Below are 72,089 nucleotides of genomic sequence, written 5' to 3' on the forward strand. Positions count from 1 at the left end.
TTAGCTTCCAGTGCTCTCCATCAGACAATTTTTAATAACACTTCACTCACTGAGATATTTTAAAGAAGTCACTTTGGTTTCTAAGCTAATCCAGGGTTTGACAGATTCCTAGATGTCACTTCATGTTTGAACCTATTCACTATTTTCACCAATTGTGAGGGGCAAGTTTATTTGAAATTTCTTGGAGAGAGAACGTGAGGAGGATTAAGAACTTTTTTCCCATCTATTTTTGTTAATCTGTGGATGAAGCTTCCTGCACATGTGGACAGGAACTCCTTTCCTTTTCCCTGTGGGTCTAAGGAGCCTCAGAACTGCACTAATTCCATTCAGGAGAAGAGAATTTTTTTTCTTTCCCTTTCTGATGCTGGAAAAAGAACATTTGAGGGCAACGGTCCCATTCAAGAGGAAATACTTAGCTCTTATAAAGTTCCTCCTTTGAGTATGGAGGAAGGAGAGAGGAGATATCCTCCATTTCTCCCAGAGTCCTTTGCAGGAGAATACTTGACTTTCTATGGAAAGTGTCAGCAAGATCTATGGACAGCTAGCAGGATGATGCACCATAAGGGTTATGGGTATTACTATGGTATCAGTACCATTATATTCCTATTCTCATAGTCACCAAACAGTGACAGGCTTTACTACTGCCCCTGTATGCAACAGCTGTGTGGATGGGGCCTACCCAGCTTGTAGCTATGAATAGTTCAGGACCACACAGGCATTGATCAGTATGTCAATTGATCTACTGCTTTGCTGGCAGTACCTAATGTGGAACTCTGTGTTGTCTGTTCAGAATAGCTGGACTGAGCAAACAAGGGCTCTACGTTACAGCCTAGATACTTTGCTCTGGCTTGGTGCAAGATGAGCAGCGAGCATGTGAAGCCTGCTTTAGTCACACTTTCAGCCCACAAATCCTGGGAATGGCCAAGACCTAGACTGCTCCCTGGTGTAAGATTACCCATGCTTACAGCTGTCTGCCCATTTCCTCAAGGGACTGTAATGACAGTGGGGTATCACCAGGACGTAGGGACATTTCGACTTTTCCTGAAGCCACACTCTTTCCCTACACTGGGATCTGGGAAGGAGGGTGGCATAGAAATCATTCAGTCGACTGAATGGTACCTAAGGATTCTCCTAGTCAGACGTAATGTTCAGCAGACCAGATCCATCTGACAACTATTATGCACAAAGCAGCTGAAGTGGAGCTCAGCATCTGACTCCAAAAGTCCATGAAGCAGGACAACAGAAAAGCAGTAGAAAACCCCACTGGCAGTGGTTCTACACGGGGTAGTAGTAAAGATCCCTACAGCACAGGACCCCCAGGGCAGCTCATTGTCTGTGAAGCACATGCAGTCCCTTGGGTGGGGATTACAGTCATCATCTCAACAACTCCTCCAGAGAAAAAAAGGCAAAGAAGAACTGACTCTTTATGCAGCAAGTTCTCACCCAGTTCATAACTTGTTAAGACATGGAATTCTCCCTCTGACTGCATAGCATGACTACATTGCACATACATGTGTACTGAACATCCGGGTGTCACATGTTTTCCAGTAACTTTTGGAAACAGTTGTGCTGAACACAGCTCCCTTTCCAGGCATATTTTTTATTTGACTCGTCCATCCCATGAGTAAGTGGGCCCATCAGGCTTATTTGCCCTCTGAGGGCTCTTGCATACAAGTGTTTTCCATCTGTAAGTCCTGACCATAGTTTGTCAATGCCTGCTTAAATGCTGCTCAAAGGTCAGCCTGCTGGAACATGCTCCCTGAATTGGAAGAGAGGAGCTTGCTGCCTCAGGAGCACCATGGGAAAAGTTGTGCTTTAATCTGTTGTTTATTTGCTCTCATGTTAGTGAGGTATAGGAGGGAAAGGTTAAAATGGGGAGCTCTACTCATCACATGAGAATTTGTGGTGTTTCCACTCTTGCTTCAGTTCCTGTGCTGTAAGGCACTGTGGGATTTGACAGGTTCTAAAGACTTGCTCCCACGGGAATTGAAGTAAGCCAGAATGGGATGTTGACAGAAAGATATTCTCATTGTTTTTAGCTGTTCCTTCATGTACTATGTCCACCCTGTACTTGGCAAATGAACTTTTCAACTTAGACATCAAGCATCATCACTTTTCCTTCGGAAAGTCTACATCCTATTTTTTCTAAATACAAACTGTATCTACAGCAGTAGTAAATTGGGGGAAATGTCAAACAGCCTTATAAGGAATAGAGCAGCATCAACCCATAGTCATAATAGTAAACCTGCAAATAGCATCCTATATCTCAGGAGCTGCAGGGCTCTCCCGCTGTTCATCACACTGCATTATGTTTTGGCTGGTGTGTGGCTTAACTTTCCTAACAGACTCAGTGACCTAACATTGATGAGGACTGGTACCTGTCATGAGGGAACCCTCCAGACAGAAGAGCAGCCACTCACAATCTGTCAGAGCCCATAGCATTGGCAATCTGACCTAGTGGTTGGAGCCCAGATCAGGGTCGTGGTCATGGGTCAAAGCCAGAGTCACAAGCCACACATTGGAGTCAGTAGCTGGTGTTAGGGTGAGGAAGCGGGAGCAAGGTATGGTAACAGGAACAGGGAGTGGGAACCAGGCTCCTCTGCAAGGTACCAACAGTTTAAAAGGAACTGGAACATTAGAAGTGCTTTTATCAAACCGTTGCAGCAGGTAGAGAGAGAAGGCAAAGTTGTGCAGGATCAGGATGCAAGTGGATTAAACTCTTCCAATTAGCCTCAATCACATTCACCTTTGTTTACTTAATTAAGACTACAGGTGGTTGGAGATGCTCCAACTGAATGTTTGTTTGTTTCTTTCTTTCTTTTTTAAAATACTGATTCATTTAAAGCAAAATGTTTCGTGGACACGGTTCCAATTTGACAAAGCTGTGATGGAACACAGGCAGGATTCCATCTGAAACCTAACTGGTTTCTCACGAGTTTGCCTATCTGGTTCCTCAGCAGCTTGCCTGGTGGACTGACAGGGAGCTGAGAGCCTGAAGCCCTGGGGCTTTGGCATTCAAGCTACTCCGAAGCTTTGCTGATGGGCTGGTGGGAAGTGGAAACTGTGGATCCCAAGCTCCGAGGTTCATGACTTTGCTGATGCTTATAGTCTCTTGGATCCCCTTCAGGCCACCAGGTGAGTTGGGAGGGAGCTGGAAGCCTGGGAGCTGTGGCTCCAAAGCTCCCTGGCTTTGCCAGGGCTCCTCCAAGTCTTGCGGGGCAGTTTACCAAGGTGCCAGAATACTAGAAGCTCTGGAAACAATGGAGCCTAAGCTTCAATGTCCTGTCTTCTCACAGCCTAGGCTCCCATAGCATTCAGGATCTGCTCTGGATCTGGACTCCGTTCTCTTTCATGCAGAATTTTGGGTTTTCATTCTACAACAAACCAAATTTCACAATTTTTGCAATACTTTGTGAAAGAGGATTCCCTTCCTCTGCCCAGCTCTGGAGATACAATGCAGGGATATTCTTCTTCTCCACTTTGATCTAGTTATTTTGGCAGTGGTGCATGAAGGTGACAGTCCCTCACTGCATGGATGGGTTGAAATCGAATTAAATATTGCATTCAAATCTGGACTAGTAGACCTGCACCTGTAGTGAAAAAGCTGTTAGAGAAACACTCAAGTTAATCTTTGCAGAGTCATGAGTTGAATGCAGTAGATTTCTTGTCCCAATAGCAGCAGCAGGATGGAAGCAGGATTAATCAGTGGACAAAAGCAGGGCCTCCCAGAGGATTCAGGGGGCCTGGGGCAAAATGGATGACGTAGTGCGGGCACTGATACAAGCCATGGCAGCCCAGCAGGAGGCTACCCATGTCCAGGCAGCCGCCCAGCAAGAAACAGTGTGGCTGCTGCAAGAGACTAATCGCCTTCTGATGGACCAAGCTGCTCAAGATCAAGCTATGTTGCGGGAACTGGTAAACTAGGTAAAGACCCTTACAGAGCTGAACCGTGGCCATGATGGGACGCAGCTCATACGGGCTAGCCATTGGCTGCAGAAAATGACACAGGAGGATGATGTAGAGGCATGCCTTCTGGCCTTTGAGAGGACAGCCCTACGGGAGGCCTGGCCTCGAGATCAGTGGTCTGGCATCCTTGCCCCATTCCTGTGTGGGGAGGTCCAGAAGGCCTACCATGATCTGCCTGAAGAGGTTGCAGCAGACTACTCCCAGCTGAAAGAAGAGATCCTGGCCAGATCTGGAGTAACAACCGCAGTGCAGGCCCAGCAGTATCATGAGTGGAGTACCAGGAAGACAAAACCCCGCGGTCCCAATTGTATGACCTCATCCATCTCGCACGAAAGTGTTTGCAAACAGAGTCCTGGAGTCCGGAAAGATTCTAGAGGTTCTGGTCATCAACCGGTACATGAGGGCACTGCCACCAGATCTCCGCAAATGGGTAGGCCAGAACGATCCGTCCACCTATGACGAGATGATCGCGCTGGTAGAAAGACATATGACAGCCAGGGAATTGACCCGACTACCCAAGGAAAGCCCCTTTCGTAGCAAACACCCAACCCCAGCCCTGGAAGGTGGGGCAGCCAAACCCCTGGGGAGTCCTAGGTGGAGGAAGATGGGGGCTGAAAACCAGCAGAGACTCCAGAAGGAAGGGATTGGCCTGAGTGGGGAGAACCCTGGGACTAAACCCCATAGCCCACATGATAGGAGAATGATTAAAAACAATTATAGATGTTATGCATGTGCGGAGTGGGGACACATAGCAGCATGGTGTCCCAGCTCCGAGGAGCCTAGGCAATGCAGCTTGGGGGATTGGGAGGTCCCATGCGCCCTTATCCACCTTGCGGGAGTCGCATTAGCCCCGCATAAGTACACCAGGCCGGTGAAGATAAATGGAGCAGAGATTACAGCACTTGAGGACTCGGGGGGGTGCTATCACCCTTATATCGGGTAAGCTGGTAAAAAGTAGCCAGCTGCTGCAAGCCAAACGCGTAGCAGTGACGTGTGTGCATGGGGTCATGAGCCATTATCCCACCATCCCAGTGGAGATAGAGGTTCAGGGGAACCCCATTAAGGTGACAGTGGGCATAGTTCCTAAACTCCCATATCCAGTAGTTATTGGGAAGGACTATCCAGGGTTTGCTGAGTTACTCCCCCCGGAGAGGCTGCAGGGAGGTGGAGACCCTATTGGCAGTGACTCATCATTGGGGGAGTGTCAACCCCCAACATTGAGCCTCGCCCACAGTCACCTGTTTGGAGGACACTTAGGGGCAGAGAAAACCCAGGCCAGGATCCTGCGGAGGTTATTCTGGCCAGGAGTACATGGTACTAGGGATTTGTTTAGCCTGGGGCTAACATACCTGATCCTCAGTACTTTACTGCAGCCATCTGGCTTTGCCCCTCCCAGGAGTACATGAAGATGTCAGGCGATACTGCACCTCTTGTCCAGAGTGTCAGGTACATAGCCCTCGCCCACACTTACGGGCCCCTTTGATACCTCTTCCAATAATAGAGGTACCATTTGAACGCATAGCCATGGATCTGATTGGGCCCCTAGAGAAGACAGCTCGGGGCCACCAACATGTGCTGGTTATATTAGACTATGCAACCCGGTACCCAGAAGCCGTTCCCCTATGCAACACAGCTTCCAAGACAATATCTAAGGAGCTACTACAGATCTTTTCCCAGGTTGGACTACCCAAGGAGATACTGACTGATCAAGGGACACCTTTCGTATCCAAGTTGATGAAAGATCTCTGTTCATTGTTCCATGTACAAGCCCTATGGACCTCTGTATACCACCCACAAACAGACGGTTTTGTAGAAAGTTTCAATAGGACCCTCAAGGCCATGATCAGGAAAGTGGTGAGCCGGGATGGGAAAGACTGGGATACCCTATTGCCTTACCTCATGTTCACCATCCGGGAAGTTCCACAAGCCTCCACAGGTTTCTCTCCATTCGAACTACTATATGGGCGCCAACCCCGAGTCATATTGGATATAGCCAGAGAAGCCTGGGAAGAGGAGCCAAATTCCGGAAAGAACATAGTCGAGCATGTACTACAGATGTGGAATCGGATAGCCCGAGTTACACCCATTGTACGGGAACACTTGGAGAAAGCACGGGAGACCCAACGGACCCATTATAACCACCAAGCAAAGCTTCAACGGTTCCAGCCAGGGGATCGAGTAATGGTCCTGGTGCCCACAGCAGAAAGCAAGCTGTTGGCCCAGTGGCAGGGACCCTATGAAGTGATTGAAGCCACGGGAGAGGTAAACTATAAGGTGCGGCAGTCAGGCCGCAGGAAACCGGAGCAAATTTACCACATCAATCTTCTAAAACCTTGGCATGATCAAGAGGCATGCTTAGTCACCCAGGAGACCCTTCCCCAGGAGGATAACTTACATGAGCAAGTGAAGGTATCACCCGACTTAACATCAATCCAAAAACTTGAGGCAGCCGACATGATTAATCGCAATCGAGATGTGTTCTCTACAAACCCAGGGCGGACGACTGAGACCTATCACCATATCCGCACGATCCCCGGAGCCAAGGTAACACTGAGACCCTACCGAATCCCAGCACCAAAAAGAGAAGAAATCAAGGCCAAAGTAAAGAAAATGTTAGAATTAGGCGTTACTGAATAATCCTACAGTCAGTGGTGCAGTCCAATCGTTCCAGTGCCCAAACCTGATGGTACCACTAGATTCTGTAATGACTTTCACCGACTGAATGAAGTATCTCAATTTGATGCATACCCCATACCACGCATCGATGAACTGGTTGACCGACTGGGTAGTGCCTGATTCTTGACTACTCTGGATCTGACAAAAAGGTATTGGCAGATTCCCCTGACCAAAGAAGCTAAAAAAAAGACAGCGTTTTCCACCCCAGACGGGCTATTCCAGTACACTGTCCTCCCTTTTGGGTTACATGGGACCCCAGCCACATTCCAGCACCTCATGGATAAGCTGCTGCGCCCCCATACTAGTTATGCAGCTGCATACCTAGATGATGTCATCATCCATACACCAGACTGGGGAACCCACTTGGAGAAAGTTGAGGCAGTACTACGCACCTTAAGGCAGGCTGATCTCACCGCTAATCCTCCTAAATGTGCCAAAGGACTAGCAGAGACTAGGTACCTGGGATATATTGTAGGAAGGGATATAGTGAAGCCCCAAACTAATAAGCTAGAGGCGATTCAAAACTGGCCCCAGCCTACCCAAAAGAAGCAGGTCCATGCATTCCTAGGTTTGGTAGGCTACTACAGACCTTTTATTCCCCACTTCGCCAGTAGGGCAAGTCCTCTAACCGACTTGGTGCAGGCCCGAGGTCCAGACATGGTGAAGTGGACCAACGCAGCAGAGGGGGCATTTTTAGACCTTTGGACAGCCTCTGTAATGACCTCATACTCATAGCCCTGGACTTTACCAAGGAATTTATTTTACAGACAGATGCTTATGAAGTGGGGTTGGGGGCGGTTCTGTCACAAATGATTGGAGAAGAACACCCGATCCTCTACCTAAGCAGAAAGCTGCTCCCAAGAGAACAGAAGTATGCAGTAGTCGAGAGAGAATGCCTTGCTGTCAAATGGGCCATGGAGACACTGCGTTATTACCTCTTAGGCCAGTGATTTACTCTTGTGATGGACCATGCACCCCTTCAGTGGATGCAGAGAAATAAGGAGAAGAATGCAAGGGTCACCAGGTGGTTCTTATCCCTCCAACCATTCCAGTTCCACATACGGCACAGGACTGGATGGCACCATGGCAATGCTGATGGTCTTTCAAGAGCACACTGCCTGGCGTCCCAAGTTGCCCAACCCTATGATGTTGAGCAGAGGGGGGGATATGTGATGGGGTAAGGCCAGATGGCTACAGTAAAGTACTGAGGAACAGGTATGTTAGCCCCAGGCTAAACAAATCCCTAGTACCATGTAACCAAATGGCAGTTGCTCCAGGTTAATCAAGGCACCTGGGGCTAATTAAGAACTTTCTAGAAGGCAGTGGAGATAGCTACATTGATTAGAACACCTGCAGCCAATCAAGGCAGGCTAATCAGGGCACCTGGGTTTAAAAAGGAGCTCACTCCAGTCAGGCGGGGAGGAGCCAGAGGAGAGGAAGCATATGTGAGGAGCTGGGAGCAAGAGGTGCAAGGAGCTGAGACTGAGAGGGTGTGCTACTGGAGGATTGAGGAATTATCAGACAATCAAGCATTATCAGACACCAGGAGGAAGGTCCTGTGGTGAGGATAAAGAAGGTGTTTGGAGAAGGCCATGGGGAAGCAGCCCAGGGAGTTGTAGCTGTCTTGCAGCTGTTACAGGAGGCACTATAGACAGCTGCAATCCACAGGGCCCTGGGCTGGAACTCGGAGTAGAGGGTGGGTCCGGGTTCCCCCCAAACCTCGCAACTCCTGATCAGACACAGAAGGAGTTGACCCAGACTGTGGGTTCCACCAGAGGGGAAGATCCCTGAGGTGAGCAAATCCGCCAATAAGCGCAGGACCCACCAAGATAAAGGAAGAACTTTGTCACAATATATCTATATCTATCTACTTAGATAAATAGACAGATCAATAGATAGATTTAAGAATCCTCAGTTATTACTTTGAGGGTTGTCAGGTTCTTTTCCTGAGATCAGGCCCAGTACAATACAAATAATTATATAGTTGGGAACCCTGATGTGCACTGTTGTAACACTCAGACTATAGGAATTCAGACCATAACAATCCCTCACAGAACAACGTGAAATGTTAGCCAACATCTTCCTCATCACCATCACATTTCTCCTCATCACTGGTGGCCATCATTTTGGCACACTCCAAGGATTATATCTCCTCCGACTGCCCCTAGGCTGGGATGAAACTTTTATGTTATACTGACACCACTATGTTTGATGCGCATTCAGTAGGAATATTTCCCATTTTCCTTATTCCTCACCTTACTAATGTTGGAGCGTCTTACTATAGGTAAGTATATCAATTATCCCAACTTATTATCATATACATCAATTCATTACCATGGCCTTTTTGTGGTTAGGTATCTGCGGATGCAGCTAATGTACCTGTTATATATGTCAATACGTTGCCACAGCGCTCTTGCGGTTGGATCACATTCCTGTGGTCAGAATTCCCCCTTAAACACTCTATTTTCAGTTCCCCGATACTTGGGGTTTCTGTTGGTCATTTGTGTGTTCAAAGTTTATCTGTTCAGAGTTCACAGGCCTTAAGCCAGATGCTAACTTGCTGAAGCTAATGTCTTACAGGATACAGGCCTGTAGGCATTACTACTGAACATCATAAAAGCAGAATATAATGCAAAGCAGTGAATATTTAAGAATTCCCTGTGGACAAACTAACCCACTGGGCTACACTACAACATGATACTAGAGTTTAGAAGGTGCTATCAGACTGTTCCAAAAGGAGCAGAAGTGTTCCCGGCTCCTATTGCCATCCTATCTCCGCTTCTTGGAGCTGGCATTTGAGTGCTCGTTAAGGGAGAGGAGAGTGTGAGGAAGAGAAGAGTGGGGATCTCAGCACTTCATCTTGATATAGAACCAAACCTGCATACAGTGTTTTAAACTTTAAAATACAAAAGATGGAAGCAATTAAATCCAATTAAATAAAATCAATATGAAAAACCATATATATCCTAAATGCTTTAATACTAGAAAAAGGACACAATTGCCAGGCTGGTTCATAAAGCTATGGTATCCTTCAGAAGGATGATATAAAACATTCACCATCCTCATGATCCAAACAACTTTGGAGTTGCTCCATTTTCTCATGTGCATGGCTCCTGGGACAATCATATAGGTGACAATCCAATGTGCAGTAATGTCATTTATAACATTTCCACCAACTCCCATGGACACTGAATGGTCCATAAAACTTACAGATCATAGATTTACTCAGTTGTTTTGCTTGATTAAATTTCCTCCTCTTCTCACTGATATTCATTGATATGGTTGGGAAAAACATTAGTGAAAATTATGAGCAGACTCCAGTCTATAAAATGTCACTCTTTACTGTAAAAATATGAAGAAAGAAAGAAAGCAAGCAAGCATGCAGGCACAGATTTCCTCACCGGGCTCGCTCTCTCTGATTAGGAAGAAAAGAATGCTGAGGAATTTTGAAATTCAAAACTGGATCCACTGCAAAAGTTTGCCAAATCAGAACCCTGGATCTGAACAGCCCTTTATTTTGGGATGTTCAGAATCCAGATACAGATCCAAATTTTCAAACTGATCATATTCCTTAAAAAAAATAAAATTTAAAAAGCCTCTTCCCTATCATTTCCCTTACTGGCAAAATAATACCATTACCACACCCTGCTTTGAGTACTAGCACCATCTACTGTGCTTTTCTAGCATAAGTGCAGTAATATAAATTGAATTACTTCTCCTTTTAATGAGAAGTTACATTCCAAAAACTTATTGTTTCCCAATAAATTTGATATCAAATGTAGTTAGTTTAGAGATCAAATCATAGAGATCTCCCATAGCTGAACTGGCTAATATGAATAAAAAGTAGTAAAACTATTTTTAATTAAATATTTTGATATGATTTAGGAGACAGGCAGTGTGCAGGTCTAAATTTTATTTTTATAGTTATGATATTCCAAATAACACTTAATTTATACTGGTATTTGTTTTTATCTTTACTGGCTTTCATTACAGCTCCCCTAAGCTAGCAATTTTATTGAAGTGAGTTGTGGTAAATAATCACACTAGCAACCAGCGTTAGTGGGAAATGTTTATTTTAAATGCTGTGGAAACTATAGACCTGATTTTTTTTTTTATTGCCTTGCTCCTGTGCCAAGTGAGTGCAACGCTCTCATTCTGACCTTTTCCACTCACCATGCACTGGTATACATGACTACAGAAGGTGAAAGGCACTGAAGAACCATTATAGGGTCCAGGTCACCATTTCCCTATTCCAGGTTTATGCATGTGTAACTCCATTGACATCAAAGGAGTTACATCAGTATAAAACTGGAGAAACAGTGGTGAATTAGGTTCGTCGTTTTGAGACAATGTTGTTCTTCCCTCTAGGCTTGTGACTTGATCGTTTAAATTGTAAGTCGCTTTATAGATAGATAGATTTATTGCTCTAAAAATCTAATGCTCTGAAGTTAATCAGAGCCCAAATTCTGATAAACAGATGCCTGGCACTAATCTTGCAATGATGTGGCTCTGTGATTTCATCTCTTAAAAAAATACTGGAAAGATTTGGTTATGCACAGAGACCTTATTACTTGTTATTTTAAAGAACAAACATAGCAGGAATGTTGACTTAACACAGCAGAGTGTTTTTTGGCTGTGTAAATAAATATGCAAAACTCAGTTGTTGACACTTAGCAACTGGTTTCACACCTATAGCAGAGCAATGCAGAGAGTCATTAAATGCATTGTTTTCTGGTACAGTTACTCCAGTGAGTAATAAGGGTGCAATGAAGGAGCCAAATCTGCAGACCTCTATATTGGGTTATATTGTCTTATTGATGAGTGGGGATAATGCCTATTTCCTGATGGGACCTGCACAGAGGAAAAGATCTATTCCTCAATTAAGACATTTCCCCGTTTTGTTCCAAGGGGAATGTAGCCGATTGATACCATGTTTGCTTTCTCTTTATTCCTTTCTCTGCACATTCACCACATCCAGCACTGGCCTCCTTCCTCTTACTGCTGACAGTCTGACCCTGCTGGTGCCAGAAACTTCTCCTCTGCTGCTCCTAACCCCAAGCCTCTGTTCGTCTCTCTGCCCCTCTGCGCTCATTCTCATTTCACAGCTTGTCTGAAACATCGCAAACCTCACCTGTTTCTATCTTGTCACTGGTATTTCCCTTGGCTATTATTTACAGGGCAAGTCCTGAAATACTGTATTTATTTGTGTTCCCACAACGCCAAGGAACCCTACTTGTGCAACAGGATGCCATTCCTCTAGGTGCTGTGCAAACACAGAACAAAAAGATGGTCCCTGCCCCAGAGAGCTTCCAGTCTAGCTATAAGACAGGAGACAACCAGTGAATTGAGACAGACTGACAGAGGGGAACAGGGAAATAAGGGAACAATATTGGTCAGCATGATCGGCAGTGATCTCTGCACAGGTAGCCTAACTGCTGTCAAGCTTTTGATAAATATCACAGACTAGACTAATGTTGAGGAATATTTTGAAGGAGGATAATGAGTTAGTGACTGTGTTTGCAGGGAGCTCCTCCCAAACATGAGGGGCAGCACAGGAGAAAGCATGAAGATGTTTGTTTAGAAATTTAACGTGGTGATGGAAGCTTTTGTCAAAGGCTGATCAGAAGCAAAAGTCATCCTTTACATGGTGAGTGAAATGATAGGTCCGGTGGGGATGGATCATGAAGGGCCTTGAAAATGAAAACAAGTAGCTTAAGTCTAATACAATAGAGAAGGGAGAGCCAATGAAGAGATGCAGAGAGAGGAATGACCTGGGCAAAGCTACTTATATAACCCTCATCACTATTGAATCTGAGCACCTACTAACTCATACTATCTGGCAGAACTTTTGTTGAGTGTAACCCTGGCATCATTAAAGTCAATGGCAAAACTCCCATTCCGGGCCAGGATTTTACCCATTGAGTTTTAAGGGAGTGTAAAGTAAGGAATGACTAAGAACTGGACATCATTTGAATTAAATTCTCATCTGCCTCCAATATGCACTGCATGCAGTTCCGCAGAGGGGACCAGAAGGGGGTTGTTTCCATCCCTCCAGTACTTCGGGGTTATGTCCCAGCCTTTAGCCAGGCATAGATTATAACAGCCCCTCCCATGACACTGGGAACTTCCCCATGCCAGAGGAAATTTCCACCTGGTTGGAGCCACTGGTTTTGGAAACTCTTTGCACTGGCTAACTGGCGCAAAGAGAACATTGCAAGGGAGAGAATCTGGCTCTTTAGAAAAGCCTGTTCTTCTATACAAAAAAGAGGGACAGTGATATTTCTAACTAACCCCGCAACTGCACCATGTTCCATAACAGTTAATGGGGTGGTAGGAATTGGCAAAGACACCATAGTTTTTACCAAAAGGTAACCACACAAAAGTGTATTCCAGCAGTTACATATTGTTAAGCAGTCTGAACAGGAGTCAGTGCATATTCTCATAATAGTGTGAAATTAGAGAACATTTAGACATCCCAGTATGCTAATAATTAATATATTCTTAATGATGTGATATCATCAATATCTACGCCTAACCTAGACTTCTCTGTGTGGATAATGAGAACATTTGGAGTTACATTAGTAAGGATTAAAAAGATAAAAAAATGCACCCATTTGTTAGGAAGGGATATAATAAATCCTTATGCTTAAAGGTGTAACCCAGCCACTGACACATGAGTTGAGAAACTTACATTCCCTATAGCCAGGTTATTCTGTAATTGCCCACTTCAGGTTTCTTCTACTTTCCTCTGAAGCATATGGTACCAGCCATTGTCAGAGACTGGATACTGAACTAAATGGACTGCTACTGTGATCCAGTATGGAAATTCTTATGCTCATATATCATGATTCTCCATAGCTATAATAGCTGAGTAGGACATTTTCATTTTTTTGACATCATAACACAGTAATTCCATGTTCCTATGTAAATCCCTGTTTGTGCCATCTCTGAATCATGTGATGGATCAAAAGCAGCTGCTTAGTCTGAAGGCAATCTCTAGACAAGAGGCTGAATGAGAATTTTAGATTTCCTTATAACATTGCTCTTGCATTGCCTGTTTGAACTAAAGCAGCTTTTCTAATTAGAAATAAACTAGCTAGGACAATAAACTGATTCTTTCACACCACACCATGGGTAGTGGAGTCAGTTCAGAGAGTAAAGAGTCTGCCAGAAAATCAAAGGAACTGGAAAAGAAACTCCAGGAAGATGCAGCGCGGGATGCCAGGACAGTCAAATTGCTCTTGTTGGGTAAATAAATAATAATAATCTATTATTCCTTCTATGAAAGTATGATTTTCACATTTAAAATAATTCCAATACAGTGATTATCCAGCTTTTACAATTTTACTTTAAAGAGACAATTATGTAATGTGACAAATACAAAAAAGTTTTGTGATTTTACAGTGATGCCTGGCACCTGCTTTATGTCATTAAATGAATGATAGGGACAAGCAAGAGGAGACAAACAGGTTGAAAATGAATGTGGTCTTTTTCCATTTAATCATTTTTAGATCATTTAAGTCCCTGGAATGAAAGAATTTGAGGAACAAAAATCACTTTTAGAATAATTAGTTAGAGTAATTGCTGTTTTGTAATGTAGAATACAGAAAGTAAGAGGTAACGGTACAATAAGGACTGTTTAAATGCCCTAGCAAATGGATTGAAAGAGGCAATTAATTAAACAAAAAAATCGACAGATGCAACTGCCTAATGAAAATGTGTTGTTTTAAATTTGCAAAACTGTTGCAACTTGCTGTACAGAGTAAACCAGATGGTTTAGTGAAAATTTCTATATGTAAAAATGCTTCTGTGTACAATCTGTTTTAGAATGTTTAGTAGATTATGTGAAATTAATGCAGATGGATGTTTAGTTGCATATCACATTGGCAAATGCTCTATTTATTAAAGTTTTCTCTGGAAAATTAGCAAATCAGTAATGTTAAAGGGATATATCTTTGCAATCTACTGATGAAAAGTGCTACATCAGAGATAGGTATTTATTATTATTGTTGTTGTCATTGTTTGTTGTTTAAAAGCCAGAGCTGTATGTGGCCATACTGAATCATGAGAAACAGTGTTCCTTGAATATTCTGAATACAGGTTAAAAAGCTTTTTCAATCCTATGGTGAATATGAAAGTCAGCTGTGCCACAGTAAGACAAATAACTGTCCTCTCAGAGACAAACTAAAGTTAGTCAAAACTTGGAGAAGAAGGAATCTTTAAAAAAAAAATGAAATTCTAAATGTTGACGAAGATTTTAGTCAAAATAAAAAAAAAAATGACCAGCTCTAGGAAAAAAAAATCCTATTGTAGCCAAAAACAGTAGGTAGGTAGGTAGGTAGGTAGATAGATGGGAAATATTAGAATTACCACACTGGATCAGACCCATGGTAACTCTAGTCCATTATCCTGACTCTGACTCTGTCCAGCAGCAGTTCCTACAAAGTACGGTGCGGGAAAACCCACAGAAGGCAATTATGGGATAACCTGCTACCAGGAACATTTTCTTCCCAAACCCCCATTATTTAGAGGTTGCATTATACAGGGAGGTATGAGCAGTTTCATGCTTTCCAAAGCGCTTCTTTTTCAGTATTTATTATTATAACTCTGGATATGCTTCGCCGGATAAGAGTTTACTACCGTGTTGAACCCCACTAAGATCTTGGCCTAAATGATATCCTGTGGCAATGAGTTCCATGGCCTAACTGCATGTGATATAGACTCATAGACTTTAAGGTCAGAAGGGACCATTATGATCATCTAGTCTGACCTCCTGCACAACGCAGGCCACAGAATCTCACCCACCCACTCCTCTTTTTATCATTTTAAATTAGCCACCTTTCAATGTCATTCACTGTCCTCTTGTTCTTATGTCAAGAGGCAGGGTGAGTAGCCTGGTCTACCTTCTCAAAACCGTTCGTTATGTTTAAGCCCTTTGGTTCTCAGTTTAAACCAATTTTTACTGAAAATTTCCAAGGTTTTATAAAAAGTATTATTCCGGGGGGTTTTTCTGATTTTCACCCTACTTTTGTATCATTCAAACATATAAAAATAACTTGTTTTATTACGAAAATACAATACTTTGCATGAGATATCAGTATTAGGATAATACATTAGTCTGTGTGCATATGCAAAGCTGCCTGTTGAAGTAAGGCTATGTATTAATCTAGAAGATACACACAATAAACAAACAGGCATGCATACAAGCTCTGAAATGCATGTGCATTTAAACCTACTGATGAATCTCACGTCCACCACATACACATTTCAAGCTGTTAACAGATAACAATTTAAAGATTTGACACACTAAAATGGGAAGAAAACGAAAATCTGTATCAGAACACATTTCAGAACACAAAGAAGTATTTGAAAATTTCAAAAAAAACAGGGGAAAAGGATGAATTTGAGCGTATGCACTGCAAATGGTGTGGCCCAATTATTAAATGTAAATATTTATAGGCTAATAGTTCTAAGTTTACAGCAGTAAACTGTTTATTAAAATGCAAATTTTTATTTGGGGATGAGAGATGTATTTTTTTTTAAACTCAGAGGTGGCACTGTGTTTTGAGTTCTGTTTTCATTCTGCAGCAAACCATGTTGATAAACAGAATTCAAAGCATTAATCTACTGAATACTTTTTTCTCCTGTCTTTCCATCCACCAAAATAAACCCTGATATTTTTCACCTGTTTTTGTTGCTGGAGTAATAAATACTGATAAATTCCCAAGAAAAATTAAATAACATAAATACTGAAAACAAAGGGTCCTAATTAGGTTCTACATTTCAGTCATGTCCCCTTTTATTCACCTTCTCCCTAAGAGAAAAATCTCAGTCTTTTCAATGGGAAATACGTTTTCCCTTCTGGAATCCTTGAGATGGACAATGAGGAGGCAGCTATCTACTAAAGAGCAAGTGAAAGGAAAATATTTTCTGGGTTTAGCAGATCCTACTTACAGAGTCCTTTTAAAAGCAAACATAGAGCCACTAAGTTGTACTTGGCCTAATGCAAAGGTAGCCTGCCCCACAGGGAACCACAATGCCTCCCTGCAGCATGCGCCACCTTCCATGATTAACCAGAAGTACTGCCAGACTAGATCTGGGCCCAGTTCACAAATTTTGGATCGAGCTCCAAAGCTGGAATTTCTGCAAAGCTTGGGGTGCTAGGGTCTGGGCTTTGGGTCCATACCTATCTCTGAGTAAGAGCATGGACCTGATTCTCCTTTTGCTTTACAGCAGGGTAAATCAAGAGTAACTGCACTGAAGTCAATGGGGTTTCATCAGTGAAAATCCATTTTCAGATCAGAATCGGGGCCCCTAGTGCGGGGATGGGGAAATGTACAGATGATGTCAGTGTTCTGAGCATAGGTCAGCTATTTTTTGTGCAGAAGGTGTTGTTTAGCTCTTTAACATCATCAAGATTCCAATTATTAAATAATTTCATTGTAATTATATTGAGCATCATAGAAAAGGACTTTCAGGTAGACAGATTCTTACCCATTCAGACCATATATTGCCACTGTATTATGGACCAGATGTCACCACTGTTTCTTTAGGGATAGACAGATCGCAAATTAGAAGTCTTGAGAGTGACCATAATGCCCTTATGATTAAAACAATGTAATGGTGTGTACTGTTACCTGTGGTATTTTTACCAAGAGAAGGATTTAATACTTAGGCTAATCTCTGTGGCGTTTACAGCTTTCAAGTGGTTACACTACAAATAAGAACGGCTTCCGTATGAGGAGAGATTAATAAGACTAGGACTTTCCAGCTTGGAAAAGAGACAGCTAAGAAGAGAGACGATTTAGGTCTCTAAAATCATGACTGGTATGGAGAAAGTAGATAGGAAGTGTTGTTTACTACTTCTCATAACACAAGAACTAGGGGTCACCAAATGAAATTAATAGGCAGCAGGTTTAAAACAAATAAAAGGAAGTATTTCTTCACATAATGCCTAGTCAATCTATGGAACTCCTTGCCAGAGGATGTTGTGAAGGCCAATATCATAACAGGGTTCAAAAAAGAACTAGATAAATTCATGGAGGACAGGTCCATCAATGGCTATTATCCAGGATGGGCAGGAATGGTGTCCCTAGCCTCTGTTTGCCACAAGCTGGAAATGAGTAACGGGGGATGAATCAGTTGATGATTACCTGTTCTGTTCATTCCCTCTGGGGCACCTGGCACTGGCAGCAGTCAGAAGACAGGATATTGGGATAGATGGACCCTTGGTCTGACCCAGTAGGGCCATTCTTATGTTCTAATATTACTCTTTAAAATGACCACTGGGCCACATTCATCCCTGGTGGAACTAACTCTGTGAAGATTAGTGGACTTAACGCTTACAGCAATTCTCTATCCCAGGTCTTTAAGAAACAAGTTTTATGTTTAGCCATTTATACTAGTCTGAACATGAATGAAGAGTGTATTTTAGACAGTTAGAAATGGCTTGTTATAGGTTTAAAACTTCATAGGTTTAGTTCAAAGAAACACCCAAGAATTAGGACATATGTGCAGACTTTATCCCTCTAACTCAAACATCTTGAGTCTAGGCTCTAAATATCACAAGAACAGGCTTTCTAGAAACACTTCCACCACTGTATTTCACATTCCATTCAGGAAAAAAATGCTGAGAGAAGTCTTTTCTTATATAATCAACAACAAGCCATGATGGACTGAGTGTGAATCTGGGGTTCAGGAATCCTTAAATTTTTATCCTGCTTTTTCCAGTGACTCACTATGTAATTTTAGACAAAGCACTTAAACAGTCTGTGCCTCAGTTTCCCAATCTGTCAAATAATAAAATACTTCTCTAGCTCACAGTAATGTTGTAGGGGCCCTGCCCTGAGATTTGCCAAGTATCTTCCACCCCATTGACATCACCAGAAGTTGCAGATGTTCTGCTTCTATTTGGAACGGACTCCAATTTTCAAAAGTGGCCACTGATTTTTAGTGTCTTCCTTTTTGGGATGCACAACTTGAGAAATTAAAATTGAGACACTAAACATCAGAGGCCACTTTGGAACATTTGAGCTATGATGCTTTGCAGGTCTTTGATGATATGAAGTTCAAAATACATGCCAAGGGTCATTCCTGCCCAGCTCAGCAGCAAACATTGATATTTTCGAAAGTTAACTGAACTTTTCCAAGCTTCAGGAAAGAGTTGGGTTTGATTTGAACTGTAGACACACATTAGGGTCAGTCATTTTTTATTCCAAGTAGTTTGCCCATTCCTGGACAAACTAACAAATAGTCTGGTGGGAAAGAGTTCTTTCTGTTGTTCCTGAATAGTTATACAGAAGTTGCCATGAAAACATCATTTATCTATAGAGAGAATGCAGCCTAGGTAGTTATGCAACTATTATCATGTTGTATTGCACCTTTACCTTTCCTGGGGCCTGGAGTCTGCAGAGGTAGCTGGTGTTTTACAAGCGTAAGTGAAGCAGCATGTTGCAAAGGAGATGCACACTGCTCTCGCTCTCGCTCACACACACACACACACACACACACACACGGACTTCAATTTTGCATTCTCGTTTTATAGTTTTTTTTCCTTTTAATCTAAACTAACAGTGATTGAAACTGAATGTGACTGACCTTCTTTCATGGAAAAATTTAACAGAATTTACCTCAGTCTGCATCTGTTCCTCCAAGTAGGAGATAACTGAAATAGCTGGAAGTGTTGCCTACTGGCTAAAGCACCAGACAGGCACTGAAGGGACCTGGGGTCCATTCCCAGCTCTTCAGCTGGTCTGCTGGGCACATTTCATCACCTCTCAGTGCCTCAGCTTCCCCATCTGTAAAATGGGGATTAAGATACTGATCCCCTTTGTAAAGCACTTTGAGATCTATGGATGAAAAGCACTGTATAATACTTAATAAATAAGCATTATCAGATTCACTTTGTAATAGCTCCCACTGTACATAACTCCAAGAGTGTACATAACTCTGGTTGTTCAGTGTTATGAGTAGAGGTCTGGGAACTCCTTGCTTCATCTTCTGACTCTATCCCAAACAGAAGTGATACATATAAAGTAGGATTGTCACTAGCCCTAATCCTCAGAGTGGAACAGGAGGGAGCCAAGGCCCCCAAGCCCATATGCAACCATTTAAGAGCTATTGTGACTCTGGATCCTCAGCTCAGTTGCTGCTGTTCCCTGTGAAGGAGGGGTGGAATGCAGATACATACAGTCATGGCTCTCTGCCCCCTGCCCCTTAAATACTCTGGCCAGAGGAGCAGGCTGAACATGAGGAAAGAAGAAAGGAAAGATTCAGGGCTGCACTAAATTCTTACTGTTACCCTCCCTTGGGAGCAAGAGTTCCTCCTGAGGCAGTATAGCTAAGAGTGATCCCATACTCAAGACTGAGCCTAAAAGTTCTTTGTAGCCTATGATTAAAGTATTCCTGAGAGATAAAGAGTTTAAGCAAAGGAGAAGAGATGCACCCATTGGATTTAAATCCCAGCTCCTTCTATAATTTAACATTGTCTTTCAGTCACTGAACAGGGACTCATTTATGTATTATTTTCGCTAACATTGTTCAATGCCCCAGGCTTGCATGAATGTCATAAGACCAGACCTGAAGAAGAGCTCAGTATAGCTTGAAAGCTTGTCTCCCTCAGCAACAAAGTTGGTCCAGTAAAAGATATCACCTCACTCTCCTTGTCTCTCTAACATCCTGCCCACACTGCTACAACAACACTGCATAAGACCTCTCTGTCACATAGTGAAATTGTGGTAAGCATTGCACAATTGGCCAGGGTGGGCTGTGGTTTGCTCAGTTCCTTAAGTGGGTATTGAGAAGATACTGACTGATGACCTATACCAAATTTGCAAGTTCCAGATGCAAGACCAATTGTTGACATGATCGTAATTAATCACAAAGAGTGGCAGATGGCTGCATCAGCCAATTTAGCATAGTCATGGTATTTTTCACCAGTGCTTTCTGCCACTCATATCATGGGTTTCAGAAGAATGTTTTGCATATGTTTTGCTGGTTGTTGTGACTCGTTTGCTGACATTTAAATGTTGTGAACTTTAAAAAAAATCTGTTTAGAAAATACTTATCAACTCATTTCCTTCAGCCAATGAACGTTCAGTGGGAATAGCAATGGCCTGATTCTCCACTGGGTGCAGTCATTTACACCTGCACCAAAGGCGGGTAAATCAAAAGTATTTTGCACTTGTGCTGTAACTGACAAAGAGCAGGGCAATGGAAAACCATGTTCCTTGAATTCCTGGTATTTAGCCCCCAAATTATGCCCCCATTTGTAATAGTGAAACATTAGGGCCTAAGTCCAAGATGTTGGAAGTAAGTTACTCACCTGAGCTGCTGACATTGCTACTCCCCAATCTCTGCTCTGACAACTTCTCGGGAGAGTAAATACAGCTACACTTGCTTTGCAGCAGGAGGAGATCATTTTGTGATTGTCTGCCATTTTGCACCTGAGTAGGAGGGCCAGGTTCAAGTAAATAAGGCCACCCACTCCCAAATCTTGATCTCAGCTCTACAACTGACTTTATGCAGGCAGACCCAGCCACCCAGGCAGAACCTCACTGAAGTCAATGGGGCTCTGGGCAGATACAGAGTTCTTCCTAAAATAAGGAAGCTTGTTGGGGTCCTACTTTCCACACACACTCACTCTCCCTTCACATGAGAGTCCAGGGTTACGGTGCATAGAGAGTGGAGTTATATCTGCAGCAATGGGTTTGCACCCGTGATGGTTCTAAATATAGACTAAATGTAAACTTTCCCCACCATGCAATGTAATACAGAATCAAGCGCCTTTTATTCATTAAGCTGAGCTCTCATATGCTTCAAGTGCCCAGTGGATGCTGATAGAACATAAGTTCAGCCCATTTTCTTTTCTCTTTGTTTCCAAAATCTATATTCTTTTAATTACGTCAGTGTTCTTTTAGCTTTTACAAATGATATTTCTATTAGGATTTCAGTGCAAAATACACCTTGATTTAAAATGAAAGAGGATTCTACGAGATAAAATGATGTCTCTGAAGACAGTATGTGTCTCTCCCCTTCCCAGTTTTTGTCCATGGAAATTATGGAATTTGCAAGATTATTTTAATGTCTATTAGAGTTATTCGTGTATCAGTAACATTTTTGAATATTGCTTTTTTGCAGGTGCTGGAGAATCAGGAAAGAGCACTATTGTGAAACAAATGAAGTAGGTGCATGAATATTAATTTCAGTTATAAAATTTGAATATTTGCAGTATGTATAGCAAATGTCTTAGCTATCAGTAATTTTATTTTCAAATAAAATGCAAAAAAAAAAAATTAAAATCAACTTCCAATTCCAACATACAAAGCTAAATACAAAATGATTGGAGATATATAGCTGATTTTCTAATCAAATATATTTGGCAAATCTTGCACTGATCCAGCTACTACTGAAGTCAAGCAGTCTTTCCATTAGCTTCCACAGGAATTGCATCAAGCCATGAGTAAGGCTGCGTGTCTGTCATGGAGGTCATAAAAGTCATGGATTCTGTGACTTTCCATGACCTCTGTGATTTCTGCAGTGGCTGCTGCTGGGGCAGTCCCAGGCCACCACATCCCCCCCAACCCCAGCAGCAGCAGTAGTTTGGGTGTGGGAGGGGGATCAGGGCTGGGGGTTGTTGTGCAGGGCAGTGCTTACCTCGTGGGGGTGCTCCGTAGAAGCGGCCAGCACGTCCCTGCAGTTCCTAGACCGAGAGGCCAGGGGGTTCTGCATGCTGCCCCTGCCTGCAGGCACTGCCCGCGCAGCTCCCATTGGCTGCATTTCCCAGCCAATGGGTGCTCCAGAGCCAGAGCTAGTGGCAGAGGCGGCGTGCGAAGCCCCCCTGACTTTCCCTCCCCCTAGGACCTGCACGGACATGCCAGCTGCTTCCAGGGAGCTATGTGGAGCCAGGTAGGGAGCCTGCCAGTCCTGCCAACCCCTCTCCCACCAGCAACAGTGGAGGTCCCTGGGCATGTGTCACTACTCACCCACCCGCCAGCACCAGTGGCGGTCCCAGGCTGCCCCACCAAGCAACTGCGGTGCCCCTCCGGGCCACCCCCAGCACCCGTGGTGCCTCCCCTGGCCAAGTTTTATTTAGGAGTATATAGTACAAGTCATGGACAGGTCACAGGCTGTGAATTTTTGTTTACTGCCCGTGACCTGTCCATGACTTTTACTAAATATACTTGTGACTAAAACATAGCCTTAGCCATGAGTATTAGATCAAGGAGTATAACTGAACTCATAAATCTATGCTTTGCTTCTCAGAGTGTTGATCACTGTTGATCTTCACAGAATTACTCTAATTCCTGTCTGTAGCCAACTGCCTAGTGAAGGCAAAGATTGTGTCTGACCCTTGTGCCCTGTGCAGAGTGGGAGATGCAAGCAGACCCCATTGCACATTTTGCACCAAGTCTAGGGACAAGTGCAGGGAGTGATGTCTTTGTGCACCGACAGATGCAAACCTCTCCAAAGGGCACGGGAAGAAGTTGGGATGATGGCCCTGCTCTGCTTGCAGGCATCCATGGTCCCAGCTGGGCATGCTGGGAAGTGCAGGTGGGATCATCCAAAGGGCAATATCCCTTCACACACTTTCTTTGGGGATTTTGATTATGCCATTACCTCAGATAAACCTAGTGTAGTAACTGTTCACTCAACAAGGGCCTGGTCTTGCTTCCATTGAAGTCAATGGCAGTTTTTCCATTGATTTCAAAGGGAGTTGGACTAGGCACTTCATTGTGGACTATTTTTTATATTTATAACTAGGCTGTTCACGTTCCTTTACATGTACCTAAGCAGGCTAATTTTTGCAAAGGTAGCTAAAGAAGTAGTTTAAAGAGGTAACTCAATTGTGCCATGCCAGTGGCAACATAACTCCTACTTAAATGTGCAGCCCATGTCCTCCTTTACATTTACAAGCTCTTAAAATCATATTGTTTAATCAGGGCTTATTTTTCCAGGTAAATTTGTGAATTATTGCCTAAAATTACTTTTTATAGTCATCTGAAAAATACAGAGAGTAATCACAAAATTCCAGAGCCCTAACCATTGTAATTATTTGAGCATGCTGCCACATTACTGGTATCAATCTGTTCAAATGTAAACATCTTTAAGGAGAGCATTTTTATAGAGGGAACACTTTATCTCTTATTTACATTTTTCTGGTTATTTGACATCCTGATTGACCCATTTAAAGAGTAATTTGAACAATGTTGGGCACAGGGATAAATGCCATAATGGCTTTTTTTTTTTTTTTTTTACTTTTTTTCCCTTTGGTTTTGCTGCAGGACAATTTTAATAACATCACCATAGCTTTTACCAAATGTTTTTGCCAACTTTTCTGTTTCACGTAAGATCATGTATTTTTTATTTCCCTCATTGTAAGTCTGATTGAGCAGCACATCCGTACTCTGCAAAATGCTTTAAAATATACGTAACTCCTATGAAGTTGTGCTGAAGTCTTTTGCTGAATAGGGCTAAACTTAAGCTTGTTCTACTGAATTGGGAACTGTGAGAAATCGGATGGCTAATTTACTTGATGGTATTAGAGGTAAACCTGAAAGGCTCTATGTCATTTTTAAAACCCCATGTCTATAAGATTTAGAGCTAGTGGACAATGGGTTTTTTTTTCCACAGAAAATTATTACAAAAAATTGTTTTCATTTTTGTTAACAAAATCCATGGAAAAATTTGACTTTTTGGTGAAATATCAAAACTAAAATATGTTGGCCAAAACCTGAAATATTTCAATATTCAATGGTTTGATTGTCAGGTGTTTGTTTTTTCAAAAAAAAGTCAAAATTTTCCAAAAAAATTGTTTTGTTGAAAACTTTCCTGTCAGAAAACAGTTTTGACAGAAATTTTTTGACTAGCCTTAATGAGGCCATCCTAATACTACTAATACGATTTTTAATGAATACATTACAATACTATACTTTCTATTATTTATCATGATAGAGATATCTGTAGACCTGATCCAAACCCCACTGAAGTCTGAATTATTCCACTGACTTCTGTATGCTTTGTATAACATCCTCTGATACATAAAGGAGACTTACAGAGTCTTAGCAGAGAAAAAGCTAATTTTCAGTTAGGATTGAGAAAGATAATTCTTCAGCTGTTAAAACTGTTCTTATCCTTCTGAGAATTTACAAGGTGATATTACTGGTTTTAAATTTTCTCTAAAGAAGGCTATGCGTGCATTTGAAAATGTTTTCTTGCTTGTTAAAGTCATACATAAAGAGAATAGGGGACTGTACTGACTAACTATTCCTCGAGGTGGGTAGCATGGATGCTGCCAGAGGACATGAATATAAATATAAAAGCCTCAAGAGAAAACAAGTATTTTTCTTTTTGTAATTACAGTAGCTAGTGCTATTTTGAGGCCCTCTATTTTTTTTTCTTTCTTTGTTGTTCAAATGCTTTTAAGGATAATAACAACATTTAAAATGACTGTTTGAGAATTATAAGTGCATTTGCCTGTCTTCCCTTCAGATGTTCACAACCCCCCACCCTTCAAAACAGACAGTAAAAATGTGTTCTTTTAATCCCACAACTTCCACACAGACCTTACTGCACGCACTGCTAAGAGGCATGCAGAGTAAAACAGCCAACCTTAGACTTTGAATGTACTTTAGTTTGTAGTTTCCTTATATGTCATGCCATTGTAGGTACTAAAGTACCTGATTTTTATAGTTGGAGGGCTATAAAGGTCTCCTCACAAGTTCCAAAATATCTTGAAAACATATGGGAAATCATTTTTTTCTGTAACAAATAGGATATACAGAAAGTGTGATGGAATTGTACAATGTGAAGGTTTTTTGATATTCACTTGGATGACTTTCTCATGACCTGGTTTGCCACTCATGACCAGCATGGACATTCCAAGCTCACCATAAGTACTCAATGGGACTCCATACCCCCATGTACCCTGCACATGGCTCATATGTTACATTCATTTGGCATTCATTTTGTCTTTCATTTTGAACATTTCTAGAGGTTCTAGTGGTTTTTCATTCAGGAGCCAAAGCCCACTGAAATCAATGGGAGTCTCTGAAGCCTTCCACTGTCTTCGAAGGGCTTTGAAACAGATCCAATATATATTCATTTTGAGAATGTCACTCAAACCACTAGGCACTTCCAAAATGGAAGGTAAGCTTTAAACTATTTTGGAACTGTTTTAGAGAGGGGTTTTTGGTACCTCACTGTATGCAAAGTTGTATCTTTGCCTTTTCTTGTGTGATTCGGGTCAGAGATATTATACGATTCACAGACATTCCATTCTAGCCTACTCTCAACTCAACCTCCTCATGTACGACTTCATGCTTGGGGTTGAGTCCACTGTCCACAGTCTCCAACCCCATTGAAGTATCTGTGGAGCTCTTGGTGGTAAAGGTGAGGTCACTGAAGAGGATGGCAGCCAGCTCCTTATAGAAGCATCAAGTTTTCGGTGCAGCACTAGAGCAATGTTTTCACTCCCTTGCCTTCTGATATGCCTACCTCAGCTCCTTTATCTTTGCATGGCACTGCTACGTGTCCCATTTGTAGCCCTTCTCAAGTATGCCATGAGAAATCTGACCATAGATATAAAAGTCCTTACAGATGGAGTGCAGCTGGGACTGCACAGCCTCCTCTCCCCACAGTACCAGCAGATCCAACAACTCAGGTGTGCTCCAAGCAGGAGAGCATTTGCTGCGTGGAGCCACCATTGTCATCTGGAAAGATGTGATGTGAGCTGTCCATGCCGAGCAAACAGGAAGTGGCATTTCAAAAATTCCCAGGTCTTTAAAGGAGGAGGGGCAGATTCCTGTGTACCTGGGTGCAGGGCAGCAGAGTACTAACTGCTGACCAGAGCGGTCATGAAGGGTATTGTGGGACACCTCCTGGAGACCATTTACAGCAGGGGTAGGCAACCTATGGCACATGTGCCGAAGGCAGCATGCGAGCTGATTTTCAGTGGCACTCACACTGCCTGGGTCCTGGCCACCAGTCCGGGGGACTCTGCATTTTAATTTAATTTTAAATGAAACTTCTTAAACATTTAAAAAACCTTATTTACTTTACATACAACAGTAGTTTAGTTGTATATTGTAGACGTATAGAAGGAGACCTAAAAACGTTAAATATATTACTGGCACACGAAACCTTAAATTACAGTGAATAAATGAAGACTCAGCACACCACTTCTGAAAGGTTGCTGACCCCTGATTTATAGCAACATAACCAAGTGACGTGTATACACTGACTCTTCATGGATATAACTTTGCGGCAAAAACCTCTTTGCTTCTGGTCAAGGTGGTTTTATTATGTCAGCAAATCAGGAGAGTTTTGTCGGCAGAAAGAGCATTGTGGTGTGTACACCTCCACTGTTTTGTCAACAAAACTGTGTAGTGTAAACAAAGCCCTAGTGTAGCTTGTCCCTTGCAAGAAAAGTCTCTCTGTACACTTCTGTTCATTCAGAGCTACATTGTCACGGCCCTTATTCTGCTGGGCAGGGATTCCTATTTCGCCCTGCTCGAAGGGTAACTCTGGATACAGGGCAACAGCAGGAGTAGTTCACTTGGTACCCTTTCTACACCTTTGAGTAAGTGGGCAGGGAGTGGGAGTAGCTTTGGCTCTCTGCCCTGTATTTCCAGCCAAACACCTGGGTGGATGCACAGTAGGGAGTAAGCTGTACCCTAAAATGGGGGGAAGTAACTTATTCTCCTCCAGAGCCAGTGAGGAATCATGTCTGAAGGCTTGTCTTCATGTACCATGCTATAGTGACACATCTGCACTGGCGCAAATGTGCTGTAGCACTTAAGTGCATACGCGACTATGCCGAGGGGAGAACTTCTCCTGTTGGTGTAGTTAATCCACCTCCCTGAGAGACAGTAGCTATGTCAACAGGAGAACCTCTCCCATCAGCATAGCGCCATCTACACGGTACGGTTAGGTCGGTATAATTATGTCTCTCAGGGGCATGGATTTTTCACACTTCTGAGCGACATAGTTATACCAGTATAGGTCTGTTGTATAGACCTGGCATGAGTAACAATTTGTTCTCTGGGCTGCTCCTGGAGCAGTGCAATTAGGCACCACCCCTAACTCAGACAGATCATGAAGTTCCAGTCTATCCCTCAGTGTTAGATCTTCCATTCACCCTCACTGTCCATCTGGCTGTGGAATAAGAGAGCTGCCATCCCAGTCTTTTGCTCCCTTTAGTCCAAGGACTGTTCCCTGCTAGTGCCCTACTATATTAGCAAAAACAACAAGTTCTTGTGGCACCTTAGAGACTAACAAATTTATTTGGGCATAAGCTTTTGTGGGCTAGAACCCACTTCATCAGATGCATGGAGTGGAAAATACAGAAGTAGGTATATATATACATAGTACACGAAAAGATGGGAGTTGCCTTACCAAGTGGGGGGTCAGTCTAATGAGACAATTCAATTAATAGTAGAATACCAAGGGAGCAAAAATCACTTTTGTAGTGGTACTGAGGGTGGCCCATTTCAAACAGTTGACAAGAAGGTGTGAGTAGTAGTAGGGGAAATTAGTATGGTAAAATTAGTAATGACTCATCCACTCCCAGTCATTATTCAGGCCTAGTTTGATGGTGTCCAATTTGCAAATTAATTCCAGTTCTGCAGTTTCAAGTTGGAGTCTGTTTTTGAAGTTTTTTTGTTGAAGAATTGCTTCTTTTAAGTCTGTTACTGAGTGACCAGGGAAATTGAAGTGTTCTCCTACTGGTTTTTTAATGTTATAATTCCTGATGTCAGATTTGTGTCCATTTATTCTTTTGCGTAGAGACTGTCCAATTTGGCCAATGTACATGACAGGGGCATTGCTGGCACATGATGGCATATATCACATTGGTAGATGTGCAGGTGCCCCAGATGGTACGTGGGCAGAGATGTGTTGAAATAGTGATCTCGGACCTACCCACCTCTTCACCAGCCAGAAGAGTTGGCTGACTACAGAAACTCACACTTGGCTTCACATTTCCTGATTTACAAATGGTTCTACTAGAGCAAGCTACCTTAAGTTCTTCTTAGTATTCAAACAGAATTCAAAAGCACTTGTTATCCTGTTCTTCTTGAACCTTTACTTGAAAGTTGTCTGAGATCTGTTTTTCTGTTTTTCAGGATCATCCATAAAGATGGCTTCTCAAATCAGGAATGCATGGAGTTCAGATCTGTTATTTACAGTAACATATTGCAATCCATCCTGGCTATCGTGAAGGCGATGTCCACTTTAGGGATTGATTATAAAAACCCTGCTTGTAGAGTGAGTATGACATCTGTGCCTCTGAAACAGGCATACAAATACAAACTTTTGTATCAAGATAATGGATGCCTATGGGATAGCAAAAGAGCTCAGCCTTTGTTTTACTATAGTGGACACATTTATTCTGCTTGAATTTTGTTTGTGTCACAGTGTCCTTAAGCATCTGAATTGTAACATTTAACATTTAATTGAATATTTTTTTGAAGGCTGACACATGAGATTGGAGATCTAAACTTTTGAGCAAAATGTTATTCAATTTGTACAAACTTTGACCAGAATCCAAACTGGTAACTCATCCCCTCGCCACTAATAAGAGAGAGAATTCCTTTATGTTTAACAGCTACTTTTCCACTGTTGGTGGGAAGTGCAATGAATATTTCCCTTTTATGGACAAATTTGGGGGCTCAGTTTGGGGGCTGAAAGGTCACTGAGCCATGGGGAGAGTAGTACAGAGTTACACTGCCCGCTTGTGCTTCCCAGAGCTCCCACATTGTGCAGAAGCAGCACACCTACTACTGCATCTGTAAGGGGTGCAGCGTCTCCTCCCCTATGTGGCTGCTTAGTTCTGCTGCTGGTGCACAGAGGAAGACATGACCTAATCTCCATCCCCCACTTCTCTCTCCATCCCCATTAGGGTGGCTGGTGGCACTAGTGGTGCTGGTACTTTCCAATCCCTGAGTACAGATCAAAGTAACAAAACAAAACAACTTTCAAAAATTAAGAAGAGAACAGGCAATTTGTTCCAATGGTTAGAACACAAGACTTGGAATTAGAACACCTTGATCTCATTCAGTCAAAGGCTTGCTGCATCTTACTCTAGGTAAATGCCAACATTATCAAAACTGTGTTCCCAAAAGTAGGTTTCTACATCCTTACTTAGGCACCTAACTTAGTAGCCTGGTGTTGAAAAGCCAGAACACACATTCAAATTAATAGGAGTTTGGGGTATTCGGCACATATGAAAATCAAACAAGTCATTTAGGTGCTCGCATTAGGCACCCACCTTTGAAATGTTTCCCTTATTATTTTTGCTGCATACATGTGCATGGTGCTTGCAAAAAAATATTAGAAGACTAGGTCCTTGCCCTGAGGGACTCTCAGAGTAGGTAAGAAAGATCACACAAAAGAAGGAAAAATTCACTTCTGCGCTGATGGTGTGAACAAGGCCTACACATCACAGGTTCTGTATACACTGCAAAAAAAAAAAAACCAGACACATGGCAGGGCATCACAGAGCCTGGGTCAACTGAACCAGGCTCATGGGGCTCCCACTATGGGGATAAAAATAGCAGTACAGATGTTCAGGCTGGAGCCCAGGCTCTGAGGCCCATCCCTTTGCCAGGTTTGAAGAGCCTGCACTCCAATCTGAGCCCAAATGTCTATACTGTCATTTTTGTCCCCAGAGCGTGAGTCCCTTGAGCCCAAGTCATGTGATCTGGGCTCTGAGATTCGCTGCCATGGGTCTTTTTTTTTTTTTTTTTTTTTTTTTTTTTTTGCGATATAGACATACCCACAGAAAAAAAGACTAATGTGGGACCACATTGATGCACAGCCCTTACGCTTGTTCTCTGCACAGGGATGAATTTTTCCTTTAGTGGAGATACAAAACAATGGGTAAGGAAGAAAAACAGGGGAGTGGCTAAACAACCAAAAATGGAAAAACAATTTCACCAAAAATATTCAAAATTTTGAATCTGTTTCTGTTTTGCAGAGTTCAAAACTGAACTTTTATAAAAAAAATCACAGAATAAAACTTTATAAAAAAGTTTTGGATTTTCAGACTTTGGAATTTTAGTTTTTCGCTCTCCCACTCTTCTCTTCCTGTTTTCACCACTGAATGTAATAAAATGAATGTTTTTGTTTTATTTTGTTTTTCTCATTTTTTTTCATTATAACTTGTCAAAATTTGTCCAACTTTTGGGAAAGTTCCAGTGTCAAAATTCCAGTTTTTCAATTTTGCAAGTCTGTTGCTTTTCCAAGGCTGAGTAAGTTTTGAAAAATTACAGAGTGAAGAAAAGAAAAAGGAAAAGTAGGAACAAAACCCAAGTCTTTCTATTCGGTGGCAAAAAGGAAAATGGGGCATAAAGAAGGAAAAGCAAAAGTCAGAAATTTAAAAAATCTGTTTCTTTTTGAAAATCAAAACAAAAAATTCATTTTGAAATTAAACTAAATAAAAATGTCTTACATTTCTAAATTTCCCATTGAAAAATTGAAATTTAGAATTGAAAATGACATTTTCTAGGGGGGGAACAATCATTTATGAAGAAATCATAATTTTTGGTTGAAATTTTTCAAACAACTATGAGGCTATTTGGTTGCAGTCATTTCAATTGTCTTATTATATTACTTAGCTTGGTGAGAAATAATGGTAAGGGATTATTTTCTATAATTATCCACTGATAGAACAGTGTATCAAGTGATCCTTATATAATCAAGCTCTTTATTTAAACTCTGCTTCTAAGCCGTTAGGTATTGAAAAAATATATATTTTCCTCATAGTACATTGCCTGCAGTCTTTTCTTGATTAATTACAACAGGACACACACAACTATGAATAATATATTTAAAACTGCCACTCTCTTCTTTTTCAATTACAGGTTCCTTCCCTAAAGTCTACATCAGAAGGGAAATGCATTCATTAGCTGGATTCACTTAGCAGCTGGGGGCAGAGGGGGAGAGTTGTAGTGCCCTAAAGCTAGCAAAACCCGTGTAATTTTTTTTTCCAATTACATTAAAAATATTCTTAAGAAATATTTAAGTCTTAAATCTCATTAACACTTTAGCTCAGATGACATGTCTCTGATACTACATAAAAAAAAAATTTCTTGCCATGTCGATTTGCTCTGAATAGCTCTACTCTATTAGGATGGAATTGACCTGTGGTATAGAAAGCCAGAGGATGTTCTCTTAACCACTTAAGTCCTGATTTGGACCTGCACCAGAAAGTGGTGTGATAAGCTGTGAGGACATACAAGTGTGTGTATGTGCTCCCTGCCCCATACACACACACACAGAAAAGTTGCACAAATCAACATAATAACAAAAAAAACCCACTCCAATAATGAGAAATTCCTAAACCACTATGATTCATTATAAAATAAATATGTTTCAGAAAGAGATCAAGGACCAGAATATGTTTGAACTCTACTTACTGACATTTCCCTTTAGGAAGATGAAAGACAACTGTACACTATGGCAAATTCTCTAGAGGATGGATCCATGACTCCTGAATTGTCTGAAATCATAAAACGATTGTGGAGTGACCCAGGAATCCAGGCCTGCTTTGAAAGAGCAGCAGAATATCAGCTCAACGACTCAGCAGTTTAGTAAGTGACAAGAATTATACCTTAAGAGCGTTTCGCTATTACAATGATGTGCTCTCAAAAAAGACCTAAAATTAGATGGTCTTTACCAGAGTTTTTAAAGGGTAGTTTCTACTAGACATTCATTTATTATTGCTGTCAAGGAAATACAGGAAATATAACCTGAATATTGGGAGACAGGCAGGGATGCATCAGATGTGGTGGGCGAAAATGAATGACTGGTAACTTGAAAAAACCCAAGCCAATTTTTGATTTGCCTATGATGCATTAGCCACATTTAAACAAAGAAAACAAGTAATGATAAAAGGATATTTCATTCTTTGAAACTGGGTTGATAAAATAGTTGAAATATTCTTAGACTTTTGTAAGGTATTTGATTTAGTACTACACAACAGTCAGACTAAAGAATTAGTATTATACAATATCAATCACATGGTTTAAGAACACCTAACTGACAGATTTCAAAGTAGTTATCAATGGGAAATCATCATTGAAAGGGAGTGTTTTCTAGGGATGTTTTCCTGGGGTTGGTACTAGGTTATTAGGATCACAGCATTCAATCAGAGAAATTGTATAAAGAAATACTCTTTCTGGAAGGTGGATGTTGCAATGTGACGCAAATTTATTTCTTAAAATCCAGAACCATAACACAAAGAACCAAAAACAGTGAGAAAGTAGAGAGACACAACTCGTCCCACTTTGCTCTAGGTTGGCTCTTGGAGACTGACTCTGAAAGAGCCAGGTCATCCACTTCCCTTCAAACCCCTTGCAAACTTAAAGTGATAGCTTGTAATTTTAACACAATTTTCAATACACCACATAGGCTTAATGCTAGTCAAGATTTTCATCAATGATCAGGAAGTAAGCAGAAAATCATTGATAAAAATGTGTGGATGACACAAGATTGGTAGAGTGGTAAATGATGAAGAGATAATAGATACATCTTTAGGCACCTAAATATCTTTGAAAATCAGAGCTTCAGACCATGATCCTGCACCGTTAAAGTACAAGTGAGTTTTGCCATTGCATTCAAAGCTCTCATGGTCAGCTTAAAGCCTACTGGAGCCAACTAGCCATTCCAAAATTGCACTTAAATTGCTTTTAAAACTATTTAGATTGTATGTGCTTTGGAGTAGGGACCATCTTTTTGTTCTGTGTTTTGTTCAGGGCCTAGCATGATGGGAACCTAATCCATGACTGTGGCCCCTAGATGCTATTGTAATACAGATAATACATAATAAAAGCCACTTCCTCAGATAGTGTAATTCAGTATAGTTCCACTGATTTCTATGGAGATACTCCAATTTACATGTGCTGAGGATCTGGCCCCAAGAGTTTCATTGACTGATCTTTGAATTTTTTTGTTAGGTGAGTCCAGTAAGTTTGGACACTCTCCTTCTTTCCGGTGTTTTTATTATTTCCTTGTATTTCTTCTATTTCTTGAACTCTGGAGGCCATCTGTATTTTTAGGGTATCAAAATTTAGAAATTCCTTGTCCAAATCAGTTCAAATTTGGTTGAAAATGTTCACCTTGGAGTCAGACACAATTTATCCAAATTTAAGGTCAGTGTAACGGGAAAAAAACTACGGTTATAATAGAAATTCAGTTGCAGCCTGAACTATGGAATGACAGAACTAGCACTTAATGCCTCCAACATGTTTAGGCACTTGACTGTTTTTGTGTTTAAGAAGACCCAAGATGCGTGTATATTGACTAGCATATACACGTGTGCTTTACTACTTTAATACATAGTGAGAACTGCCGTGGCTCCTGACTCCCACAAACTGACCTCTGGCTAGAGTAACTGCTAGGCCATGTGCTCAGAGAACAGGAATTTAGATCCAATGAACAAGAATTAGATGACAATTTTAAAACAATAGGTTGGCCATTTCTGCTGGACATACATAACGGGCTGTCATTGAAATGCTCAGATGAGCTGAAGTTCTCCTTCCTTCTGTGAGGTCTGTTCAGTTTACAATATGAAAATCCCATTTGTTTACTAATCTGCAGGGACTGGGAAATCCCAGCCCTTGCACTTTTTAAATTTGCAGGTACGTTAAACAGTGCCAGATTAGGATGGTGAGCTGCGGCATTTGCTTTTGTAGTTCTCTGATTAGCTGAACTTTACATAGGCACATCCCACGCTGGGTAGACCTTGTGTGAGAGATGAAAAAAGCACAAAGCCTAAGGAACATCAGAGAGATGGCCATTCCTGCTATATTCCTTGTTTGCCTTTGATAAACAAATCACTGTAAAAGTGCCAGCTCACAGACATCCTAGAGGTCTGAAGATGCTGACACCATTGTTAGATCACATATCAAAACTGATGTATTTTGCCTTTACTTTTTGTCGCTATTTGGATATCAGTTGTAAGAGTCAATATACTTATAAGCTAAAAAAAGTTCTTGCCTTCCTTTTTGGTTCATAACTCTCTTTGTTAGCTTTTAACCTCTTAATGGAGGGAATCTTTACATGTTAGGGAGTTGCGTTACTGATGAGCCATTTCTAAACCTTTACTTGAGGTTAAAAGGGATAGGAGAAGGGTGAGCTTCAGGATGGTCAATACACTCAAGACTCATGAGATCTCGTTCAATCCCTGGCTCTGCCACAGACTTCCTGTGTTATTCCAGGCAAGGCATTTAAACTTCTGTGCCTCAGTTTACCCCTTGGTAGAATGGGAATGGGACTTCCCATATAACAAGGGTGCTGTGAGGATATTAACAAAATGGGCCCCAACTTGGGCTAAGCCTCCCTGTGCTACTATAATATCAATGTGAATTAACAGTAGTAATTAATAATAAAGAAAACATACATTCCTGGACCTTCGACTTGTAAATTCATGCATGTGAATGAACCTTAGTTGTGAATTCTTCTGAACCATTATGTTCACTCATTATGACATTATTCCATTTAGAAGAGGAAAGATATTACAGCAACAACCTGGCAGCATTGTCTGATGCTCAGTTTCCTGGCAGATCTCGTTCTATCGGAGGGATTTTGTCATGATGGCAACTTCTACTTGATTGAACTAAGTTAACTAGACAAACTACCTCTCTGACCTGTGCTTTCTTAGCATTCTGGAGGAAGATTAAAGATGTGCTGGAGCTGAAGTTTCCCAGCAGATGTTGAATGCATGGGACTAAATGCTTTTCTTCTTTATGAGGACCGATCCCTATTGAAACCTATGGGATACCACTCTGTATGTGAGAGTAGAATGGGTCGAAAGAAATGGTTTGACACAAGTGTAACTCTATTGACTTTAGTGGAGTTTCTCCCAGTTTACAGCTGTGGAAGAGAGAAAGAGAAGCAAACACAGGCCCATTTATATTGGGGAAAAATATTCAGTATTATTGGTATCAGAAATCCCCTTTGATTCATGGATTATTAAACTCTGTTAAATTTCTTTAGCTATCTCAATGATCTGGACAGGCTGACAGCTCCTGGATATGTTCCCAATGACCAAGATGTTCTGCGCTCACGAGTGAAAACAACTGGAATTATTGAGACTCAGTTTTCCTTCAAAGATATGAACTTCAGGTATAAAACCCTCTGATGCTTCTTGGTGGGTTTGTCACATTTCAAGCTCTTTGTAAAAGGTTGAAAAAATAATTACAAGAGGCTGATTCCTCTGGATGCTACTTATCCAAAAAGGCTGGTATGTTAATAACTCCATTGTGGTATCTTTGAACCCTCTATTACTTATTTGATAGTTCATAACTAAAACAAGCAAAATACTGTGTTGTAAACGTACCAAGTTTAAGTTCATAATGAAATGCTTTTTAAGAGACCCCTGAGGAATTTGAATTAGGGTTTAATCTTGCAGTCCATACTCAGGTAAAACTCCCACTGTCTTCCTGTTTGAGTACAGATTGCAGCAGCAGACCTCAAAAGGCATCTTTACATTTGCAAACGTCTAAGAATAGGTTTCATGCTGTGCCACCTGCATGGTGCCTTGTGATTCCTGTGAAATTTGGTTACCTAAATGATTTTAACAGCATGCAAACATTTTACTATTTTGGATTTGCATCTGCTTGCTTTCTTCTTCTTCTTTTTTTTACAGCAAGAAGAACTATGATTTGAATTGGAACTGAAAATTATTAGTGTGGGTCAAAATTGGAATTTCTGTCTGGTGTGAAAATCCAATACTTCAACATTTGTTTTCATCCTGAATCAGGAAGAAGAAAAAGAAATCAAAATGTCCTCAATTTTCTTGGAACAAAAGTTCTGAAAAATATTGATCAAAACTAAATGGTCCAACATTTTGAAATCTTCAATGTTTCATTTCAGTTTGTTGAACCAAATCACAATTTTTAGTTTCAACTTTGTTCAATATCTAACTGCCACCTCCACAACTCCCCCTCTACCTCCTAGTTTAGGTGCTTCATTCCCCCCATTCTCCTCTGTGGGCTGAACTCCATCTCCTACCACTGTCATGGGATTCTCATGATGCACTGACAATTCAGCTGGAGGGGGGAAGAGGACATTGCAGGGCACCATTAGAGAAGTAGTCCAGCCAGGAAGCCCAGCTCATAAGGGAGAATGGGGGCATGAGTCACCTCAACCAGAACTCTTATGCGTAATTTAGGCAAATGCAGATTAATGTCAAGTGGTCCCAAAACAAAATGTTTCACTGTGACAGACTAATATGTTTCAAACTGAGTTGACTCCACTTGGATTTTATCACTGAGAAAAAAATTACAAAACCAGCAGTCAAAAAATTTCCACAGAAAATTTTGATTTTGAAGAAACTGCATTTTTCATTGAATAAACATTGATGAAAAATTCATGACCAGCTGTCATAATTATGCCTTATGCTTGAAAATTGGCTATGTCTGCTTCCAGCTAAGGTCTTTTCCAGACACAAAGTAAAACATGCCCCTGTCAACACACCTATACTTCCAACTAAACAATTTTTGAAAAAGTTCATATTAAAAATATACAAGTACCTCATAGCTCAGCTCGATGATTAAAGGCTCCTAAGTGACTGAATCCCTTTTAAACATTAGATTTTTGACTCCTAAATCAGTTAGACATTGTAATGATGAGCGCAGCAATACCTAAATACCTTTAAAACTCAGAGCCTTAATTGCTACTGCTAGGTCAGCCAAGGTTGGATTCCCTTTACTCCTATGCTTTCTATTGATCAATCTGCCAGTTCGCCACATGAACAAGAATTAAACAAAGAAAATGATAATGGATTTGCATTGCTTTTTTTTTTTTTTTTAAGGTTAGGGAGGCTCCCTGCCTATGTCTATTACTAAGGGCCACCTCCCCCATTCATTTCAATGGGAAATTTAATGTCCACTCCTGCACTGAGCTCTGGGTGGATGGGTTCCTTTACCTTTGCGGAGCCCTAGTGACTTAACTGGAGCTCTGAATGAATGCATGGGACCAGCCACACATAGCTCCTTGGAGAAGTAGGGCTTTAGTTTGTACTGGATCCCCAATACACATTTGGAAGAAAAAATGCAGGTCTGCTTGGCTTCCCCAAGGGGGAAGGAGAATAGTGCCCACCCAAGGCTTGAGCCAGCTACATATTTTACAATATCCATCCATCTCTAGTTACGTTGTGTACTTTGGAGGTGCAAGTGTGTCTTCAGTTATCTACTGTTACACACCGTATGCATGTTGTTTTTTTCTGCACAGAATGTTTGACGTGGGAGGACAGCGCTCAGAGAGAAAGAAGTGGATTCACTGCTTTGAAGGAGTTACTTGCATCATATTTTGTGCTGCACTCAGTGCCTATGACATGGTCCTGGTGGAAGATAAAAATGTGGTGAGTCAGAAGAAAAAAAAATAACCTCTTGTGAGTTGTGAAGATTTAATGTGTTCTCTGATGGCGCATTAGAAACCTTTCCTTCCCTTGTTTGCCAGAAGCTGGAAATGGGTGATGGGAGATGGATCACTTGATGATTACCTGTTCTGTTCATTCCCTCTGGGGCACCTGGCATTGGCCACTGTCTGACAACAGGATACCGGGCTAGATGGACCTTTGGTCTGACCCAGTATAGCCATTCTTATGTTCCCTTTCCTTTTCCTAATACCCTTCTTTTAACGGTTAACACACTATACTGGTATATTGATAGAAGAGCACATCAGAGTACAAGTAACACAAGGTGATGGACTCTGTCAGCTTCTAATCAGCACCTTTTGCATTTTAACAGAACAGAATGCATGAAAGCCTTCACCTGTTCAACAGTATCTGTAACCACAAGTACTTTGCTACCACCTCCATTGTGCTGTTTCTAAATAAGAAGGACCTCTTCCAAGAAAAAATAACAAAAGTTCAGCTCAATGTCTGCTTTCCAGAATATGATGGTAAGGTGTAGGTTTCAAGGTGCAAAATACATTAAAATAATCAGCATAGGCAAAGTTGCCAAGAGCTATCAAAAGATTATTAGGGCAAAAGGGCATTATGTTATCATTCTGTGTGGAGGCTATACTAATACATAGCCGACCAAATTCAGAACCAACATAAGCAGGTGCAACACCATTGAAGTCAATGGAGTTTCACCTACTTACACCAGGCCTGAATCTGGCCCCTTTTTTCTGCATAACATAAAGGTATAGTGTAAAATGTGTGAATGCTGGTCCTTTTAGGAGGTTATAATATCTATGGATATAGAAATAAGCCATTGTTACAGGCTGGTGCAGCAGAACATGTTAAGTCAGGTTACAATCCTACAATCCACCAGTAGAAAAACAGTGCCATGCTCCAGACTGTTACCCTAATTTGTACATTAAGGGCCAAATTTTCAAAAGTGACTAGTACTTTTGAGTGCCCAACTTGGAATACCTTTCACAGGGGCCTGGTTTTCAGAATATCAGTTCTCCCGCACTTTCTGAAATTCAAGCCCCTTAAAGGTGTCTCACGTTGGCTACTCCAAATTCCTACCCAATTTTGAGGCCATACAGTTAAACAATATGGGCCAGATTCAGTAGAATCTGAATGCTGATACCAGCTTAGGATCTGGCCTTGCATAAACATGACTGAGGTCCACCATTGTCTTCAGGCAGCAATCAGCCAAAAGTTTTCTCCTCCACATTCTGCCCTTGACTTAAGTGGATCCCCTGAACCTCCTTCCAGGATCCTTCTTTCTGTTAGGGAAGCACAAATACAATGCAGGAAAATTGCATAAAGAAACAAATATTGCATCCTTAGACCTATTTGGCTTTCTTGCTTTTACTGGATCTTTTTCCTCTTTCTTCTTCTCGCCTGCCTTCCTGCAAGCCTTTTCATTTCTATTTTCAACTCTTTTTTTCCTTTTCATTTTTGTCTTGCTATTTTCTCATCTCTTCCTGTTTCTCCCACTTACTGCTCTCCTCCCTCTGTCAAGTCCCTCAACTCTTTTACCAGTAGAAAAACAGCTCAATTTTCCAGGCTGTTTCGAAAGAGTTTAACAATTTTGAGTGCCCAACTAGAGCGGCCTAATTTTCAGAAGACGGGTTCTCAGCATTTTCTGAAAATCATGTCCCTTTAAAGTGTCTCAAGTTGGCCACCCAAAATTGCTAGTCAATTCTGAAATTTGAGGTTTGTGATTTTTCTTGCCTTTTTTTCTCCTTCCTCTTCTCACCTTCCTTTCTGCCAGTCCTTTCTTTTCTATTTCAATTCTTTTCTTCCTTTCCATTTTTTGTCCTTCTATTTTCTCATGTCTTCCTCACACTTACTGCTCTCCTCCTTTTAACAAGCCCCAAACCAGACCAGTTATTTACAAGATAAAATATGAATTTTGGTGCTTAACTTAATTTCAGAATTTTCAGGCCTGGGTGCCTCAAGTTATCTTCCTAACAGAATTGTTTGTTATCAGCTGCTATGAAGCCTTTGATGAAAAATGTTTGTCATCTGCTGTTGTCTCCCACTAGGACCAAACACATTTGCGGATGCAGGAAATTACATCAAGAAGCAGTTCCTAGACTTGAATTTAAAGAAAGAAGATAAGGAGATATATTCTCATATGACCTGCGCCACAGACACCCAGAACATCAAGTTTGTTTTCAATGCAGTAACAGACATCATAATTAAAGAAAACCTGAAAGACTGTGGGCTCTTTTAACCACTTGCTCCCTCAGCCCCATCCTCTCTATCTTCCTCTACCTCTCTCTTCTCACCACTCTTTATCCTGCATGTCGGTTGTGGTGGAAAAATTAGAGGAAAGAGAAAGTGCTGCCAGCTGGGCTTTGGTTAGATATAACTTTATACCTTGGCTGTAGTTTGCATTGTAGAACAAAGACCCCTGTAAGGAGTGTCATGAGATTATATGATCCTGATGTTGAGAGATTCTGTGCTCCCATACCTCTTATTGGAATCAGTAGGAGTTTCCCACTAAAATCCATATGAGTTAAAGTAGATCAGCATTTCTCAAGATATGGCCCTGTATTCTTCAATGATGGGCGGAAAGTGGTGGAAAGTGAAAGACAATATGCAGAAAGGGTTGTGTGGGGTTTTTTTAAGGTTTAAGAAAACCTTAATATTAAAAAACATCTCTCTGAATATTATCCAGTCATTTCAGTTCAGTTTTCTTGTGTTTTCATGTTACATTGATGGTTCAAAATTATGTTGCATTAATTCAACAATTTTTATGCAAATATAGAATAATATGCCCCAATGGAATTTTAGATTGTTGTATTTAGTTGACTTATGGTGCAGCAATGCAAATCAGATTTCTCAATATTATTATTTGTGTCAAAAAGTTTATAGAATATATATGTAGAAATACATACATAATTCATACAAGAGCTATATACTGAATTTAAAAAAAATGTAATATTGGAAGCATGAGGCATCCAATTTTGGGAAAAATCATTGAAATGCGGTAGAACAGAATTAGAGATATACCTTACAGTACATCCCTTAAGGATAAACAGCAAATCTTTCTTTGTAGCTGCTAAGATATGAGTTTAAGGTTCTGAAACCAATTATCTCTGGTCATAGTGTGATAGCTGCCATCTTGGATGACTGAAAGATCTATATATGTGCAGAAAGTTAAGGGGTATAGAGAACATATAAACAAACATATGAAGGAGCAAACACCAAAGAGAGAGAGGATTGAAATGTAGGATTAGTGGAATAAAATTAAGAAAGGAAAATTTTAGTCCTAGTTTCAGGAAAATCCTTTTGACAGTAACACCCATTAGACCTCGTATAGTCTCTCACTTGGGTCTTTTTAAAACTAAACTGAATAGAACACTAGAAAATGGAATGTAGTGGACAGTTGTGCATTACACACAATGACCAAATACAGTAGGGTCTGCCATTCCTAATATCTGTGTTTCTATTAACTTCTGAATTGCAGCCCTTTAAATGGCATTCATTATTTGTATTTTCAGTAATGTGTATTCAATGCCAATGCTTTGGGATGACTTTAAATGTACAAATCATATTTAAAATGAACCCTATCAAGAGTGGCAGCATCAAAATTAATTTCTGAATGCATTTTTAAACCATTGCTAATAATTGAAAACACCATGTGTTATTTATGATATCTTTCACACCACTTCAAGCAAGAGCATAAGCAAATGAATGTACCTTATACTGTACCCTGAAGTACAACAAATGTAAATTGCATACTGTGGGGTTTTATGCTGCATCCTCTGAAGCATCTGATGTTGACCACTCTCAGAGACAGGATTCTAGGCTTCAAGACCCATTGCTCTGATGCAGACTGGCAATTTCTTTGTTCTTAAACTTGAGATCTTGGAAGCCAACAACAGGAATGTGCTCCAGCATTGCAGGCCCAACACCAAAAATATTTTAATGCTCCCAAAAGTGCAAATATAATGACTTTTAAGAGAACTTCTTCTGATCTTAGCTGTCAGAAAGGCAGTATCTATTGTACCCAGAACCAAGACTATGCCTGTAAAATGACCAGTTTTTCCCTCAGGAATATTTGCATGCAAAACCTGATCTTTTCACAAATATTTGCAAACTTAGTCAGAAGCAAATCTCTCACCGAATACAGCCCTTCACTGCAAAATGATCTAATTTTGCCAACTAAGGAAACTCATCAACTTGCTTAAAATCACCACAAGAAGAAATTCACTATGGGCCCAGTTCTGTGAGGTACGGAGAGCCATCCACTCTCTTTGAAGTCAACATTCACAGCAGAGGGAGATTGAAAGTGTTGGGAACACTTTCAGGCCTAGAGATAATGCATCTATCTCTGAATATTGATTTATTTAGGAATAGAGAGCAGATTATTAAAAAAGAACTTCTAATTCCTGATTTCTCAATTGCTTTTTTTTCTTTTAAAAAAGCCATAATGAATATAATTGATTACTTTGTAATACATAACACTTCTTGAATCTACACATAGAGCCAGCAAACATGAGTAATAGCCATATCAAATGGTACCTACCAAAATTTACAGAGTGTCACATCATGGTTCTGACATCTACCGGTAGAATTGTTTGTTTTTTTTCCAGAAATCCTGATTAAAACAAAGTGCATCTAAAATTCTAAGTTAGAACAGCAGCAATTATATCAGCAAAGCAAGGAAAACCCCCAGGGATCCCTTTCAGATTGTCTCAAGCCTCAATGAAAATAAATGACCATTAAACATTTTCATAATCCACTTGAGATAGTAGGATTTTGGGGGAAAGCAATTCTGTACATTCATTTCATTTTGCAGTGTAACAGGACAGCAGGATTATTTAAAGAAAAACCACTAAATCTCCATGTACTTTAATTGGATTTGATGCTGAACTGATTGATTTGCCTCTAAATCTCTCCCAAATAGTGAGCAAACAGTAGTCTCTCTCTGGTACTGTGTATAGGAGTCTACAACCACATGGGGGCATGTTGACACCATTTTTCTCCTTTTAAAATATATGGTAAAACTTCACTATCAGTTCTGTGCTGCTATCAGTGTCTGTAATGGAACAATAAATAAAAATGGATTAGACATAATTCCTTCTAGACACACAGTTCAAGCTCCCAGTCCAATAATATACAATGCCATTCAAGCAATGCCATAATATAATTTATATATTTTGTACGCACATACATGCACATGGTGGCTAAACATTGCTGAGTAGATACTCTCCCAAATTACTGTGCATGAGAATGGATACAATAGAATTGTAATAGAGATTATATTCAGCATTAAATCCTCCATCAAGATTCTGTTATCTTCAAGAAATCATTCCAATCTGACTTGCCATCCATTGTCTGACTTCAGTAAGTTATTATACAAGGGACTGATCTTGCTCACACTGACTTCAAGGGCAAAAAAGAAAACCTTATACTTTAATGACACCACTTACATCTTATATAGAACCTTTCATCCATGGGTCTCAAAACACTTTACAAATAAAAACATTATGTCTTGTTGGGTGACAAACGAGATCCATGCCAATTTAGACTTGTAGCCTTTATTTTGGGCAGGGGGGGGGTTTAGAGTAGCAGCCGTGTTAGTCTGTATCTGCAAAAAGAACAGGAGTACTTGTGGCACCTTAGAGATTAACACATTTATTTGAGCATAAGCTTTCGTGGGCTACAGCATCCGAAGAAATGGGCTGTAGCCCACGAAAGCTTATGCTCAAATAAATGTGTTAGTCTCTAAGGTGCCACAAGTACTCCTGTTCTTTTTATTTTGTATGTTTTAAAACAAAACTGCTATACCACCTGTCAGTTACACATGCATGGAAAAACAGATAAGCCAATAAAAGAAACTGATCAAGTTACCTCTCTTGGGAACAGGGCAACTTTTTCCAAATCTTTGGTCTCTGCTATGTTCTTCCCCTATGTTTTATCCACTTTCCTATTGTCAATGACCTATCTTTTCTCTTCTTTTCTACGCAGACTAGTTACCTCATCTGTGTACATATCCCTTCTAAACTCCTGGATAAACATTTTATGCATAAATCATAATAACTAACCTAAGTAATGCATTTTGTTTAACCTACTAAATCTTACTTTTATCTATTTACTTTTGTCATAAACAGATAGTAGGAGTTAATAGAACAGAAGTACTTTATATCTCTTTTGCCTGTAAAGGGTTAACAAAATCAGTGAGCCTGGCTGTCACCTGACCAGAGGACCAATCAGGGGACAGGATACTTTCAAATCTTGAGGGAGGGAAGTTTTTGTGTGTGCTGTTAGATTTTGGTTGTTGTTCACTCTGGGGGCTCAGAGGGACCAGACGTGCAACCAGGTTTCTCTCCAACCTCTCTGATACAGGTTCTTATAAGTTCAGAATAGTGAGTACTAGGTAGATAAAGTGAGTACTAGTAATAGACATGCATCACTAGATAATAGTGAGTACTAGGTAGACATGCATCTGACGAAGTGGGTATTCACCCACGAAAGCTCATGTTCCAAAACGTCTGTTAGTCTATAAGGTGTCACAGGACTCTTTGCTGTTTTTAGGTAGATAAAGCGAGTTAGGCTTATGTTTGTTTTCTTTATTTGCAAATGTGTATTTGGCTGGAAGGAGTTCAAATTTGTATTTTGCTGAAAGGATTTTAATCTGTACTTGTATACTTAGGCTGGGAGGGTATTCCCAGTGTCTATAGCTGAAAGACCCTGTACCTATTCCATCTTAAATTTACAAAGATAATTTTTACTGTTTTTTCTTTCTTTTATTAAAAGCGTTTTCTTGTTTAAGAACCTGATTGTTTTTTTATTCTGGTGAGACCCCAGGGGACTGGGTCTGGATTCACCAGGGAATTGGTGGGGAGAAAGGAGTGAAGGGGGAGAGAAAGGTTAATTTCTCTCTGGGTTAAGATTACTTTCTCTCTCAGGGAGAGTCTGGGAGGGGAGAGAGAAGGAGGGAGGGAAGGTGCATTTTCCTCTCTGTGTTAAGATTCAAGGAGTTTGAATCACAGTGATCTTCCAGGGTAACCCAGGGAGGGGAAGCCTGGGAGAGGCAACGGTGAGGGAAAGGGTTTACTTTCCTTGTGTTAAGATCCAGAGGGTACCAGGCACTGGAATTCCTGGTTGGTGGCAGCGCTACAAGTACTAAGCTGGTAATTGAGCTTAGAGGAATTCATGCTGGTACCCCATCTTTTGGACGCTAAGGTTCAGAGTGGGGAATTATACCATGACAACTTTTATCTTTTATTCGCCACTGTTAATCCTACTGGCTCCCTCAAGTTGCTAGAAGTGGTCTATTTTTGTGGCCTTGGGTTTTTGCTGGTCAGTTTGTCTTGGGGAGCACCTGAAGTTAACAGTTCCCTCAGAGAATCATAGAATATCAGGGTTGGAAGGGACCTCAGGAGATCATCTAGTCTATTCCAACCCCCTGCTCGAAGCAGGACCTAATCCCCAACTAAATCATCCCAGCCAGGGCTTTGTCAAGTCTGACCTTAAAAATCTCTAAGGAAGGCGATTCCCCCATGTCCCAAGGTAACTCATTCCAGTGCTTCCCCACCCTCCTCATGAAAAAGTTTTTCCTAATATCCAACCTAAACCTCCCCCACTGTAACCTGAGACCATTAGTCCTTGTTCTAGTCATCTGGTACCACTGAGAATAGTCTATATTCATCCTCTTTGGAACCCCCTTTCAGGTAGTTGAAAGCAGCTATCAAATCCCCCCTCATTCTTCTCTTCTGCAGACTAAGTAATCCCAGTTCCCTCAGCCTCTCATCATAAATCATGTGCTCCAGCCCCCTAATCATTTTTGTTGCCCTCTGCTGGACTCTTTCCAATTTCTCCACATCCTTCTTGTAGCGTGGGGCACAAAACTGGACACAGGACTCCAGATGAGGCCTCACCAATGCCGAATAGAGGGGAATGATCATGTCCCTCACCCAGTCGCCATGAATTTTGAAAGATAATGGCCAATGGCTCTGCAATCACATCTGCCAACTCCTTTAGCACCCTCGGATGCAGCACATCCGGCCCCATGGGCTTGTGCTCGTCCAGCTTTTCTAAATAGTCCTGAACCACTTCTTTCTCCACAGAGGGCTGGTCACCTCCTCCCCATGCTGTGCTGCCCAGTGCAGTAGTATGAGAGCTGACCTTGTTGGTGAAGACAGAGGCAAAAAAAGCTTTTTCCACATCCTCTGTTACTACATTGCCTCCCCCATTCAGTAAGGGTCCCACACTTTCCGTGACCACCTTCTTGTTGCTAACATACCTGTAGAAGCACTTCTTATTACTTTTAACATCCCTTGCTAGCTGCAACTCCAAGTGTGATTTGGCCTTCCTAATTTCACTCCTGCATGCCTGAGCAATATCTTCCACTTCTTGTAAGCTTCTTTTTTGAGTTTAAGATCAGCAAGGATTTCACTGTTAAGCCAAGATGGTGGCCTGCCATATTTACTATTCTTTCTACGCTTCAAGGTGGTTTTTCCTGCAACCTCAATAAGGATTCTTTAAAATACAGCCAGCTCTCCTGGATTTCTTTCCCCTTCATGTTATTCTACCAGGGGATCCCGCCCATCAGTTCTATGAGGGAGTCAAGGTCTGCTTTTCTGAAGTCCTCATGACACTCTGCTTCATCCTGCTATTTACACAGACCAGATATATAGACCAAGTTTCATGGTTTACACAACCCTGAAGCTGTTTCAGCTAAGTTCTGGAATGCTGTATCAGTAGAGACACATACATAAGAAAACTTCCTCTCTCTCTCTCTCTCTCGCTCTCTCTCTCTCTCTATATATATATACACACACCATAATTTCTTTTCATTACACACTATTTTGCAAAACTGCGCACAGACAGATGAAGTGACTAAGTCAAGGTCAAAGAGCAGGCCTGTGGCACAGCTGAGAATAGAAGCCAGGCTCGTGTCCTAGTCACTAAATCACACTACTGCGGTTACCCAGTAGTAGCAAGACCTGTTTACCATTGAAATTCAGACCAAAAAAATAAGATTATTTTGCTGATTAGTTTGCTCCTTACAGACTATTCATTTGTCTTTTCATTTGTATTTGAAAATCAACAAGCTGAAAGAATCTAAAGAAAATAAGTAGTAATAGTCACTAGCTCTAATATATATATATATATATTATTTCACATCGCCCTCTCCCTTTGCCCTCCTCACAACTAAATGGGAGAGTAAATCAGGATTGCGCTTTTGCTTAGTTTATAATTACTGCTATTATTGGACAGACACAAGGTGGATGAGGTAATATATTTTATTGGACCAACTTCTATGGTTAAAGGGATGAGCTTTCGAGTGACACAGCTTTAAAGAATAGCTCTGTGTAGTCAAAAGATTGTCTCTGTCACCCACAGAAGATGATCCAGTGAAAAAGATTATGTCACTCACCTTGTTTCTCTCGTATCCTGGGACTCAGACCGCTACATCGGCCCTGCAAACATTATTAGATGGAGAGGGGTTTTTTTTACACCCACCTGTAGTGTGAGTTTGCTTTTCAATCATGTTTGTGTCACAAGTACAGTGAAATAATAGAACTGCAAAACAAAAGGAATAACAAAGAAAGTGCTATTTTACTCTACCAGGATAGACATAACCTTTCATTGCACCTTTCAGATGAAATACAATACACAGTGATTTCTTGTTTGTGCTCACATATTTACAAACCATAGGTTAGGATTTTCAAATGCACCCAGGAATGTGGCAATGTTACCATTGGGAGCATTGAATGGAAGCAGCGATAGGTCAAGACTAAGCACTCGTCTCCTCTAGTAGGGTTTCAGCAGGTGTAGGAGACTCACTATCCATAGTGAACCTCTGCTGAAGCAGAGCCTGAAGTGGGCACCACCCTTGTGATCTTATAAAAGCTGCTGTGATGTTGAACGGGCACCCATATGACCCACTCCGCCTTGTTTGTAAGTCAGCGTCCAAGGTTTTGAAATCTTTTGAGACAGAAATGTACATTTACATCACTTTTACTTGCTGAACGAAACTGGAAATCCAAGTCAAAGTCTTTGTAAAGGATTACTGAGATGAGGCATTGTACAGTTTGCATTTTGTGCTGTTTTTATATCAGTGTATGAAGTAAATAAAGTTGATGTACTGTATGCTGCATCCTTTTGCTAAATTATGGATATGAAGATGCAGTACTGAACATTAACCTTCAAGCTACATAAGAGGGGTTTTTATAGTCTTTTCCCAAAGAGACTAAAGAAACAGTGGCTAAGACTGTACTTTTTATGTCTGACACTAATTAAAAGTATCTTTAACCATATGATTAAAAATAATGATATACAAATGACCATTTTTGTCTTTTAGGAAACAAGGGTACATGTGAAATTTCTATGCACATGATTTTGTGACCACTGAACAGTGGTAAGGGACCATTTAATGACACAAATGATATATTTATTCATTGATTTTTATTTTACTTAGGTTTCTCCTAGCCCTTATCCTTTCATCTCTCTAATCTTTTGGGGGTTTTTTACTTCCCTAATCTTCCTCCACTCCCATTCACATCAACTGTCCTCCCACATCAGAATGCCAGGATAGGCCCCCTTCTGGTCCTACCAAGCAATCACTATAGTAGAACAGTCTAGCAATCCATCTTGTCTCTGACACTTGCCAGAGTTTCTGTGAAAGAAGTAATCTGCTCTGTGATGCACTTAATTACACAGTATTATGTGCATCACAGGATCTCACAGGATGGAATATTTCCTGCTAAATAACCTGCCACCACAGTGCACAAAGGCTCCACTTCAGGGAAACACTTGTGCATGTGTTTGAGCATGTGAGCAATCCCACTGTAATCAGTGGAACTACATGTGTTTAAGTGCATTGCTGGATCAGGGCCAAAGAGGTCACTAGAGAAAGACACAAAGAACATTTTCATCCTCTGAGATTACACACAGTTTTTCTACATTGCTCCTACCCTAGGAGCAAATAATTGATGTCAAGTCTCAAATATAAAGTCTCAAAAGGTCACATTCCCTCTAGACCTCTGAATCAGCCACTCTTCTGTAAAAATAAATTCTTTATCTACTAAATTGGATTAAATACTCTGCAGTCTATTCTCCTGTCCATAGGGATATATAACTCTTATTAGTGTCAATAAAGATTGCACGTGCCCGGGGAGAGGAAAATAAACCCCTTGACATTCAAATCAGTTGCATTACATATCCTAAAGCCATCTGTAGGATACTATTGCTGACAATCCTTCTGTAAATATTGCCCCGTCCATAATGGCTGAAAAGAAGGGAGATGCAGTTGCTGCAGGAAGAGCCTGCACATGAATCAAATGGATTTTGAGGTGGAGATCATGAATATCGCAAAAGCCTCTTATCCCTGGCACAGTCCAGAGTCCATTAGAAAGAAAATGTAAATATTAGAAAGCATTTAAGCATGTTCAGCCGGCTAAGCACTACGTTTCTGACTGTGTTTGGATGGAGGGGGGTGATAATGCTTTCCACACAGACAAAGAGAGCCATGAATGCAGTGAACAGTTGAGGACTCAGTGCATGGGAGGCAGCCATGCAAGGGAACCTCCAAAGTCCAGGCATGCCACTAAAAAGTGCTACCCAATGGCTCTCTCTCTCTCTGCATCAGTGGGGTGTACAGCCAGTCACAACACATTATCCATTGGTCAATACTCTGCTGTTTGTATAGGGGACAGAAACATAGCAGCCGTAGATGCTTTTGGAGAGTATGTAGTTTTGGCTGTACTAGCAATTCACACCCTGGGGGGTGGAAGAATTCATCATCCCCCTCAACTCAGTGCACAAGGAATATTAGTCAGGCTTTGCACAGCAATCCAGAATTCAACCCTTTGTGCCTTGCACTGAGAAGATAATGGGTTTTCATAATTCTCTTTTTACTTCGTTTTATGTCAAGTTAATTTCAATTATACATTGATAAGGTGCACCAAGGCAGTCAAGTTCTCTCTGTCACCACTGGGGCTGGGTTACTCTTTGTAAATATGCCATAGTCCCAAGAATTGAGGCACTCATGAAGAATCACCACTAACACAGCTAAGCAGATTAAACAAGAACAAGAGCTAGAACACCACGTCTGCTGTGCAGATCAGTTGAATCATCTGTGCCTGGTTCTACGGCCTTATCACACAGGGTGGCACCTGCTTACTGATGCACATATGAGGCTGAACTCCAGCCTCCCTGATGCCTCATGCAATCCCACTGTATGTAAAGTTATAAGGACAGTACACTAGATATGATACATGTATCTGAGGTATAGGAGGCCTCATGACTCACCCTAGCATTCAAATTGCTGTATTCTTGGGGGTATCATGAATGTTCAGGAGGTTATAATATCTTCATATGTGAAAACCTTCATGGATCACATGTAAGCCAACCTCTTGCTGTTGGGGGTTAGGTTGGTTACCTCATCACTGCCTACCACAGGGTCTCTTGTACCTTTCTCCATTGTCTGAGATACTGGCCACTAGTCTATGACAGAACATTAGACTAATTGAGGATAGATAAAATTGGGAGACATGTACTGCTAACTGCACATACTATAAGCTTTCCTGGTGAATTAATATTTGGCTTCATCCTATCATGTTAATTCCTATTAGGTATGCAGAATATTGCACTTTATAAAGGGAACCACAGTGTCTCACTTTCTTAGAAATATTTTCTTCTATTAGCAAGGAGATATTTAATCTGTGTACAAGATATATCAATTGTACTTAGATGGGCGACATATTATGCCATCAAGTTTTGAGTGGAGCTCCCTATTGATTTCAAGTCAATGAGATGTTCTGCTTTAAAATGATAGCATAACATAACATGCACATAGTGTGTATGACGATCCTGTAACAAATCGCATCACTTAGAATCATTTAAATTATACGCTATTGTAGTTTGAACCCTCTTTAGCTTGCAATAAGGGATTGGAGTCTCAGGAATTTTGTGCCTTGTTTAGGATTTTTAGATCATATTGTAGTAGGGATTATTAGTTACTTTAATAGAAAGATCCTTTGTTTTGGAAAGAATACGGCCTGCGTCAATCACTTTATTGGAAGGTTATATCCATGTCCTTTAGTGTTTCCTTAACAACCCTGGAAACTTTTACCTCAGGAAGAACAGACTAAGGGGGTGAGAGGCAGGTTAGTGGAGCGGTGTCCCAAAAATCCATTTTTCTGGGTAACAATCCAATATGTTTGATGCTATTATTATACTTACATCTTGTAGTCCTGCTTAAAGCTGATGTTCTCTATGTATTACTTATACATATAAATTATATTACAAGTTTATACACACACACACACACACACACACACACACACATACAGACTGGGCCTATCATAATTTGCTGTTACTTGGGTACTATATTAAATTATATATGTTACTTTGTCCTTTTCCCATTCCCTTTCCTCCTCTTCTTTTTTCTCTTTTCTTATTTCCCTTCTCTAACATAGATAAGATATTGGAAATAATGAAATATAAATTTTAAAGCTTATTGTTTTATTTTACACTGTATCAGGAATGACAATCTGTAATAGTGTTTCACTTTTATGTCTGATTGTTTAGTCTGGGTGTATCCATATAACTAAATATGGGCAAGGCATGGTGTCCCTAGCCTCTGTTTGTCAGAGGGTGGAGATGAATGTCAGGAGAGAGATCACTTGATCATTACCCGTTAGGTTCACTCCCTCTGAGGCACCTGGCATTGACCACTGTTAGTAGACAGGATACTGGGCTGACCCAGTATGGCTGTTCTTATGTTCTAACACTTAGAAAAACAAATGCAATTATTCCTCCCAGTCAAACAACAAACACCACAGAAACAAGCTAAAACAAATGTGGAAAGGGCTGGAACATACAAATGCGGGACAGGGCTAGCACTCAGAACCATTTTCTCTCAAAAACACAGGATTAATGTTGTCTTTGGACTTACTGTAACTTCGTTGATTTTAGTGAAGTTCCACTGCGTGACAGAGCAAAATTTAGCTCACGGCACATCATCATATCAACTAAATATGAGGCTATGATCTTGATCTTATAAGCTTTTTGCATGCAGGACTTCTATGAGGGCCAGACTGAGTCATAGATGTTATAGGCTTATGCTATAGCTCATCTCCTAGAGCAGTGGTGGGCAATCTGTGGCCTGCGGGCTGCACGCAGCTGTCATAAACAGATTGTTAAGGGTTAATGTCTCTTCTACCTGTAAAGGGTTACAAGCAGGGAACTGCACACCTGACCAGAAGACCAATCAGAAGACAAGATATTTTTAAATTTGGGTGGAGGGAAGCTTTTGTGTGTGTTCTTTGTCCGTTGTGTGTTCATCTCTCGGAGGGTCTGAGAGAGACCAGACATTACTACAGGCTCTCTAAGTTTCTTTTCAAATAGTAAGTAAAAACAGGAGGTTTAGGCTTTTTGATTGTTTTACTCTATTTGCAATTGTGGATCTGGCTGGGTAACTTTTATATGTGCAGTTGCTGGGAATATTTTGATGTGTATTGGTACTGGAGGGAAAGTCTCTTTCTGGTGTCTGTAAGCTATAGGACCCTGTAATATTTACATCTTGAAGTTACAGAGATAATTCTTTACTTTTCCTTTCTTTTATTAAAAGATTTCTTTTTAGAGAACCTGATTGATTTTTTTTTCTTGTTTCCCTTGTTTTATTCCAGGGGATTGGGATAACTCACCAGGACGGGTGGGGGAGACGGGAGGGGGGAGAGATAGAATCTCTCTCTGTTTTCCTTGAATCTGTTTGCCTCTTTGTGGAAGGGAAGGGAGATGCTTCTCTGTATGGTGATTTAAGAGGTTGGATCAGTATCTCTCAGGATAGCCCAGGGAGGGAAATTCTGGGAGGGGGAAAGGTGGGGGAATGGTTTATTTCTCCTTGTTTTAAGAACCCAAGGGATCTGGGTTCTTGGGGTCCCCAGGGAAGGTTGGGGAGGTCAGAGTGCCCCAAAACACTATATTTTTGGGTAGTGGCAGTGCTATTAGATCTAAGCTGGTAATTAAGCTTAGAGGATTCAGGCGCTAGTATCTCATTTTCTGAACTCTAAGGTTCAGGTCTGAGAGGGAAAGCTATGACAGCAGCCCATCAGGGTAATCCGCTGGTGGACCATGAGACAGTTTGTTTACATTGACTGTCCGCAGGCACCTCCCAGTGGCCGTGGTTCACCATTCCCAGACAATTGGAGCTGTGGAAGTGGCAGCCAGCACGTCCCTGTGACCCACACTGCTTCCTGCAGCTTCCATTGGCCAGGAACGGTGAACCACAGCCACCGGGAGCTGCGGGCAGCCATGCCTGTGGACGGTCAATGTAAACAAACTGTCTCATGGCCTGCCAGCAAATTACCCTGACGAGCCATAGGTTGCCCACCACTGTCCTAGAGTCATGTGATTACAGCTTTCAATTTTTTGAAGTAAGTTGCAAAGAAAAGCTTGAACATGTGACCTGAGTGTAACCAATTCCGTGATGACTGCCTGAGTCTGAAGACAGTCTGAAACCCAGCTCAGAGAAAGGTAATCGGCCCCCTACCTGTCAGGGGTAGAAAATGCTGCTGCCATTCTTGGGCAGGACGATAACAGGCCCCATGCCACCGTCTGTTAAGATCTCCTACCACTTTTACTCCAGGTAGAGGATAGGACCACAGCAAATGGCTACGGGCAGAGCCATGCGGGCGAGGGGGCTGCATTGTGATGTGCCTAACTCAGCCCTGCTGTCAATTAATTCAATGGGTGTTGTAGGTGCACACGGCTCTAGGACCAAGCCCTTATTTAGGGTTAGTATCGGAGCTGCTCAAAAAACATGCATCAGAACCATTTTCCATTGGAAAATGCAATTCCTCCAAAATTGAAACACTTCACAAATTGTGTCAATTTAATAAAATTTTGAGATAACTATTTTGAAAAATTATATTTTGTATTATATGACAATAATAAGTTGTAATAGGAACAAAACATTTGAACATTAACCTCAAAGTAACTTTTTTTCTGAATTTTGCTCCAAATCTAAACCAAAACCAATGTCGAAATCTCAAAATCCTCCACGAAATGGAATTGCCATTCGGGACACAGTTCTAATTAGTTGTATGTATTTTCTCTTTGCTTACATCTATGTGGCAAGCAAGCGGCAGCAGGTCTCAGAGCCTAGATCTACAGACCCAGATTTGGGCTCGTGGTATGGCACTAAAAAACAGCTGTGTAGAGATTCAAGCTCAGGCTGTGAAGCCCTCCCCCTTCCCTAAGCTTCAGAGCCTGAGCTCCAGTCCAAGCCTGAATGTCTATTCTGCTAATTTTCATGCAGTAACACAAACTCTGTGAGCTTAAATCTGCAGACTCAATCTCTGAGACTTGATGCTGCAGGTTTCTGCTTGCTGTGTAGATGAACTCTATGTCAGCCTGCATGTAGGCACAACATAATCTGGGGGCAACCGGCTTAAATGTGTGAATAGCTTTAACAACACATCCAGCAGAGAGCAGTGGTTTTCACACCATATTTCATCAAAGACCCAGACACTGCATGATCTGAACACCTTTAATTCCACTTAGATACTCCATGTTGGAGGTGCACTGTCCTCACAGGAACAGGCTCCAGTACTTTCCACCCTGGGGTTCTATTTATTTGAACATGTGAGTCCTCACTGAATTTAAGTTTTAGATTTTTTTCCAGTGACCCCATAAAATATTCTTTGCTGATACAGTTTGATATTTACCTGCTGACAACATTATTATTTCTACTCAGGAAGGCTTTGTTTATACAAACAGAAAATCTCACTGCACTAGCTCCCAGAGCTGCAAAGCTCCTACTTCAAAAAGGTCCCAGCTAATGCCTGAACTAGGAGGTTTGCAGTTTCGAGCTAGTGCTGGTCTATGGCAACAAAACACCTATACAGAGTCACAAGTGGACTGAATCCTGGAGGTAAAGATATCACAACATCCACTGGCTAATTGTAACATTGACATCTCAGCAGTAGGCAGAGTGAGATTAATGCTGCACTAGAGGCATGTTGCCCTGTAAAGTCAATTTATTCTGTGCTGGAAGTCATGTGGTTATGATAGCTTGTACAGACCCACCAAAGTGACACTGAATGGAAAGGAAAAGGAAAGCAAAGAAAAGACAAAACAGGTTTTCTACTTTTAAAGAATAACATTTTGAGAAGTGGCCTCTGATTTGATGTGCCTCAGTGTTTAGGTGCCCAACTTGAGACACTCAGAGGTCACTTTTGAAAAAACTGACCACAATGTCCAGATTATATCAGAGCAACTGGTGGCTTTGGAGATCAGTGCAGAGAGTGAATTAAGGGGCTCAAGACTGCAAAGTGAAGGATGCTAATGGCACCTCTGGGATCTCCTTGTCTTCCTCTCTCTTTGATGAGGAACTCGATTGGATGCTGGGCACTGTAGCAAACCCTGAGCCCACATAGGTGAATGACAATCATCTGAGCAGGGTCAGAATCTTTGTAACTCCCTAATGCCAGAGGAGAGTCATTTGATGGATGAAGGGCAAGAAGTGACCCCAGTGCTAGGCCAGTAACCAGGGAGGCTGTGCCTTCAGAGCAGCTGCAGCACATCCTAGGTCTATATTTGGAGAAGCTATTTGGGATGACCCAAATTAGCAGCACACGATGGAACCAACAGAACAGAAAGCACTGTTGGAGCTGGAGCCTGATAAGTTTCTGCTATCATGTTTATTGTTATTAATATATGGACAGGAAGAATTTTTGGCTTATGACCTTATTCAGTTACTATTACCAGCGGGGTTGATAGCATGCTTCCATTCAAGGCAGAACTCAGACCATTTATCTAGCACCCCACCTCCCAACTGACACTACATGGGATTGAAAATGGACACCGGGAGCGGAGGAGAAAAAAGTTAAACAAGCAGTTCTCATGAAATTTTTTCTAGTTCCTCTCTGATTGTTAGAAATATGGGTTGGGGCACTACAATTATGCAGGGCTGCCCGGGGGGGGGCAAGTGGGGCAATTTGCTCCAGGCCCCGGGCCCTTCAAGCTCTGGCCCAGTGGCGGTCCAGGTCTTCAGTGACATTTCGGCGATAGGGGGCCCTTCAATCGCTCCATGTCTTTGGCAGCACTGAAGGGCCCACTGCCACCAAAATGCCACCAAAGACCCGGACCACTGCTGAGTGAGTACAAGCGTCGCAGCTTCCCCATTTTGCCCCAGGCCCCCTGAATCCTCTGGGCGGCCCTGCAATAATGGGCATCAAATACTCCTGCTAGTACAATTTACCTTATAAATTGAGCTGTATTGGACTGCTCAGTTAACTGAGTCAAAAAAACAAAACCCCACAAACCTGGCTGTAGAGAATCCAAACGAAACCAGAGTGTGTATTTGGTCCATAGCTGGCTGAAATAAGAGTTCAAATGACAGGGGATGGTGTTGGTATTAGGGAGTCTCAATGGCTGGCAGTCAGCTGGGGCTGTCCATGTCACCAGGGTGCTTGTAAGGTGGCTGCACTGTGTCTCCTTGCACATCAGCATCTTGTTGATTTGAGCATGAATTTTTGCTGGTGTCCTATCCAAATTAAGTATCAGAGGGTAGCCGTGTTAGTCTGGATCTGTAAAAGCAGCAAAGAATCCTGTGGCACCTTATAGACTAACAGACGTTTTGGAGCATGAGCTTTCGTGGGTGAATACCCACTTCCTCAGATGCATGACATGCATCTGAGGAAGAGGGTATTCACCCACGAAAGCTCATGCTCCAAAACGTCTGTTAGTCTATAAGGTGCCACAGGATTCTTTGCTGCTTTATCCAAATTAAGAGTCTCTGAAGAACTGGAACATCTGGTAACTCTGGAGATAATTGTAAGAATATTTTTAGGATCAAACAAGTTTGATACATATTTTCATTTAAAGATCTCAGATCAAGTTCTGAAACATGTGCCGATGACAGAGGAACTTGAAACTCCAGAGTCCATTCTAGGGAAGCAACTTAAAGCTCCCATCTGGAATTAGTCAAGAACTGTCATGTCTGAAAAATGTGAGCTAAGTAAAAACATCAGCTCTTGCTCTCAGAGGAGGAGTTTATTAGGAAATCTCTCTCTTGCCTGCTCTACCTGTGAACATCACAGACAAATCCCAGATGAGATTTTCCAGCTTCTACAGTAATAGATTCCTCTTGTTAGTTCCTCCGTTTCCTCAGAGACTTTTATGTTACGTAATACAGTACACTCAAAGCACAGAAATCAACTGAGCAGAGATGAGTAAAGGCTGCCGGCTCGGTGCCCCTTTAAAATACACATATCCTCATGAACATTTTTCGGCTGCTACCGTGAAACCAAGCAGCAGTTCCAATTTTTGAGGTTCAATATGGGCTTTTTCTCCCAGCTCCTGTATTACCTACATGCCTCCAGCTTCCATCCAGGACACATCATATGATCCATTTTCTACAGCCAAGCCCTAAGATACAACCAAATTTGCTCCAATCCATCAGACAGAGACAAACACCGACAAGATCTTTATCAAGCATTCTTAAAACTACATCTTATAAAACTACAATACCCACCTGGGGAAGTGAGGAAACAGATTGAGAGAGTGAGACGGGTACTCAGAAGTCACCTACTACAGGACAGGACCAACAAGAAAAATAACAGAATACCACTGGCCATCACGTACAGTCCCCAGCTAAAACCTCTCCAGCTCATCATCAGTGATCTACAACCTATCCTAGAAAGAGATGTCTCACAGACCTTGGGAGGCAGGCCAGTCCTTGCTTACAGACAGCTCCCCAACCTGAAGCAAATATTCACCAGCAACTGCACACCACAGAAACTCTAACCCAGGAACCAATCCCTGTAACAAACCCTGTTGCCTGCTCTGTCCCCATATCTACTTTAGCAACACCATCAGAGGACCCAACCACATGAACCACACCCTAACCTCACCTGCATATCTACTAATGGGATATATGCCATCATGTGCCAGCAATACCCCTCTGCCATGTACATTGGCCAAACCGGACAATCTCTACATAAAAGGATAAATGGACACAAATCGAACGCCAGAAATGGTAACATACAAAAGCCAGTAGGAGAACACTTCACTGTCCCTGGACATTCAACAACAAATTTAAAAGTAGCCGTCCTTCTACCACAAAAAAACTTCAAAACCAGACTTCAGCACTACAATTCATTTGCAAACTTAACACCATTAACTTGGGCTTGAATAGGGACTCGGAGAGGTTGGCTCACTACAAAAGCCATTTTCCCTCTCTGGGTATTGACACCTGTTCATCAGTTATTGGGAGTGGACCATGTTCACCCTGACTGAATTGGCCCCGTTATCGCTGGTTCTCCACTTGTAAGGTAACTCTCTTCTCTTCATGTGCCAGTATATTTATGCTTGTATCTGTAATTTTCACTCCATGCATCTGAAGAAGTGGGTTTTTTACTCCCGAAAGTTTATGCCCAGATAAATCTGTTAGGCTTCAGGGAGCCACCAGGCTCCTTGGTGTTTTTGTGGATACAGACTAACACGGCTACCCCCTGATACTTGAGATTAGGGGAGTTTACTGTGCATGCCCACGCTTCAGTTTTGGAGGCTGGATTCTACCGTTTGGTGGCAGTGCCTCTGAAGGGAAAAAAAGATATCATGCTATTGAGCCAAGTCTTGCTCCTGAGTCATATCCCAGGCAAACCCATCATCTTCAGTGGAGTTTCAGCAGACTTAGTGCTTTATTTTTTCAAAGTGCTGTACAAATATTAACCCATTAACTCTCAAACAAGTCCAGTGAGGGAAGGAGGTCAGTAATCCCAGCCCCATTTTGCACACAGTAAGTAACTGAAGGACACAGAGAGGGCAAGGCTTCATAGTGTCTTCCAAGAGGAGCATCCAAAGGTATTTTTCCTGCAGGAGGCAAGATTCATCCCAGAGCACACAGGGACCATAGTGCAGTGCATCTAATGCCGTACCTCTTTATGGAATGCAGACTGTTACCCACAGCACAAGCATGTAGCTTCATAGGCTGGTGTGCCTGGCTAGGCAAACCCCGTTGGGGGTGCCATGTGTCCCCAGGTAATAGGCACAAAGTAGCCTCTAGACATAAGGACTGCAATTCCACCAAGCCCTTACACAGGCCATCACCACATGGGTCTTTATGCACCATCGCTATGCCCCCTCCTAGGGTCAAGGCACTATTTGGCCCAAATCAATTCAAAGATCCTAGGTGAGTAATTAGCCAGTGCTTGGATTAGACTCTGACTATATGCCCAGATCTTAATTCACATGAGCAACTGTTCTTACTTTGCTGTACTATTTTATTTGTACTGAACATTTACAGTTCCCAAGAGTCTGTCTCTGCAGCAGTAGCCTTTCTGCCATCTTGTCAGTAAGAATGGATGGAGCCTGTTACAGCGGAGACACACGCTGTGCTCTCTCGGGGACACTGTTACTGTTGTTGTTGTTTGCTGTTTTTCCTTAATCTAAAATAAAGTTCATTCAAATGGCAAGTATATGGTTGCTTGTTGTGTATAGAAATTATTAACAGGTACCTTTCTCTATTAAGGTCCTTCTATGCCCTTCAGTACAGTATCTGAATGCTGCATTAGGAAATACAGAAAATGGGTATAAAAAACTAGTTGCTCTTCTTCAAGGTGAAAAGTCCAATACAGTACCACATTAGCCCTGTTCTCTTCCACACGGAGCTGGTCTGGGGGAGATCTTGTCCTGGAAGGTGAATCACTGTGACAGGTTACCGCCCCCACACTCCGAGGTGCCACCTGATGTACTGGGGTTCCACCAGCCTGGGCTCCCTTACCATGTCCTGCCAAGCCAGACCCTCAAGCCTCCTCCAGCACCCACATGCAGAAAGACACAGACACTGAAATCAGCTCCGCATGGGAAGACTCAGTTAGGGAATTGCCTGGCACTCAAGTGCATACCCCCTCTGGAGTGCACACCCAAAATTTTACTGTCTTGTACTGCACAGAAAACTCTGCAGCGTAAGCTCATTAAATTCACCCCCTCCCTGAATGTGGAGGAAGATATTGTGACAAAATTCCTCCTCTACCTTGGTGGGTCCTGCGCTTATTGGCAGATTTGCACACCTCAGTGATCTTCCCCTCTGGTGGAACTCACAGTCTGGGTCAATATTTGGCCACACACTTCTGAAACCCCAAACCATATTCAGGTTGTGGCAGACTAATTTCAGCTTTTCAATTAAAAAAAAAGTTCAAACAAATTTTGAAGGAAAGCAGACATTGTCCATGATTTTTTTCTGCTTTTTAAAAACCCCTAGTTTTCAATCCAGAAAAAGTTTTGACGGAAAATATTTGTCCAACCCTTTTAATGAGCTTTAGTGCCTTTTAGCACTAGCTGATACTGAGAACCAGTGATATCTTGTAAAGAAGTTTTCTCAAAACTGGGTTTGTGCCGTGATGCACAAGGTTTATTTTTCCCAGGGCTGCCTGTGGCGGGGGAGCAAGTGGAGCAATTTGCACCAGGCCCCGCAGGGGCCCACACAAGAATATAATATTGTATAGTATTGCAATTTTTTTATGGAAGGGGCCCCCTAAATTGCTTTTCCCCAGGCCTCCTGAATCCTCTGGGTGGCCCTGCAGATTGCAGCTGTCTATAGTGCCTCATGTAACAGCTGCATGACAGCTACAACTCTCTGGGCTATTTCCCCATGGCCTCCTCCCAACATCTTCTTTATCCTCACCACAGGACCTTTCCTCCTGGTGTCTGATAACACTTGTACTCCTTAGTCCTCCAGCAGCACACCCTCTCACTCTCAGTTCCTTCTGCCTCTTGCTCCCAGCACCTCACACACACACCACAAACTGAAGTGAGCTCCTTTTTAAACCCAGGTGCCCAGATTAGCTTGCCTTGATTGGCTGCAGGTGTTCTAATCAGCCTGTCTGTCTTAATTGGTTCTAGCAGGTTCCTGATTACTCTAGAGCAGCCCCTGCTCTGGTCACTCAGGGAATAGAAAACTACTCATCCAGTGACCAGTATATTTGCCCTCTACCAGACTCCTGTACCCCACTGGCCTGGGTCTGTCACAATATGCACAGCCTTTTTTCCCTCAGTTCTGAATTCCAAACTGGTTTTAGAGAAAACAAAAACAAGTTTATTAACTACAAAAGATAGATTTTAAGTGATTATAAGGGATAGCAAACAGATCAAAGCAGATTACCCAGCAAATAAAACAAAAATGTGATATAAAGCTTAGATACTAAAGGAACTGGTTACAAGCACTAATTTCTAACCCTAAATGTTGTTTTAAACAGCTTACAGAATTTCTTGAAGACAAACTGCTCTGCTTGCAGCTTAAAACTCCAGGTAATCCTTCCACAGGCCAGACACCTTTTCCAGCCCTTCTCCCTCACTTTGTTTCTTAGATGTTCACAGCAGCCTTCCTGGATGGGGATTCAGTGAAGATCAAACCCTGATTATTTCACTTCCCTGCCTTAACTAGGTTTTACATATAGAAGGAACCCTTTGTTTTCTAGTCTAGTTCCCCCATCCCCAATGGAAAAACATTGGTATTCCATCATGGAGTCCGGTACCAGGTGACGTGATCATATGACCCTACAGTATTAAAGCAGCCTTGAGTCAAAGGCCATTTGTAGCATCGCAGGAAGGTGGGAGATTAGCATCTTCAAAGATCTAATATTGCCCCTAGTGGTCTGTTGACTTGTTTCCAGACTTAGTCAACCAGACTGATTGCATTTTGTCCAGTGGGCATTCCCCAAGTGCAAACACTTTTGCAGTACAGATGTATAGTCTATATTCCTAACTCTAGATACAAAAATGATACAGGCATACAAACAGGATAATCATATTCTGTAAATCATAACCTTACCAATGATATATCACATGACCCATCCTGCACAAAATACATCTTAGTTAAGCCATATTCATATCAGAAGCATATCTCCTTGAAGAATATGGGGCGTAGTGTCACATCCAGCAAGCAGTCATCTGGGGTAGGTCAGAGCCAGTGGTTTGTCAAAATGTAGACACATTTTTAAGATACAAAGGTGCCATCTTTTTACTGGTTGCACTTGATATATTCCACATTGAGCCCTTGTGGGGGAGGAGGGAACCACCATCTGTAATAGATATTTTCTCCCAAACCATTCTGAACTCTAACATATCATTTTCTGTAGCCATGAAAATTACAGAACCGTTAAGAAGCTGCCAACACAGTAACATGCACAACATGCAGCTTTTGACTCAAAATGTTTTGAAGGCTTTTCTTAAATACAGCTAAGTGTTTCTCATGCTTCCAGTAACCTATAATAAAGAGCCAAACTTTGTGTTCACAAATGGTGGGGCAGGCTTTTCAAGAGACAGGGCCTTTCATTTACTTTATACATTTCTATTTAGGGCTCTGCTCTTTAAAATTTAGGAAACACAACACTGGAGATGGTCTGCCAAAGCTAGGATTAGACAAGAACTTGCCTACTGCAGTACTTTTTATTTATATGAATATTTCACACTAATTCTGATTACATCTATTAACAACAATGGACCAAAGAGAGTCCTCCCACCCAACCTTCATATAGAGGAGACTCTCCGTATGTGTACCTCTCCCCTCTCCCGCATGGATGGGATCAGGCTCCTCCATGGCACTGTCCCAATCCTAGAGCCTCACGGGAGCACTAAGTGAGCTGGGATTTCAGAGGAGGGCTGAGACTTGGTGGCCCTTGGGAACAAGACAATCAGGATCCACATCATTCTCCCTGCCTCCCCCATCCCTGCTGAGATTTCCCAGCAAAGTCCATAAAAGTGAGGGCTGCATTACCCACCTTGCAAAGCATCCTCCATATTAGGGATCCCCCCTCTCATGGGGGTCCCATGAGAGCAGTGATCAGGCAGAGACCTTGGTAGTGCAGCTCCAGAGATCCATGCTGGAAGCAGACCTATTGGTCTGCCCTGGTGCTGCAGGGTCTCCAGCAGTCTGCCAGGAATCAGGGATTCCCTGAAAGTTCGTCAAACCCAAAATGTTTCAGACAAAATACTTTGGGCTCAATAAATCATCAGCTTCATTAGAAATTTTCCAGCCAGCTCTCTTCCCCACCATGGATAAAACCAGTGTCAGTCTTCATATAATCCATCCACTTTTGGCCAGTTACCACTAATTTTAAGCACCATGTTAGATATGCTTGTTCTGAGCATGATTAGAAAAAACAACAGTAGTAGCTGGATATTTTCACTAGGGCTCCTACTAGGGATAAACAGAAAATTTTAGACACTATCACTAGTGTAGATAATCCTCTTAAGAAAAGCTGGGCAAGAACAGTGTCTTATTAGCCTGGTTTATTATTATTGTTTGTTGTATTTGCTATTGCTTTTGCTGTTTAACGAACAGTCCGTGTCCTCATGGGGCTCTCCTCCCTTTAGTGGTTTCTGTTTTAAGCCTGAATACCAGAGTTGATTGCTCTTATAAATGCAGGCTTTTATTACAGGTTTCAGGAACTGTATGAAAGAATATTTCTTTGGTGACCTTCTGCACTCTTCAAGGCTTATCACAGTGCAGTGAGCAGTATCTGTCTTTATACTGCATTCCTCATCACTAATGAACAACCCTGTTTCTGAAATCAGCACCAACAGGCAACATCACTCAGCACAGTCTTAAATCCAGCTGGAATTAACAGCATCAGCTTCTAAGCAGTTATATGGGAAGTCCCACACCTGGCGACTTCCTCATTAGTTGCTTTGGAAGAGATTTGATTATACATGTGCAAGTGCAGACGAAGGCATGGTCTAGCCCTCACATTTTGCATTCCACTCAGCAGCAAAGCTGAGTAGAGGCAGAAGTTCTATTCCATGAAGGATTTTGCAATTCAAAAAATTTGGCCTTGTTCTGAACTGGAACAAAACCTGAAAATTTCATAATTCCCTACAAAGGAATTTTTTTTAAATGTCATTTTTGGTTGATTTAAGTTTCATTTTGACAAAAATCAAAACATTTCAATTTAAGTTTTTAAAATGTCTCATTTTCTAATACAGAATTTTAAAAATTTCAAAATGAAAAGTTGCTTCAAAATGAAAAATTGAAACATTCTGTTCTGGAAATATCAAAACATTCCATTTAGACATTGTCAAACATTCCCCCTCACCTCCCACAGGGTTTTCTTCCAAAACAAAATTCCTGCAAATCGACTCAATTTCATGAAGACTTTCAATTTCGATGTCACCCATGTTCTGAAAATGTTTCTATGTTTTTTTCCAAGCAGCTCTACTCAGCAATTTGGATCAGGGACGTCAATTAGTCAGTGTCAATGTCTGGACAACCTTATAACATTTGGCAGCAAATGATGTGACCCAGAAGACCATGAAGAATGAGTGATAAATCCTTTTCTGGGTGGATTATTACTGTCTAGGGGACTGCAAATACTGTGACTCACAGTTTCTGCCAGATTGCCTTCGTGCAGGGCTTCCCCTTTCATGGAACAGGCTGGCCCCCTGAGATCCACGTAGACATCTGAGTATCTGCTATAGCCCAGGAGTTTCTTCCCTGTGCCTCCATACTTCTGTCAGAAACCTAGATCCTTGATGTCAATGCAGCCATGATTAGGGTGACCAGACGTCCAGATATTGTTGGGACCGTCCAGATAGGGGCTTTGTCTTATTTATACTGTCTTTGTCCCAATTTTTCCTGTCCGGTCACTCTAGCTATGAGGATGAATGATACCTGATGCCACTACTTCCAGGAGTCCCTGCTAAGGTGGGTCCATGCTGCAGTGGAGAAGAATCAGTATTAACCCCACCTGCCTCTAGCCTACCCCCTCTTACAGTTTGGTGCCTGAAACCAATGGAGCATCTACAGAGGAGATTGTGGGAAAGGCAATGGGGCTGATGAAGTGAAACCCCTCCTCATGACCCACACATCTGCTCACCTGGGATTCTGGAGAATCCCAGTCCCTCCTGCTCAGAGAAGGGATGGGACATGACCATCTGTTGTTATTAATATCTAGTGATATATTTTTAAAATCTAATCAATGAAAAAAGTCACTAAGGTAATGTTCATGACAACTGAGGGTGCTGGGTGTTACCTTTCACCTGGGACTTGTTACTGACTAAAGGAATCTGGCTGTAATTTGAGGCTCCTCTATTGAAGGCCAGGGAGGAGGGGATGTGGGTGTCAGTCCCACTGGTACCTGGCAGCACCTGACTGTTCTCTCTACATAGGACGGTGTGTGTGTGTGTGTGTGTGTGTGTGTGTGTGTGTGTGTGTGTGTGTGTGTGTGTGAGTGAGAAATGGCAGGAGACCTTTTCTCTTTAGTTTCTTATATTTGTGACTTAGTGCTGATGACAAGCTAACATGAAGCAGATCAGAAATTTTAATTGTACTTGAAAAACTCTGTCAGAAAGGGCATTTATTATTGCCTGGTTAACTTAGAAGGTTCTGAAAGCCAAATTTTCACAGATGGGAAAAAGAGAGTAGTTTCATGCTCAGAAGGCATTCAGATGCCACAGTAACAAGCATAATATAAAGGCCTAGACAGACAGGTAATGTTCTGCTTCTGTTTATGCTGCAGAACTGGAATTTGTGGAAGATCGTAACAGGGGGCCATGGGTTAAACTACAGGTTTAAAGTTAGCTTTTAAGTATAAGGATAAAATATAGGCATTTTAAGGCAGCAATGCAAGAAGCCTACAGGCCCAAACCTGTAAGACATTAGCTTAGCATTTTAGCATAAGTTAAATCTGTTAAACCTTAGCATCAGTAAATTGACTGACAGTGATGCTAAATCATAACATGGTACAAGATATAATTTTGCAATAAATAATTCTGCTAAAATTCTGCATACAGTGCTGACTGGTAACCACAAGAAGTCAGTTAATGCCAGTTTGCGTATTATAGGATAGGAACATCAGCAGATGCTTAACCACAGGATTACTATAGTCCCTAATTGATGTATATATAAATAGTTGGAGATAATTAATATACTAACCTTTAGAATAAGGACATCACAACATTATTAGGGTGAGGACGTTAGTTATGGGCAAAGGAGGCCGAACACTGTTATGAATATCCATGGCAGCCATCAAACCCTATAATAGACAACTAGGACCTAGACCATCGAGACCTTGACCATTGGAATAGTTTGGCATGCCAAAGATAGGATAGGATCCTCATGGACAAGTCTCCCTACTCCCAGGTCTCCACAAGGATTGTGTGAATATGCATATGACAGGACACAAAGTTAATATTGCATTACTGTTATATTCGTGTTTGGATAGGAATATATGTTTGTTTACTAACTTTGTTAATAAAGCTGTTAAAATCTCAGAACATTTTTTAATGTATGATTTTTGCAACTGTACACATTGAGATTTCCAATTTAACTGTAATTCTAATAATTCTGGGTCTGGTCTTGAAGCTGGAACCTGTTGGACTTCAGAGTGTTAATTTGCAGAATTGGGAACTATTAAATAATCTATAAAATCAATAAATCAGGCAACAGTGAGCACTGGACTACTGGACACACTCCTCCAGTAGAAGTGTACAGGCTGGGAATGTTATTTTTCTGCTCAATCATGAGATTGGACCCACAGCATTTGAATCACTAGGGAGCTGATCTGTGCTATCATCCGTTGAACAGAACCTGAGGCTCTTGTTCATTCCATATAAACTACACTGCCCTGAGGGAATACTCTAGGCAAGATGGAAAATATACCAATATAAAATCAGATATAATCATTGATGGTGTTTTATAGCAGTAATATAGAAACAAGCATGTGATACTGCACTTACATTAAAATATTTCAAGTATAATCTGTTCTCTTTTATTTTCATGTTTTACTAGGATTTTTTCCTCAACAAGGAAAGATATTATGGGCCACATTCTGCTGCCCATACCCACAGTACCTTGGGAATAATCCAGTTAAAGACACTCACAGAGTAAACTACTACTTTTGAGTGAGAGACCTCAGTAAAGACAGTAGAATGTGTCCCTGTGGATCACAGCCAACCTTAGGCGTGGATGTGCAGGACAGTTGGCCTCGGCACCAACTTCTCAGGGTGCCACATCACTCTGCCAACCTGCCTTTTTTCGCTTGGCTGCTCTGCACTGGGGAGAGGGGAAGGAGTGCTGAAAACATTTTTGAACCTGGGTGGCAAAACAGAAACACCGAGGGGTGGCCCGGCCTGTGGTAGGAACATGTGGCTTATCTTTTTCTGTTTCTCCAGTGTAAATCCAGAGTGACTCCACTGCTTTTAAAGGAATCACTGCAGATTTACACTGAAAAAATGAAAGAACAATTAAACCCCGTGTATCTTTACAAATGGTTGCAGAGCAAATAAATCTCTGAAGAACAATCAGGCATATGAGTAACTTTACATGCTCAGGAAGTCTACCATTGGTTTTGATGGGACTATTTGCACAAGCAAATCTGCACACATGCAAATTTTGTTCTCTAACTCAGAAATGATAAATTCCTGGCTAGGTATCTTTTGCATTTTCCAGATAGAAAACATCTTATAACCAAAATTGATCTCTTTTGGAATAAAGAAAGGCAGGGCATATACTAAAACTGACCCTGTAGAAATTAAGGAAGTACTTTATTTGAAATTAAAAAAATATTTTAAACAGTAAAATAAATAATATAGAATGATAGTGGAAAAGATGCAAACAATTGAATTCTCCCCAAGCTCTTGTAGCTCTCAAAGTCAGATCTCTGTCTCTCCATTTGACTTATTCGCATTTCAATCGTCCAGAAGCCCTCTATTTTTTTTTCTGGCATCAAGTAATCTCTATGAACTATCTTCATCTGCCCTCAAGAAATCTTAAAGCCTGGCATTTAGGTGAATGTCTTATGCTGCAGCAGGGAATGAGCTAGCACACCAAAAATAGCCATGTGGACATTGCAGCTCCAGGGGATACTCAGGCTACTCACCCAAGTTTAGACCCAGGGGGACGAGTGGACTTGAGATCCTAAGCTGCTGCTTAAGCTGCAATATCCACATTGCTGTTTTTAATGCGCTAACTCAAACCCCTCTAGCAGCTGCCTGTTTACCTGGGCTGGGAAGCTCACTCCCAGCTGCAATGTCGACATAACCAATGAACAAACTGAAGTGTTTTTAAATAAATTTGATTCTAAAAATTGTGAAAGGAAGAGTTATTTCCCTACGTTACCTCAGCCCACCTGTGAGCCTTCTACTGAGTAGGAACTGTGCTGCAGATCCTCTCTTAGGGTATGTCTACACTACGGGATAATTCCGATTTTACATCAACCGGTTTTATAAAACAGATTGTATAATGTCGAGTGCACGCGGCCACACTAAGCACATTAATTCAGCGGTGTGCGTCCATGGTCTGAGGCTAGCATCGATTTCCGGAGCGTTGCACTGTGGGTAGCTATTCCATAGCTATCCCATAGTTCCCGCAGTCTCCCCCGATCCTTAGAATTCTGGGTTGAGAGCCCAGTGGCTGATGGGGCAAAAATCATTGTCGCGGGTGGTTCTGGGTAAATGTCGTCAGTCATTCCTTCCTCCGGGAAAGCAACGGCAGACAATCATTTCGCACCCTTTTCCCTGAATTGTCCTGGCAGACGCCATAGCACGGCAACCATGGAGCCCGTTCAGCTTTTTTTTTTTTTTACAGTCACCGTATGTGTACTGGATGCCGCAGACAGAGGTGATACTCCAACGCTACACAGCAGTATTTATTTGCTTTTGCATGATAGCAGAGATGGTTACCAGTTGTTCTGTACTGTCTGCTGCCAGGGTAATTTGGCAATGAGATGACGGTTATCTATCCTTCTGTGCTGTCTGCTGCTATCATGTGTGCCCCTGGCTGAGGTAGGCCAGGGGCACAAAAGCAAAACTGGGAATGTCTCCCCGAGTCAATCCCTCCTTTATGGTTTCTAAAAATAGAGTCAGTCCTGCCTAGAATTTGGGGCAAGTGTACTTGAGAAGCAGTGTATCAGAGAGTACAGCTATTCCGTGTCAGATTTCACAGAAATGATGAGCTACATGCCATTCATGGAGGGTACCCCTGCAACAACCCCACCCATTGCTTCCCTCCTCCCCCAACCTTCCTGGGCTACCATGGCAGTGTCCCCCCCATTTGTGTCATGACGTTATAAAGAATGCAGGAATAAGAAACAGTGACTTGTTAGTGAGATAAAATGAGGGGGAAGCAGCCTCCCCGTGCTATGACAGTCCAGGCAGGACATTAAACGGTGCAGGGGAGAGAAGCCCAGCATCCCACTGCTATGATAGTCCAGGCAGTACAGAATCTTTTCTTTACACCAGAAAGGGAGGGTGCTGATGGAGCTCAGCCCCCCGTGGCTATGATGAAGACTGTTACCAGCCGTTCTGTACCATCTACTGGGAATGACCAGGAATCATTCCTATTTTTTAGCCAGGCACCCCGGAGGCCAGCCAGGGGTATTCAGCAGTTATCAAGCATGTACCATCTGCCACCGGGGATGGGAGAGGAGCGGATACTGCTCTTCACTGCTGCAGCATCGCATCTACCAGCAGCATTCAGTCGACGTAGGGTGACATTGAAAAAAGTCAAGAAACAATTTCTTTCCCTTTTCTTTCACGTGGGGCGGGGAAGGGAGTAAATTGATGAGCTATTCCCTGAACCATGTGTTTGACCCTACAGCCATTGGGAGCTCAGCCAAGAATGCAAATACTTTTCGGAAACTGCTGTGGACTGTGGGATTGCTGGAGTCCTCAGTACCCCCTCCCTCCCTCCATGAGCATCCGTTTGAGTCTCTGGCTTCTCGTTACGCTTGTAACGCAGCATTGTGTAGCCTGTAGATTTTTTTTTCAAATGCTTTGGCATTTCGTCTTCTGTAATGGAGCTCTGATAGAACAGATTTGTTTCCCCATACAACGATCAGATTCAGTATCTCCCGTACGGTCCATGCTGGAGCTCTTTTTGGATTTGGGACTGCATTGCCACCTGTGCTGATCAGAGCTCCACGCTGGGCAAACAGGAAATGAAAATCAAAATTTCGCGGGGCTTTTCCTGTTTACCTGGCCACTGCATCTGAGCTGAGATTGCTGTCCAGAGTGTTCACAGTGGTGCACTGTGGGATACCACCTGGAGGCCAATACTTTCGATTTGCGGCCACACTAACCCTAATCTGACATGGTAATACCGATTTTAGCGCTACTCCTCTCGTTGGGGAGGAGTACAGAAACCGATATAAAGAGCCCTTTATATCGACATAAAGGGCCTCGTAGTGTGGACGGGTACAACGTTAAATCGGTTTAACGCTGCTAAAATTGGTTTAAACGCGTAGTGTAGACCAGGCCTTAGTAACTCACATGAAAAGACTGAAAAGATTGGAGTTGTCAAGGAGACGACTAAGAGGAAGCATGATAAAAGTATACAAGATAATGACTGGTTTAGAGATGGTAGATTGGGAACTTCTGTTCAGTCTGTCTCATAATAAAAAACCCAAATAGATAGATTCAATTAACTGGAAAGATGGAAGATTCAGAATAGATCAAAGAAAATACCCTTTCAGACAATACACAATTAGCCTGTGGAACTCATTTCCAGAGGAGGAAATGGGCCACACTCTAGCCATTGTAGTTAGGAGGGAACTTCCGTTGGGGCAAGATATTGCAGAATTTATTTTCACCTTCTATTAAAGCATGTGGAACTGGCCACTGTCGGTAACAGGCTACTGAATTAGGGTCCCGTTGACTTCAATCAGAAAGGGTCCCGTTGACTTCAATGGGCTATCAAGCAGGCCATTGCTTCACAGGTAGTCCCACTGACATTAACTGAACTACTTACCATGTATGTAGTAAGGTACCACTCTACAGGCCTGAAATCAATAGGAGTTTCTGACACTACACCTCATATTCTTCATAGTTGCATGACTGATATAATTATGACATAATTATGATGCATTTTGTACTAGGTGGGCCATGCAAGGTGTCATTGGAAAAGTTGCAATTTGCTGAATAGGATTATTTTATTTGTATGCATGTATTATTTTTGTATCTAAATTTATGAATACTGACTATGTATCTGTGTTTCAAATGTAGTTACACCTGGGCAATACCCACTAGGCAAGATGTTTCCAGCCTAGACAGCTGGTTGGGAAGGGCCTATTCAAGGTAATGGGTCATCAGGGGAAACAATAGGCCTGAGGAGAAGCTTATCCCCAGCCTGGTGAGCCTTCCTGAGAACAGCCTGTAAGTAATGGCTGCTATGACTCTGCCAGGGCATGTGACCAGACCACATGACTCTGGACTCCTGTATTTTTCCACAAACTGGTCTGGGAACCACGTTTTGAAACAAAGGGTTCCCACCATTTGAAAAAGCTATATAATGCAGGGAGTGACATCATCTGTTGTTCTTCACTCCCCTGCAACTGAACACCTAAGAGAAACTCCAAAAGAAAAGGACTTAGAACAGGGGTCAAATCCCAAGCTGTAAAGCAAGTATAGCTTGTGCCTTAAGCACAGGCGCCAACTTTTAAAACTGCCAGGGAGTGCTCGACCCCCAGCTCTGCCTCAGACCCTTCCCCCACTCCCCCCTTCCTCCAATGCTCCACCCTCACCCTACCTCTTCCTGCCCACTTCCTCCCACCCAGTTCCACCCCTCTCCCAAGCATGGTGCATCCTCACTCCTCCCCCTTCCTCTCAGCCTCCCTGAATGCTGCAAAACAGATGTTCACAGTGGGCGGGAGGTGCAGGGAGGGGGGCAGGGAAGGTGCTGATCCTTGGGGCTGCTGATGGGTAAGAAGAGCCAGGAGTTGGGCGGGATCTGATAGGGAGGCTATTGGTGGGTGCTCCACATCCACCATTTTGCCCCATGGGTGCTCCAGCCCCAGAACACTCACGGAGTCAGCGCCTATGGCCCTGGGACTCTGCAAACCTACTTGTATCATTATTCAGGGTGAGAGATTGTTAATTCAAATCCTATACTTCTAGTATGTTAAGCTAAGTTAATAAACTTGTTTTAAGCTTTATGTAAACCAATAAGTTTGGAGTGAAGTGCTTGGGAATCTTAGCTCATGGGGAGGGACTGTTGCATTTCCTCGCCACATTGAGGGAGGGGCAAACTTTATGAGCTTACTTTGTAGAGATCTCTGTGCAGTGGAAGATGGTACCA

At 41.8% G+C, this 72,089-nt stretch overlaps 1 protein-coding gene across 2 annotated transcripts; it reads left to right on the plus strand.

Annotated features, from left to right (window-relative positions):
* Nucleotides 1–13,772: 13,772 nt before the first annotated feature.
* On the plus strand, nt 13,773–40,283 carry GNAT3 (G protein subunit alpha transducin 3). 2 transcript variants are annotated; one of them, XM_050936998.1, is made up of 8 exons: nt 13,773–13,890; nt 21,781–21,823; nt 28,764–28,905; nt 32,074–32,231; nt 35,638–35,766; nt 37,876–38,005; nt 38,394–38,547; nt 40,093–40,283. In XM_050936998.1, the coding sequence occupies exons 1-8, from the start codon at nt 13,773–13,775 to the stop codon at nt 40,281–40,283; spliced, it is 1,065 nt and encodes a 354-aa protein (XP_050792955.1). The 2 variants fall into 2 exon arrangements, with proteins under 2 accessions (XP_050792955.1, XP_050792956.1); XM_050936999.1 differs by lacking the exon at nt 13,773–13,890 and adding an exon at nt 20,944–21,013 and having other exon boundaries at nt 21,778–21,823.
* Nucleotides 40,284–72,089: the final 31,806 nt, after the last annotated feature.

The sequence above is a fragment of the Gopherus flavomarginatus genome, chromosome 1, assembly GCF_025201925.1.
Source record: "Gopherus flavomarginatus isolate rGopFla2 chromosome 1, rGopFla2.mat.asm, whole genome shotgun sequence".
NCBI lineage: Eukaryota > Metazoa > Chordata > Testudines > Testudinidae > Gopherus > Gopherus flavomarginatus.

Coding starts and splice junctions, on each gene's coding strand:
- GNAT3 (XM_050936998.1), top strand. CDS start 13,773: ATGGGTAGTGGAGTCAGTTCAGAGAGTAAAGAGTCTGCCAGAAAATCA. Junction 13,891..21,780: donor AGTCAAATTGCTCTTGTTGG/GTAAATAAATAA, acceptor GCTTTTTTGCAG/GTGCTGGAGAATCAGGAAAG. Junction 28,906..32,073: donor ATAAAAACCCTGCTTGTAGA/GTGAGTATGACA, acceptor ATTTCCCTTTAG/GAAGATGAAAGACAACTGTA.